Genomic DNA, 69,708 nt, shown 5'->3' on the forward strand with positions numbered 1-69,708 from the left:
GTTTAAAAAAGAATTGTGGCAGAATAATAAACACACATTGTTAATCATAAACCCATATGTGGACATATGCATTCGTTGGAAAAACTCTGTCATAACAAGGCTGAGGTGAACGAGAAAAAACTTAGACATAAACTCGAATATGAAAAACAAAAGAAGTTTCTGTTAATTGAATGTTAAATGTATTTTAGGTATATTGGGTTAAACTGTATGAGTAAAATCAATTCACTTGTTTTTCTTTTTATCTTTTTTTAAAAATGTGGCTATTAGGACATTTTTTTATTTTTAAAAATTTTCTTTTTAGAGCCACACCTGCGGCATATATGGAAGTTCCCGGGCTAGGGGTTGAATCAGAGCTACAGCTGCCAGCCTACACCACAGCCACAGCAATGCAGGATCCGAGCTTTGTCTGTGACCTTCGCTGCAGCTTGCAGCAGGATCCTTAACCCACGTAGCAAGGCCAGAGATAGAAGCCCCATCCTCATGGATGCTGTGTGGGGTTCTTTATCTGCTGAGTCACAATGGGAACTTCGCTACTAGAAACATTTTATGCCCTTTTTTTTTGTCCTTTTAGGGCCGCACCTGAAGCATATGGAGGTTCCCAGGCTAGGGGCTGAATCGGAGCTACAGCTGCCGGCCTACACCACAGCCACAGCAATGCAGGATCCTTAACCTGCAACCTCATGGTTTCTAGTAAGATTTGTTTCCGCTGCGCCATGAGGGGAACTCCTAGAAACATTTTAAATTGGATTGTATTTCTACTGGTCATCTTCTTCAGGGCAGGTCATTTGTCTCTTTTGCGTACAGCTATAGCTCCAGCACCTAGCAAGCAGTAGGTGCCCCACGAATGCCAACTGAAGAATGGATGGATGGATGGATGGATGGATGGATGAATGGCTCTCCAAAGTCATCTTCCCCAGCCTCAGGAAGGGAAAAAGCAGCCTGCTCGGGTGTTCAGGGGACACTGGGTCTTGGGTGGTGGGGGTGGAGTTGGGGGCCCTCCCCCACATTGGCCCAGAGCTCCTCCCTCCAGGCCCCTTGGCTGCCTCCATGCCAGGCCTGGGGTGGGGGGTAGCAGAGGGTCAGGAGGCCCAGCAGCCTTGAGCTCCCCCTTCTCTCCCTGGGCCTCAGTTGAGTTAGGTGGGGAGGCAGGGTGGATTCTGTGCCATCAGGCTGGGGCCCTGGGGGAACTCTGGAGGGAGACCCCAGAGGTGGGCTGAATGCCCTGCCCCCACCCCCAGGTCTGGAAAGAGGTGGTTGCCCCCATGCCTTCATTCCCGCCCCAGGGCAACGACCCCAGCACTCCCCACCTTCACTCTCCCCCAGAAGGAAGGCTTAGCCCAGGCCCGCAGGGAAAACCACAACTTGCTTCCGACATGACATGTTGACGGGTTTCTGGCTGCTGTGCCCCCTTTGTGTCCCTAGAGTCACTGTGGGCATATAAGAGCCACCCCCAGGCCCGAGAGGGTGGAGGAGCCGACAGGAGGCCAGGAACCCCCCACCCACCCCTCGTGGAGCCGCAGAGCGGGTAAGCCAGCCTGCGGGAGGCCCCAGTTTATCCAGATCCCCTGCTGTTCACCCTGGGACCTTCCTGCCATCCCATCTGAATAAGGGGCACAGAAAGAATCCTTCCTAGGAGGGCATTGGGGGTCCTGGAGCTGATGGGAGAAAAAGCCCATTTTATAGATGGGGAAACCGGAGCTCAGAGAAGGGCAAAGGCAGGGATAGGTGGGCCGAGGACAGCACTGTCCTAGGCTCAAGGCGGGGTGCCCCTTTTTCTCTAAGCCACAGACTCTGACTGGTTTCCCGTTGCAGAAATATTTCCTTCTATGAGAGAACCAAGGTCACAGGGGGCTATTCTGGGATGAGTCCTGGGGAAAGAAGACAGGCCGTGCTGAGAAAGCTGTTGGTCCATGCAGAGCTCATATGCCCCTCGGGGCAAATGAGGAAAGGCGACCTCTTGGGTAGACACAGCCTTTACCAAGGCAAAGAGTAGGCGAGTGAAGTGGGACTGGATTTCCATCCACTCTTCCCTTCTCAGCAGGCACCCCCTCCAGCACACAACCATGCACCCTAGACACAGTCCCCACCCTTGTGGAGCTCACGGAGATGGCAAACAAGGGTACGAACACAGTGCATAATGGAAGATTGTCCTAAAGTAAATAAATATGTGACAGATGGGCTTCTTTAGATAAAGTGAAAGAGGGAGGTCTTTCCTAGCAGGTTACGTTTATTCAGAACCTAAAGGATGAAGAGTCAGTCATGCAAAGAACCCGAGGAAGAGCCTCCCTAACTGAAGGAACAGCATAGCATGTGCAAAGGCCCTGTGGTGGGAAGGAGCCTGTCATGATTTAAGACTGAGAAAGGGAGTTCCCGTCGTGGCTCAACAGTAACAAACCCGACTAGTATCCATGAGGATTAGGGTTCGATCCCTGGCTTTGCTCAGTGGGTTAAGGATCTGGTGTTGCCATGAGCTGTGGTGTAGGTCACAAACAAGGTTCAGATCCTGCATTGCTGTGGTATAGACCAGCAGCTACAGCTCCGATTCAACCCCTAGCCTGGGCATCTCCATATGCCATGGGTTCTGCCCTAAAAAGACAAACAAAATAAAAACACTGAGAATATTAAAGAGACAGGCAGGTCCCTTGTGAGTAACAGTAAGGAGCCTGGGCAGTGGGGGACCGCTGGAGGGTTTAAGCAAGGGTGACATGAGGGGATAGATGGGCATGTGATTAGGGTGGCAACTCTGAAGATTCATATAGAAAAGTCCCATTCTGTGAACTAGTAAGTTAGCCATGCTTTCGCCTCCTATCTCATTCCTTTCAACATCAATCCAGGATAGAGGTGGGAGAGGAGGAAAGGAACAGGACATTGTAACTCTAGATGCTGGATGTCTCCAAGCAGCCAGGGGCCTCCTGAGCCAATGGAAAAGCAGCCCAGGAAACAGAGCTCCCACTCTACTGTCCAGGAAAGGAAGCCCCTCTGTGGCTCTCCCTCAGAGACTGCCCAGCATCCCTGGGGCTGCAGAGGACTAAGACTCGTAAGCCAGGAGTTTCGTCATGGCGCAGCAGGAACAAATCTGACCAGGAATGATGAGGTTGTGGATTCGATCCCTGGCCTTGTTCAGTGGGTTAAGGATCTGGCATTGCTGTGAGCTGTGGTGTAGGTTGCAGACAAGGCTCAGATCCTTTGTTGCTGTGGCTGTGGCACAGGTAGGCAGCTGTAGCTTCAATTCGACCCCTAGCCTGGGAACCTCCATATGCCGCGGGTGTGGCCCTAAAAAGTCAAAAAAAAAAAAAAAAAAAAAGACACTTAAGTCAGACATGCTAGCTGCTCCATGCATTGGATGGAGGCAGCTCTCTTGGCAGTGGAGCTGGACTTGGCTGTGCCAGGTGGGCAGGTGGGCCTCAGGCTGGTGAAGGGGCACTGGGAGGAGAAGGCTTGGGCACGAGGGTGGCCTCAGGGTCCCTGCTTCCTCCCCTGGTAGGGGTGATGCCGACCATGTTGGGCGTGTGGTCCCTGCTTCTCTTCTGGGGTCTGGCCACTCCGTGCCAGGGGCTGCTTGAGACGGTGGGCACGCTTGCTCGGATCGACAAGGATGAACTCGGAAAAGGTGAGCCCGAGGTGGGCCGTGTGCGAGGGGTCCAGCGGCAGCATAAACGACCCCCTTGAGATGCTTATAGGATCTCCTTTCAGGAATAGATGAGAACAGATTCCCCACTGCATAGAGTTCAGGGGTTAAAGGTTTGCTTGCAGGTCCCCATGGGCAGTGAGTGGGTGGGGTGTGCCTGTGGGGGCAACTCGTGGGGTTGGGAGGTCCAGGGGAGGGTGCTGGCTGGGCCAGCGTCTCCGCCCACATTTCTGGGGTAGGGGGAACTCTACCAGGCATTTGGTGCCTTATGGCTCAACGACCCAGCGTGAGGCTGAGGGATCAGGTGGAATAGTCTCGAATGGCAAATGCATCAGGGAGGCAACCCGCCTGTCCTGACTCTACCAGGCGGTTCCCCCTATCTTGTCCTTCTCACAAGCCAGAGTCAGGTCAAGGATGCCCAGGAGGGGCAATGGTTGCCTCCTCCTTCTTAATCAAGCCCTAGTGGCTGCTCCCTCCTTTACTTCTGCCCCTGCTTCTGCCCTAGTCAGACCATTAGCTCCAAACCCCATTTGCTGTGTGAGTTTGGGCACGTCTCTGTCCCTCTCTGGGCCCTAGTTTCCATATCTGTAAAATGAACCTTCCTCTCCCCATCCTCTTTGCAGCCATCCAGAACTCGCTGGTCGGGGGGCCTATTCTGCAGAATGTGTTGGGGACGGTCACATCTGTGAACCAGGGCCTCCTGGGCTCAGGAGGCCTGCTCGGAGGAGGCGGCCTGCTGAGCTACGGAGGAGTTTTTGGTGTTGTCGAGGAGCTTTCCGGGTGAGTCCTCACACAGTGGCCACTTGAGTGCCTACCTACTGTGTGCCCTACAGGAAGTCTGAGCTTTTCTTTGCTTCAGGGGACAGAGAAGAGGTCGACTCTTTTTTATGTGTTGTCAGGCAGTGGGAATGGCGTGGGCAGCCTGGACAGGGAGTGCCAGGACCCGAGTCAGAAAACAAGGAGTCTACTGAGTGCCAGGCAGCATGCTCCTGTGGTTGAAGGTTCCAGCTCTGAGGTCGATTGCAATTACTTAGTGTGTGACCTGGGGAAAGTTGCTTAGTCTCTCTGGGCTCATCCAAGTATCTGGATGGCTCCCTCCCTCCTCTCTTTCAGGATCTGCTCCAAAAACCCCTGCCCTGTCCAACCCCTCTTTGTCCCCTCATCCGCCTGCACTTTCTCCAGGGGATGAATCACTCCCCTGCACCTCCACTGTGTCACTGGTTCCCCTCATCTCCCTTGCTAGATTATAAATTCCACAAGGGCTAGGACTTGTCTGCCTTGTTCACTGCTGGGTCTTCAGTATAAAAATAGTGCTACACAGGAGTTCCTCTAGTGGCTCAATGGGTTAAGAACCCAACGTTGTCTCCATGAGGATGTGGGTTCAGTCCCTGGCCTCATTCAGTGGGTTAAGGATCTGGTGTTGCTGCAAGCTGCAGTGTAGGTCACAGATGCAGATGGGGTCTGGTATTGCTATGGCTGTGGTGTAGCCCGGCAGCTGCAGCTCTGATTTGAACCCTAGCCTGGGAACCTCCATATGCTGCAGGTGCGGCCATAAAAAGAAAAAAATAGTGCTTGACACATAGTAGATGCTCAAAAAATATTTTTGAATGAATGAATGAACAAGTGAAATCACTTAATAGCTAATATTTATAACTTAATGACACCTAGCCAGGATTTTCTGGGTGCCTGGCATTGCGCTAAGCATTGTAAATGAATTAACCCACAGAACCTAGAGGTAGGACTGTTGTCAACTGCATTTAGCAGATGAGAAGATGGAAGCCCCATGGATAGTGAAGGGACCTGCCCGAGCTGTCAAGCAGTTGAAATAGAGCCTGGCACACAGTAAAAGCTCCATAAATATTAACAATTACTATTAATAGATCTAGTACCCCCTCTCACTCTAGAATCCCCCCTACTTGGTGAAGCTGGGGCCTCAAACATGAACCAGACCTTGTCCTTGCTTCAAAGAGCGCTCCCCCACCCAGTGTGTTCCTGTCATGGCTCAGTGGTTAACAAACCCAACTAGCATCCATGAGGATTTGGGTTTGAACCCTGGCCTCACTCAGTGGGTTAAGGATCTACGTTTCCATGAGCTGTGGTGTAGGTCGCAGATGCCACTCAGATCCCGTGTTGCTGTGGCTCTGGCGTAGGCTGGAGGCTATAGTTCCAACTGGACACCTAGCCTGGGAACCTCCATATACAGTGGGTGCGGCCCCTAAAAAGACCAAAAAAAAAAAAAAAAAAAAAAAAAAAAAGAGCCCCTCAGTGTGAGTCTGGGCCCAGCAGTCATGATGCTGTGTACTCAGGACAGTGCAGGCAGGGTGTGGAAGGTGCTCAGAGGGGAGCATTTGCCTGAGTCAGAGAAGCAAGAAAGAGGGCTTCTTGGAGGTGGAGATACCCTAGCTGAAATCAGGAGAGCTGGAGGAGTCAGCTAGCTGATGGTGGATGCAGAGTAGAAAGAAAATCAAGGAAAGGGTATCCCAGACGGAGGGAACAGCCTTGGCAAAGGCCCAGAGGACAGAGAAAATAATGGACTGTAGGGAGCTCTGTCTGAGAACCCCCTTTTTTTGGGGGGGGGTGTATGTGTGTGTGTGTGAGCCTAGGAGGTGCGAGTGATTGGAAAAGGACCCAGGCCAGAGACTGAAGCAGGGCTGAGGCTCTGGGGATGGGGTGGGTGGAGCTCTTTAATTTACTGAGCTTCCCTGAGGATGATGAGATTACAGTTCTAGAGCATGTGCTTTACCAGCTTCGCACTTCAATTATCTCATTTATTTTTGCAACATCCCTATGAAGTGAGTACTTGTATTCCCCCACTTTATGAATTAAGATACTGAGGCCAAGAGAGGTGAAGTAACTGGGCCAAGGGCTTTTGGGTTAGAGTTGGGAGGGGTCTCCCAAGAGAGGCTCTAGGCGCTGCCTCGTCTGGGATGGTGCTGGGGGGTGTCTGGTAGTGAGAGGCCCTCTCCTCCACACAGGCTGAAGATTGAGGAACTCACACTGCCCAAGGTGTCTCTGAAGCTGCTGCCCGGGTTTGGGGTGCAGCTGAACCTGCACACCAAGGTGGGCCTGCATGGCTCTGGGTGAGTGTGCCCCTGGGAACATCTACCCTACTGCTCCCCATGCCCACCCCTTTGCCCCCCTATTTCCTCCCACCCTACTTCCTGCCCACGGGATTCCCATGCTCCTGTTCCCTCCCTAGATCCCACCGCCCGGCCCCTCCCCGGGGAGCTCCATCCCACTCACACCCAGGGACTTCCTTCCCACTCTCCCTGGAGACCCCTGCCCCAATGCCTGGAGCTCAGTGGTAGGGTTGAGGGAGGGGGCGGAGGGGCGTGCAAAGGGGCAGAGAGGCAGGGGGTGCGAGGAGGGAAAGGGGACGAGGTCGCTTAAGAGGCCGCCCCAGAGCCCAGGTCCATGGCCCCGCCTGAGGCGGCCCTGGTGGGTGGGGCCTGGCCGTCTGGCCACGCCCCCATGGTGTGGTCTCGCAGCCCCCTAGGGGGCATCCTGCAGCTGGAAGCTGAGGTGAACGTGTCGTCGCGGGTGGCGCTGGGCGTAAGCGCGCGGGGTACGCCCATCCTCATCCTCAAACGCTGCAGCACGCTCCTGGGCCACATCAGCCTGCTCTCGGGGTGAGTCCACAGGCTCAAGCCGGTTTTGCGGGTCTCCCCGCGCTCCGACCTTCTCGGGCTCAATGCGCTTGCGGCTCCTTGGGTTCTTAGGAGCAGCTGGCGGGGCGGGGCTTTAGCTCACCCCGCCTCCACCCATCTCCACGGATCAACCCGCTGCCCAGACCTGCCGGCTAAGGTCCACCTCGCACAAGGACTCTAACCCAGACCACAGCTTGCCACGTTCACTCTGAGGTCCCCCTTCTCCGACCTCTGAGATCCTGCCGTCCCTTCTCCACCCAGAGCAAGGGCTCTCTACGGTCCTTTGAACCTGCGAGCCTCTCAGTCCCTGCTCTTAGCACATCAGAGACCAGCCCAACCCCTGACTTGCTGTGATACCCGTGGAGTCCTCCTCCCCTGTCTGGGCTTCACTGTCCCCATCTGTATAATGAAGACCTAAATTTAATGATCTGAAAGGCCCTGGCACTTTTATATCCATCTCTTCTCCCAACTCTTCAGGACACAGTGACCCTTCCTATACTTGTGTTGCATTGTCCTTCCCATGGGACTGCTGAAGCCCAAAGAGGGCAAGGGCCCAAGATCAGATGCACAGATTGAGGCAGGCGTGGGGATGGGCAGGTCTCTGGACATAGGTTCAAGGCTTTCTCTGAGAACTGCACCAACCCTCAGCGTCACGTCACACTTTGAGTCATCCCCTTCTAGCCTCTGCTATCCAGGCTGAATCCCACACCCACCCCTTGCCTTTGTTGGGTGGGCCTGAGCAGTGATGGATGATCAGACATCTCTGTTTTGGCTCCCAGGAATGGGAACCAGATTGGTCCTGTCTGCAGGACCTTCACAAGGGGTTTCCGGGAAGGTCTTGGGCTCCTCAAAACCCAGTGGTTCCATTCTGCTCCTCTGGGCCAGAAGGGGCTTGGAGTGTGTAGAGCCCAGGAGGGTGTTGATATCCTATGGTTGTAGTTCCGTGGTTGTCACCCCTCCCTCTTGTACCCTCATAGTCTCTAAACTGACCTAAGCCCATCTACGTGCACATCCTCAGGCCACTCTGTATGCATGCATTCATTCAACAAACATTTACTGAATCCTCACTCTAAGCCAGGTGCTGTTCTAAGCCCGAAGGTCATTTGTCTACCCATATTGGAGGAGATAAAGGGAACAGATATTTATCGAGCATCAGACCCACATACATGCCCATTTGATCTCAGCAGCATCAGATCTAAAGCAGGCACTGTACAGATTGGGAAACTGAAATCCTTCCATGGATGCCACGGTGAAGCAGAGCCAAGACCTAAGCCCAGCTCCCCAAAACCCCAGCAGAGCCCACCAGGAGAGGAGACGGGCGATGTCCAAAGTCCCCAGTGCCCACCCTGCCCCATCCTCCAGGTTGGCCCTGGCCCTGTGTGGTGGCCACAGTCTCACATGTCTCCCTCTGCCCAGGCTGCTGCCCCCACCACTCTTTGGGGTCGTGGAACAGACACTCTTCAAGGTGCTGCCGGAATTGGTGAGTGTGGGGGCTGCAGGCGACTCCTCCCCTGGCTTTGAGCAAATCTGGGCGCCAGGAAGGATTAGGCTGTTCTTTCCTTCCACGCCCATCAGGTAATCCCATCCTGCCCACCGGCCTCCCAGGTGCTGCCTGCCAGCCTCTGTCCTATCCTGCCTGGCACAATCTGTCCCCAGACCTCTGCATCTTAAATTTACAGCCTCAGGTGACCTGAGTCCCCTGCTTCCAAATCCAAGTCCCTTTCTTACCCTTCTGCCCTGTCTTGGTCATCTGTATTATTATTGACTTTATACTTTTCTTTAGACTAGCTTTGAATTAGTCAGATCACTCAGTGATTTTAAACCGAGCCCCGTGCTTGGCAAACATGTCCAGATAATTACATACATGTTGGTGAATACATCCTATGTTAAACACATTATGATTAAACTGCTCCAGAATGTTTGTCCGTGGCCTGACCCAGCCATTCCTTGGACCACTGCTGAGAAAAGCTGGTCTGGTCAAAGCCCCGTTTCATTGAGGATGGAGAGGGGGAGGGGCTTGCTGGGGTCACACAGCCAGCAAAGGGCAGTCAGGCCTCCTGATGCCCTGGCCTGGCAGGACCTCTCTTGTGAAGAATACCAAGAGGTGAGGGGTAGCAAGGATGTGGGTGGCTGAGGTTTTGGCAAAACTTCCCTGGGCTTGAAGAAGCCAGTTGGCAAAGAAGCTCAGGGGGAGCAGAGAAGTTCCCGGCAGCAGAGACCCCAGCCCAGACCTGTCTCAAGTGGATTTCAACACCGGGATGTGGGTGCAGCTAAGTTGTAAATGACTGGCTGAAAGACAGGATTTATGTGACTCAAAGAGGTTTTAAAAAATGAGTTAATTATTAGCGCTTAGAGGTTAGAGATTTCTCTTTACAATCCGATTTCTGGCTTCTCTTGTGCAGTCAGTCACCCCAGCTACACGTACTGCCTTCCTGCAGGTGACACACGGCTGGCGCCCAGGGGGCTGCTCCCCGCCCCGCCCCTCACAGCCCCTCTGGTCTCCTCTCATTTCTGTGACATGTCTGACCCCAGAAGTCCTAGAGTTTGGGACTCCAATGTTTAAATGAAAAAAGAGCCTTTCTCTTTTCTCTGAGAGCAGCTGTGACCTTGGGCAGGTCACCTTTCTTCTCTGGCCCCTGGCAGTGGAATGAATGGGCTGAAGAATCAAAGGGCCGATCTGGCTCCCCTCTGGGGTTCCTGTTGCGGTTGACTCAGATTCTGTGATTCCAGGCTCGGGATTCTGGAAGCCAAACTACTTGTTCCCTGTGCTCACAGCCCAGGGGCTTTTGGGAAGCCGGGGGGTGGGGGGATGGGGGAATGTGGGGTGGGTGCGCAGTGGATGCCCCAGGCCAGGGCTGATTCCAGGGGAGCGGAGGAGGTGCCCCTCTGTGGGGTCTGGGCTGTAGGTCTCCCAGTGCCCACCTGGTTGGCAGGAGAGGCTGAGACCTCAGAGAGAATAGCTACTTTGTCTCTTGGGGGAGGACCTTGTCCCCATGCCCCACCTGGCCTCTGGAATGTGTCTCCCTGTCCACATTCCCAGCATCCTCCATGGTTTTCTGAGGAGGCCCATGTAACTGGCCCTCCGTCCTCAGACACTTCAAGCTCCAGCCCCACCCCTGCCTCCCACCTGTGTGTCCCCCCATCCGTCTCCACATTCTGCCTTGCCTTGGTCCCCGGGGCCACATAGCCAACGATTTAAAGAAAACACCACTGTTCCCCGCGCCAGGCTGGGGCCCACTCTTACTGTCCGGTAACTCTTGTCTCCTCTGGACACAGCTGTGCCCCGTGGTGGACAGTGTGCTGGGCGTGGTGAATGAGCTCCTGGGGGCCGTGCTGTGTAAGTTGGGGTCCACCCCCTCCTCTTTGCCCCCTCCTCTTACCCCCACCCCCAGCATTACCCCCGATGAGTGGGATACCTGGGAAGAGGAGGGGGGCCGAATTCTGGGAGCTTTCCTCAGACGGACGAGGCCGCCACTTTGAGGAGGCTTAACGGTGTGGTTCTGGGTGGAGGCTGGTTCGGCAGGGTGAGGAGACTCAGAGCCGTCAGGTCTCCATCTGCCAGGGCCTTCAGCCACTTACTGAGCACCAGCAGTGCGTCTGGTATCATGTTAGTGTTATCTGGACAGACAAGATCACTGAGGCCCAGGACATACTCAGTAAGGGCCTCAAGGCCCCACAGTAGCAGCAGCGCTCAGCTTCCCTGAGCCTTATGGAGACATGGATGCCTTTTGTACTCACAAAAAGGGCCTTGAAAAGTATAAAATGTTGGAGCTCCCGTTGTGGCTCAGTAGGTTAAGGACCTGACATTGTCTCTGTGAAGATGCAGGTTCCTTCCCTGGGCTCACTCAGTGGGTTAAGGATCCAGTGTTGCAGCAACCTGCGGCAGAGTTCGCAGATGCATCTCAGATCTGGCGTTGCTGTGGCTGTGGTGTTGGCCTGCAGCTGCAGCTCTGATTCGACTCCTAGACTGGGAACTTCTGTATGCCACAAGTGTGGCTGTTAAAAAAAAAAAAAGTATAAAATGCATAGCTAGGATAAGGGTAGAAAACTTGGAGGCGGAGGCAGCTATGGTGTTATATGAGAGAGGGAGGGCAGCAACGTGGTGGTTGGTTAGTGGCACCAGCTCTGGAAAACAGGAATCCTGGCTTGGCTACTCTGGGGCTTGTATGGCCCGGGGCTGGCAACTTCTTCTGTCAGAGCCTCAGATTCCATATCTGTAAAATGGGCATGATGGTAGTGGCCACACGAATACTTAATAGAGAGCTAGGCATTCAGCAGGCACTAAATAAATAGAGGTAGGGTCTGTTCTTATTGGGCATGGGCTCATGGGGTCTTTCTCCCTCCTTCCCTCCTCATGCAGGCCTGGTGCCCCTCGGGGCTCTTGGGTCGGTGGAATTCACTCTGGCCACACTACCTCTCATCTCTAACCAGTACATAGAGCTGGACATCAACGTGAGTGCCCACCGAGGCCCTGCCCACAGCTGGGGGGAGTGGGGTACCAGTGGAGGCCAGGTAGGGGATGCTGCATCCAAACCAGAAGGGTGAGCTGCCCTGAGACCCTGCCACACCCTGTCTCCTGCCCCTGCAGCCCATCGTGAAGAGCGTAGCAGGTGACATCATCGATTTCCCCAAGCCCCCCAAGCCCATCAAGGTGCCCCCCAAGGATGACCACACATCCCAGGTGACCGTGCCCTTGTACCTCTTCAACACCGTGTTTGGGCTTCTGCAGACCAATGGTGCCCTCGACCTGGACATCACCCCTGAGCTGGTAAGTGTGACACCCTGCCCTCCTATGTGTTGGCAATGCTAGTGATGACCTAGTCGCATCATCACGGATCGGCCTTGACGAGCCCTTTTCTTATAATTGGAGTCGCACGAGTTTATAACATGCACACGCCCTCTCTTGTCCTTGGGGTGGACATTGCTAATAGACGGGGGTCGTGGCCCTCTGCTTGGCTAAACCTGAATGGGACTTTTGAATCCTTCCCCACATGACACGCCAGGAAATGACTTTCTTTTCTTTTTTTTTTTTATAATTATAGTTGATTTACAATGTTGTACCAATTTCTGCTGTGTAGCAGTGACCCAGTCATACATATATATACATTCTTTGTCTCATATTATCTTCCATCATGTTCAAGAGATTGGATATAATTCCCTGTGCTGTACAGTAGGACCTCATTTTTTTTTTTTTTTTTGTCTTTTTAGGGCCGCACTTGCAGCATATGGAATTTCCTAGGCTAGGGGTCGAGTTGGAGTTGAAGCTGCCAGCCTCCACCACAGCCATAGCAGCTCAGGATCTGAGCCACGTCTGTGACCTACACCACAGCTCACAGCAGTTCCGGATTCTTAACCCACTGAGCGAGGCCAGGGATTGGACCTGCCTCCTCATGGATGCTAGTCAGATTCATTTCTGCTAAGCCACGATGGGAACTCCAGGACCTCATTTCTTAGCTATTCTAAGTGTAATAGTTTGCAACTAAGGAAGTTACTTTCAACTGGTCAAAACTGGAATATGAAATGTAGCCAGCTTTCCGTCCCTGCACCAGATGAGCCCTTCTAGAGTCAAAGCCCAATTTTTTTTTAACTAAAGTGTGAGTGGCTAACATTTCCACTTCTTTCTCAAGAGCCAATATGAAAAAAGAAAAGAAGAAAACTAGGGTTTTACTATACCAGAGGTCATTTGGACCTTTGTTTTGAAACTTCTGAGGCCTCTCTCTTTCTCTTCTGGCCTCTCTCACACTCTCACAGAAATCTGGAAGCCCCAGACCCCAGAAGCCTTACCCAGAGACATTTTCTTGGTCTCAGCCCTGTCTAAAGACAGTGAGCTCTGAGCCACTTGGGCCCCCCACCTGCAGCTCAGCTTAAGGGCACAGGGGTTGACTCTTCACTTCCTGCAGGTGAGGTCCAGAGAGCACTTCGAAGGTTTATGGGTGGCTGGAACAGGGCCCTAAGCCGGGAGTCCGTTGTGACCTGATTTTCCAATTTTTTAGCTAGAAACCGAAAATGTATATGGAATGTCCTGATTTGTAAATAATGGAAACAAATTCATCTTTGTTTGGAGAATACTTTTCGGGTAAAAGGCAAAAATGTCTGGGATCAGATCCCTGGGCCTTCAGATTGTACCCTCTGGCAGGGTGGTTTAGAAGTTCTAGAATTATGGAGTTCCCATCATGGCTCAGCGATTAATGAACTCGACCAATATCCGTGAAGATGCAGGTTTGATCCCTGGCCTTGCTCAGTGGGTTAAGGATCTGGCATTGCCGTGAGCTGTGGTGTAGGTTGAAGATGTGGCTTGGATCCTACATTGCTGTGATGGTGGTGTAGGCCGGCAGCTGTAGCTCCAATTCAACCCCTAGTCTGGGAACCTCCATATGCTAGGGGTGTGGTCCTAAAGATTAAAAAAAAAAAAAGTTCTAGAATTAGCCTGCCCGGGTCGAAGCCTGGTGTGACCACTTACCAGCTTATGACCCTGGATAGGAATCTCATGTTTCCTACCTGTAAAATGGGAGTCATCAAAGCACCCACCAAGCTGTTGTAAAGGTGAAATGAGTGAGGGCACACAAAACCCTTAGCACGTGCCTGGCATGCAGTAAGTGCTCGCCATCGGTCAGCAGAAGGAACACGAGTGTCTGTAGTGATGTATATATGTGATTGGGGTTGGGGGGGACTGCTGAGTGTGCTGAGGGATGCCTGTGTTTTCTCTGTGTTTATCCTTCATCCCATTTGATCTCAGGTCCAGGTTCCCAGCAATGTCCCACTGACAACTACAGACCTGGCAGCTTTGGTCCCTGAGGTGAGTGACCCTCTCATGGGCTTTTATTGCTTTAGTTCTTTCCCGATGACCCTGAATGGACTCCAGAAACTTTCTCAGTACAGCTGTCCAGATAGCCTTGATTGAATGTTGAGTCCAAATTCATACTAAAGTGTGATTGACTAGCACCTTATCCTTTCCTGATGGCCAGATTTTGCTTGGACAGGAAAGGACCAGCTTTTAACTGCCCTAGAAGTCAACAGGACATTTGTCTTGTGGCTATTACTCCTTTGTTAAATAGAGGGCAGGAGATTTTTTCAAAGTGACTGAGCCTCCTTCTTCCAACTACCCTACTTCATCTTGGTCTTGGTCTTCTCTGTTCCCAGAGAGAAGACTCAGGGCAGGGGCCTTGGGGAGGGAAAGAGAAGGGAGAAGATTCAGGGAGGTTTGACCAGTGGGCACTAATTGGTATGTGATTGCAGGGCCAGGCCTCCACCTTTCCCTTCCCTTCAACTGGGGCTGAACTAGCTGCTTTCCAGCTGTGGGAACCTGATGTGTACCGAAGTTGAAATGACGACAAGGTCTTTATGTAACAGCAGATTCTGATAGGGGTTAGAAAGAGACCCTCAAGGGCTGGGTTTCCACCAGAGAGGATGGAGAGGGCAGCTGAATTTGGGGGCACGGGCAAACTCTGGGTGTCCTTGGAGGTGATGATTCCAAGCAGCCCTGGTGGGCTTGGCTGGAGCCTCTGCTTATTGGAGTCCTTGGCTAAAGGGCATAGAGGTCTCAGACAGGGGATGTGAGTGCTAGACATTTGGAGGAACCTCCTTCTTTGGAGGAGTTGTGTGATGGTGGAGAGGGACTTCAGGAGACAGAGGTGGCAGGAGCAGGGACCCATGGCAGCAGCGGCAATGCCGTGTCTCTGCATCTCAGGGAGCCAGGTCTCAGGGGCCTGAAGCCCCTGTTCTCACAGCATCAGAGCCCCATGGCTCTAGCTCTGAGTTAAATTCTTTTGTGGCTTTAGAATCTGTGGATTCAGGAAGGTGGAATCCAGTGATCCCCCGTCTTTGTGATCCTGCAGCTCTGGCTGTTGGGGCTTGAGGAGTTGGTCCCCAGACCCCAACATTCAAGAGATCTAAACTTCTGTGGTTCCCAGCACTTCTGTAATCCCACGATGTCATGACCTTGAGACTCACCATTTCCTGACTGTGTGCTTCATTCAGTCAATCAACTAATATTCAATGAGCACCTCCTATGTACCACACCCCATGCCAGGTGCTGGGCAGACAGTGAAAAGTAGACAAAAATCCCCATGTTCAAGGAGCTGCCATTGTGGTGGGTGGGACAGACGTTGAACAAATAAATAAGTAGAATATACATTGTGAGAAGGTGAGAATGGAGTGGTGAGGTGGATTGGGAACACGTGGTGCTCTGCAAAGGCCACTGAGTTGACATGAGCTGAAAGCTGAAGTGGGGGAGGGAGGGAACCACGCAGGTGTCTGGGGAAGATGTTTTCAGGCAGAGGGAACAGCAAGTGCAAAAGCCCTGAGGTGGGAGCCTGCCTGGCTGGTTGAAGGAACCGCAAAGAGGTCAGCGAGTCTGGAGAGGAGAGGATGAGGGTGTGGTGGGAGGTGAGAAAGAGAGGAGGGCAGAGGATGGGTCATGCAGGGACCTTGGGCATTGGGGGAATTTTGTGTTTTGTTTTTTATGTTGTATAATGACGTGTGTCTTTGGGAGAGGGGGATTTTGACAGCAAAATCCTTGGGTTAGTTCCTTGGGTTAGTGTCTCTGCACCCGAATGTCAGCCTCGTGGGGGCCAAGACCAGGACTTTCTGGTCCAGGCTGTTACCCCAGCTCCCAGCACTGTGCCAGGTGCCCCTTAGATGCTCAATGAGTGTTTGTTGATTGACTGACTGATTCTGTTAGTGGGGCATCTAAGCTGCCCTCATGCCCCTCGCTCTGCCCCTGCTTCTCCCCAGGCCCTGAGGAAGCTGCCCCCGGGCCAACAGCTCCTGCTCTCACTGCGGGTGAAAGAAGCGCCAGCAGTCACACTCCAGAACAAGAAGGCCACAGTCTCTATCCCAGCTGACATCCATGTGCTGTTCTACCTCCCTAAAAGGACCCCTGAAGCCCTCTTTGAGCTGAATGGAGTGAGTGGCTGAGGGGTGGGAGCTGGCACTGGGGTTCTGAGTAGGACTGACCCTCTCCAGGCTGCGGATTTCCAGGTGGGAGGCCCCATGTGGCCCAGCACAGGAAGCCCCGCCCCCCCACTGTCATCGCCTGAGCTGAGACCCACGTGCCCTCGAACTCCTGCCCACTCCCTCGCAGCACATGTGTCCACTCTGCTTCCTCAGGATCTCAGGGACTGCCCACAACCTCTCTGTGCTCAGACATCTCTTGGGTGACCCTCCTGGCCCCCACCTGCCGTCTGCTTCCCCCCATCCCACCTCTACTAATTTTTCCAAACCCACATCTCAGTAGAGGCAGGTTCCTCCCCTGCTCACTCTCTTCCCTGGCTCCCCACCGCCCAGCACCATCATGCCCCCGCCTAACCCCCTTGCCCCTCCCAGCCTTGTGCCCTAAGCCTCAGCTACTCAGGGCTGCCAGGTCCCCCCTCCCGGCCTCTGTGCAGGGACTACCACCTGGAGTGCCATTCCCCACCCCGCCTCCGCCAACTCGATCCCTTGGTTAACTCATCATCTTTCAAGACTCAGCTCAGGTGTCACTGCCCTGCCTGTGGATGCCTTCCCTCACCGCACAGCAGCGGGACCAAGGGGCTGTCCAAGCTCCTGCAGCCCCAGGGCTTCCTGGCACACAACACTGATTACTCTCTGCACCCTGGTCCTCAAGTCACCTCCTCCTAGCCCGGCATGGACCCTGACACGCAGTGGGGCCTCAGCAAGGGCTCATGGAGGGAATGGATGCTGGAAATTCATCTGTCAGCCAAGGCAGACCTGTCCTCAAACTCCTGCTGAATTCGGTGTCATCTCTGCCCACCTTTCCCATGCAGGTGATGACTTTAAATGCCCAGCTGGCTCCCTCGGCTACCAAGCTGCACCTGTCCCTGTCCCTGGAACGGTAATGCGGGGACCTGGGCCGCGTCTTTACCAACAAGAATTAGGGACCGATAGAAACCACCTCTTATTTATTAAGCAGCAACTAAGTGGCAGGCGTTTCACCAGCATCTTCCTTGCCTCCAGGACCTGCCAGGAAGGGGTGGTGTTAGCCCATTTTATAGAGGAGGCCTCTGGGGCTCAGAGAAGTGGCTCCAGAGTAGGCATCTTCCACTGCACCTGCTCAAAACCTGGCCCCGCTGGTGGCCTAGCAGTTAAGGATCGGGCGTTGTCACAGTGGCGTGGGTTCAGTCCCTGGCCTGGGAACTTCTGTAGGCCACGGGTGCAGCCAAAAAAACAAAAAAAAAAAAACAAAAAAAAAAAAACAAAAAAAACCCTGAAAAACAAAATTAAAAAACAAATAAAAACAAAATAAGAAAAGCTGGCCCGAGTTATCAGCCCTATGTGGCCATGACAATGACCGACCTTGAATGTTGTCAGATGCTTTGTTATTCACAAGGACTAGCTATTTCTCTAGTTTCTCCACCACTGTGGTAACTAGGCCTCGGGATAGTCATGCTAACCAGCATGGTAATGATGCTGATGAAGGTCCTTCCTCACACAGGCACAGCACTTTAGAGTTTGCAAAGCCCAGGCTTGCACAGTGGGTTGTCCCTGGAGGCAGGTCCACAGTCTGGGCCTCCTGACTCAAATGCTCTCACCTTAGCCTGGGGCCTCCTGGACCCTCCCCTGGATGCAGGGGTTTTCCCAGGGGAGTCTGGGATCTGGCCACGGCTACCCAGACCTCACCTGATCCCATTTAGGGTCCCCTGCTGGCCCCTGAGGCTGTTATATACTGCCCCCCCCGCAAGGCTTCATTGCTGCCCCACTTCTAAGCTTGACAAAATCCCACGGCCAGGATTCATCTCCCCTTCCTGCTGGCAGTTGATGCCTCAGCTCTTCGGGAAACAGAGATGTGTGTCTGGGCTCTGACCCTGACCCCGCATTTGAACCGCCTGTAACCAGTGGTGGTTTACTGCCCTAGCAAGCAACCCCGTGTCCAGGGCTCAGTCTGTGGAAGAACCACTCCTTAGAGAGGTTCAGCCAGACCAAGGCTCAGGGCCACGGAGTCAGAGGTGGCGGTCATGACATCTCAGAAAGAGGCTAGGTTGCTCCAGTCCCATTTTATAGGTGGAAAAACTGTCTCTGAGTCGAGGGTGGGTAGAGGCAGAGTTGGGCCTGGGTTCTTGCTTCCTGATCCTGGGGAGCTGGAGGTGGGCAGGCTGGGGGTGTGGCAGGTGTTGGGGCCCCTCAATATCTGTCTTCCCTCCACCAGGCTCAGTGTCAAGTTGGCCTCCTCCTTCACCCACGCCTTTGATGTAAGTCCCTGGGAGGGTGAGCAGCTTGGCGGTGGTGAGGGGCTGCAGGTGGGGGAGGAAAGGGGGCATGCCCATTGCTCTGGACTCTGTCCCATAAGCCAGAGTGGGCTGACATCCGGGCAGGGGTGTGTGTGTGCGTGTGTGTGTGTGTGCATGTGGGTGTACGTGCGCATGCCCGTAAAATAGTCATTGTCCTAAGAGAGTGACTCTCCAGTCTTGGAACCCCACAGTGTTGTAAATGTCTGGAACCCCCAAGGGTTCAAAATTTTGGAACTTTACCCAAGTAATTAGGTTCCTGAACTCAGAAAGTTCCAACGTTTCGGAGGCCCACAGAGCCCTTAGTTTCCTGCTTTCCGGAGTTCTGAGGGTCTAGAATTTCACTCTGGTCTCAGGTTCTAGATCCCCCGAGGTGTTCCTAAACTCAGGAATCTAAGATCAGACCACACAGAATAACGAGAGCTGGACACATCTCCTCTCTCTTTCTCAGACTCAGCACCCCCACCCCCCCAGGCCCCACAGACCCTTCCTCAGGAGAGCAGCTTTTCCAAGCTCCTGGGCCCCAGAGCAAAGCCAGCCTAACTCACAAAGTTCCCTTTGGGGTCACCAGTGGACAGCCCACCCCAGTGGTCCCTGTGTCCACTAGGAGCTACATCCTCAGGCCTGAGGGGAGGCTGGAGCAGCTGAACCCGTGGGCTTTTCTCCACGGGAAGGGTTGCACTGCTCCCTGCAAAGCCATGGCTCCTCCCAGCCCTGTGCGTGCTTTGTTGCAGGCGTCCCGTTTGGAAGAATGGCTCAGTGATGTGGTCCGGGTGGCTTACGTGCCGAAGCTCAATGGTATGGACAGCCTTCCCTCTCTCCTTGGACACGTGGAGTGTCTGAACTCAGGGCTGCTGAATCCATCGCCTCTCGCCATTATTCTTTTGCTTGTTTTCTTTTTTTAATTGAAGTCTAGTTCATTTACAAGGTAGTGTTGGTTTCAAGTGCACAGCAAAGTGATTCAGTTATTCTCCATTGTTCTTAATAGAGACACTGATGCTGGAGAGGGGTGGGTCCCCATTTCCAAAGGTGCAGAAGCCCAGATTGTTTCCATTCAAACATTGATTAGCTCCTGCACCATGCCAGACTCTGTCCTTGAGAGCTGTCTGACCTGGGTCGTGTCTTCAAGCTCACAATCCAGAGGGAAATAGTCGTGTAAACAAATGAGGAGAATATAGAAGACCTACAGTTTGCAAGGGACTGACAGAACCTCAAGGAGGCTCTGCTGAGGGGAGCCCTTGTGACAATACAGAAAGGGAGCATTTTTGTTTGGGTTTAGTAGGATGAGTAGGAGTCTGCCAGTATGGGAACCTGAGTCTCTGAGAACTGGCTAGCTCAAGGAAAGCAGTGAAACAGGGTCAGCGAATCCTACCTCAGCCCCCTACCCCATCCCCCAACATATCTTTGCTTTCAATCACCCCCTCTTCACAGTGAACCTGGATGTTGGAATTCCCCTGCCTAAGGTTCTCAATGTCAATTTTGCCAATGCAGCCCTGGAGATCATAGAGGTGAGTTTTCCACGCAGGTGTGGTCTAGATGGGCCTTAAGCTTGTCTCCGGAGAGCCCTGCTTGAAACTCATGAAACTCTCATCATCTGGTCCATCTTCTAAATTGCTCAGGGATCTATAAACTACCTAACCTAGGAATGGCAAATACATGACATACATGCAACCATCCTTCCTTACTTGCCCATGGCAGACATTGTCAATCAATCACAGAACTCTCTCCTGCTGAATTTAGACACATAAATGACTTACAGGAGAGCCTCTCAGATATACTCACAGAACCACAGTTCCCCAGGTCCAGGGAGTAGCAAATAACCATTCTGTCTTTTCTTTCTGCTGTGCCTGCCACAGGCATGCCTCATCGATCATGACATTTTTTCTTACTGAATATTGATATGGCCTTACAATCCCTTTCTACCTAGCACACCTTGGAGTCTTGGAACAGCTCTGGGTGGTGGGGGATCAAGGAATTCTGGACCCACTTCTCAGATGAGGACCAAGGCTGAAGGAGGCCACATTTTTGGCCCAAGGTCACACAAAGGAGAAATAGCAGTTGAACATGGGTTTCTTTAGTTCTAAAGTCAGTGACCTCTCCCACACTGAATGTCATTTATTCAACATTCATTGAACAAGTGCCAGCCCGTGTTCCAAGTACAGAGCTAACCCCAGGGTGTGGGGGGACACAGAGGCGGCTGCAGGGATGGGGGCTGGGCACTAGAACTCAGATGCCTTAACCTAGAACCGTTGCTCCTTGCAGAATGCCGTTGTGCTGACCGTGGCGTCCTGAGGCTGACACATGGCTGCCACCCCTCCCTGTTATCTGCCGGAGTCCTATCCGCCTACCCACTCTGCCTCAATATCCTTCCCAGGCTCTAGCCTGTGTCGGTGACAGTATAAGTGTCCCTTACCCCCAGGGGCTTCAGCCCTGCAACTCTGCCCTGATCTGGGGTGGGGGCTGCTGGGTTAGCCACAAGGCTCTGCTTTGGAGAAAGCTCTGGGGCCTCCTTGGCAAGTCTGGGGCTTTCAATAAATGACTCCTCTATCTCAGCACCTCTTGGCTGGTTTGTTCTCCAGACACACAGAGGCTACCTGGGCCTCTGACTCTGGTGTCCTCCCTGGCTCTGGGCAGAGCCCCTGGGAGGCAAGGGGACTTGGGGCCTATCACTGTAGCTTCATGTCCCAAACTTAGCTGTTCAGCTGGGCAGGCTCTGTGTCTTTTCCCTGCCTTCCCCTGCCTCTGCCTCGAGCACCCTGTGTCCCCCCGACCCCTTCTCCCCTCCCTTCCCCTCCTCTATTTTTCTAAATAATTCCATCTTTCACCCTGTCTCTCCAAGTCTGTCTGAATCTGTGTCTGTCTCTGTCTCTCTGACTTTGGGATACTTCTCAGAAGTGGTGTCTGAGCTGAATTTTGAAGGGTGAATTGGAGTTTTCCAGGGAGAGAAGGAGCCAGCATTCCAGGAAGGAAAGATGAGTGAGGCCCGGTGTCACCCTGGAGGGATTATTACCTGACTGACACACTTCAGGAGAGAGCTCAGAGCAAAGCCATGCTGGACTTCCCCCATGGCTCACATCACAAAGTCACAGCGAATGTACTAGGTGTGGGCAGGGAAATTGATGCCAGAGGGCAGCCTGACTGGCCCAAGGCCACACAGTGTCAGAGCTGGAATGGGAAACCGGGGCTTCTGCCTCTTTCTCCTGGGCCCCTTTCTGCTACTCAAGATGGGCCTGCATGGTTTTGGAGAATGGCCCCAGTTGGTACTTATGTGTGAAGAGGTGTCAGTGAAGTTTTTGGAACTGGCTCAGAGGAGTTGAGGGGGCAGAGGAGAACTGGAATCCATCTTGAGGTTTACCCCCCAGTAGGAATGATCCTGTGACCATCTTTCCACCCATCCACCCATCCATCCATCCATCCACATACCCCTCCATCCATCCATCCATCCAGCCATTCACACACCCATCCATCCATCCATCTACGCTTCTACCTATTCTTCCTCTGCCCTTCCCTTCTTTCCTCCTTCCTTCCCATCCACCCTAAAATTATTGGCACCTACTAAAGGCCAGGCCCAGTGCTGAGTGACATGTTGGGATTTATCTTTGACTCCTTCTCACTTTCAGTGTCTCTCGACTCCCACCCACGGCAATTCAGTGATTAAATTAGTGGCTCAAGTTAACTGCCTTTGTTCAAATCCCACCCCAGCTGCCAACTAGCCATGTGGCTTTGGCAAGTCTTTTAATCTCAGACTCTTGATTTTTTCATCAGTAATTTGGGGATGATAATAATAAGCATTTAAATTTTTTTTATTAAAGTGTGGTCGATTTACAATATTGTGCCAATTTCTGCTGTATAGCAAGAAATATACAATAAGGTTTTGAGGTTTAACCAGCCCATAGGATGGTGACTCACCCCTAAGAAGCCCTCCGTGCCTGTCAGCTCGTGTTACGGCTGCATTGTTCTACCTCCTCATCCTGCCTTCATCTGTTCCCGATTCTCCACCCAAAGCCCAGGACACCCTCTTCATCTCTCACGAGGACCACATCCGCCCCTCCCTGTCCTCACACACTCTCCCATTCCATCCTCCTTCTGCCCATCCTTGACCTCAACTGGCAGACCTTCCCTGGCCGGATTCTCACTGCCAACAGGAAATCATCCCCACGCCCAGGTTTGACATTCGAGGCTGCCCAGATGTGGTCTCTGCCAATCCTCCTGGAGCATGGCAGGGGGAAAGCAGAGCTGTCCGTGCGCCTCAGGCTCTTCGTCTATGAAATGGGAATCCTCTGGACTCACTCAGAGGTCGCTTGAGGATTAAAGGAGGCAGTCCCTGTAACGTAGGAAGAGTGCCTCCAGCCTCACATGCTGGGTGAGGCAGGGTCTGTTGCCATGTTCCCTGCCCAGGATTGTCACCGCCGCATCCTGTTCTCCCACTTGATCGAGAGCTCCACAAGGTCAGGGATGGCCTCTGTTCACCGTGGCGCACCCTGCGGCTGCACAGAGTACCGCTGGGAGCAGCTAACCTGTCGAGCATGTACTGTATACCGCACACTGTGTTAGATGCTTAGATCCCTTTGCTCACTTGATCTTTGTAGTGACCACAATCGGTGGGTAGTATCACCCTGTGTTACATATGAGGAGACTGAGGCTCAGAGAAACGGAACTGGACAGCCCCTAAGTGGCAGAGCCAGGATTTGAACGAGATTCTTCTTACCCTAATTCCAAAGCCTGGGCTTTTCACTGCTGTGAAAGTAATACTTGCTGCCTTCACTGCATGCTTACTAAGTGTCAGATGCTGTTCTAAGTGCTTTGGTTATGTTGTGTCGACTCCTTGAATCAACCCCACTTTGTAGAAACCAATTTTATCTTCATGCCAGAGTTGAGGGAACTGAGGCACAGAGAGGTTAAGAGACTTGTCCAAGGCACGCAGCTAGGAAGTGATGAGGTTAGAACTCAAACCCAGGCCCCCTGACTCCAGAGCCCAGGCTCTGAACCTCGCTTTTAGGGTGAGAAGTGAAACAGGACCAGCAGGAAGCCCCCTTGCTGGGCAGCCCCCTGCAGGCCTAGTGAGCTTCTGAGGGGGACAAGGGCTGAATGGAGGGGTTGGTAGTAGGGCTGGTTCTGTTTCCTGGTCCCGACAGCCCCCCTGCATGAACCCCCATGTGGCCCCCTACAAGGCTGAGTCACCTCCTAGGGCCTGGTCCCTCCAGCTCCAGACAAAGGTGCCTTTTGGACACTAAGCCCAGGTGATCTCCCTGGCGCCAGGACTACTCTAATCCTCTCGGGCCCCAGGGGGCAGGCCGGCCTCATGGCCACTAGGACCTGGCAGGTCTCAGGGGGCTGAAGATGGGCACAGAGTCTCTGGTGACTGACAATAACTACCGTCGAGTGTGCACTGCCCTCTACAGTTTACGGTGGGAGTTGATCCGCATCCTGCTGTTGTGGAGGGCCAGGTGGGGAAGCCAGAGTTGCTTTCTCTGCATTGTATTTCAGTTTTAAGAGGTGATGTTTTTTGTTTAACAAGTGTTCATATCCCACTTAGTGCCAGGCAATGGGGAAATAAAAATAGGGGCTTGCTGAGCCCCCACAAGGCTCCAAGTGGGTTCCAAATGCTTCCTCTGTTGTTTTGGTTTGGTTTTTGGTTTTGGTTTTTGGCCACACTTGCAGCATGTGAAAGTTCTGGGACCAGGGATGGAACCTGTGCCACAGCAGCACCCCTAGCCACAGAAGTGACAACCTTAACTACACTGAGCCACCAGGGAATTCCTAGATGTTTCCTTTGTAATCCTTGAAACTCTAATAGGGAGGTGTGTTTATGCCCATTTCTCAGCTGGCCAGACTGAGGCTCTGGAGGAGAAGGGATTGTCCAGGGCTGAGAGGGCACATGGGATGTGGGAACATAGGCGTGTGGCTCTTGGGGTCCCTGCCCAGAACCCTTCTAGCCCCTACAGATGATGAGGTGGTCCAGGGCCAGGTCTCAAGCACACCCACACACCCCTAACAGCTTTCACAGACTTTCTGCCATGTGGAGCCAGCAGAAACCCAGGACGTTAGGATAAAAATGCACCCTGACTGTGTGCCGGGCTTGTTCTCAGCATTTTGCATAGATGAGTCATTTGACTCACAACATCCTTCTGAGGCCAGGGTGTTCTGGTCACCAGCTCAGAACCAAAGAAACAAGTTTGGAGAGAGCTGGCAGCAGAATTCAAACCTAGCACCCAGCTCCAAAGCCTGTTCCATTTATACACCCACAGCAGTTGGGGAAACTGAGCCCCAGAGAGGGGCTGGTCCAGGGACCAGCGTTGACATGGATGAATCTGGCAGACCTTGACATCAGCCATGCTGCCTTCTGAGCCCCTACCTCCCCTGGGGAGTCGGGGAGGAAGCACCTCTCTACAGAGTTCAGGGGAACACACATGAGTTCCCAGCCTGGCTTGAGAATAGTTCTTGGTGGGGAGAGAGAAATGCCCCCACACCCTGTAGGAGTTCTCAGATGGGCCTGGTGGGGCCGGGAGGAGGTGGCATCAATTAAACTTAGAGGCAGGACCTAGGCTGGGGCCAGGGGATGAGAAGCAAGGAGGACTCAGAGAGCTCCCCAGCTGGTGTGGATGAAGCAAGAGCATTCATCATTCATTCATTCATTCATTTGCTACATCAGCATGTGCACCTGTGCTGGGCTAGGAGTAGGGCACAGGCTTGGTTTGCACAAAGCAATGCCATCTCAGTTGTGGGGTGCAGAGGGCCTTGGGTGGTCTGAAGGATGGGTCAGAGTTGAGAGTTGTCACAGAAAGCTTTCCAGAGAAGCTGGCATTTCTGCACTCGTGTGACTAAGTGTGGAGTCTGGAGAAGGGTAGTCTATGGCAGACATGGCACGTGCAAAGGTCCAGAGACAGGGAGGCTTGGGCAGGGGGTTGGTGATGAAAGGACTGCACAGTAGTGTGTGAGGGGAGGGGGCGACACTGAGTGTAGAGGGCGGATCTGCCCTAGAGGTCAAGGAAGAAGTCTGGGCTGTGTCCCAGCAGGTCTCGGAGGGGCAGTGGCTGCCTCTGAGGGGTGAGAGCAGGCACTGACTAGGACAGGACAGGAAAGAACATTCTAGGGTGAAGAAAATGCTCTATATTAAGATAGGGGTACAGGCTACATGTTGTGTAACATGGTCAAAATTCAACAAATAAACAAAACATTTGTATATTTCACCATATGTAAATTTTACATCTAAAGAAAAGAATCACATTGGTATATGTTGAAGTGTTTAGAGAGAAATGGACTCTTAACTGCAAGGTTTTTTTTTTTTTTTTCTTTTTGTCTTTTCTAGGGCCGCTTCCATGGCACATGGAAGTTCCCAGGCTAGGGGTCTAATCAGAGCTGTAGCCGCCGGCCTACGCCACCGCCACAGCCACACAGGATGCGAGCCACGTCTTTAACCTACAACACAGCAATGCCGGATTCTTAACACACTGAGCAAGGCCAGGGATCGAACCCACAGCCTCATGGTTCCTAGTCGGATTCGTTAACCACTGAGCTACGGTGGGAACTCCCAACTGCAAGGTTTTTTTTTAAATCGAAGTATAGTTGATGTACATGTTGTGCCAATGTCTGCTATATAGCAAAACGACTCAATTATACTTTTAAATACATCTTTTTAATATTCTTTTCCATCATGGTCTATCTCAGGAAATTGGATATATTTCCCTGTGCTCTGCAGGAGGACCTTGTTGTAACTGCAACTTACTTTGAAATGTATCTTTTAGAAAGATGGATTAATGGATGAACAGGTGGAGAATAAAACAAGGGTAACAAAACATTAATGGTAGATGTGGCTGGTGGGTGTCAGAGGACAAGTCTATGGGTGTTTGCGGTACAGTTCTTTCAACTTTGCTGTATGTGTGGACATTTCATAATGAAATAGTGGGAGAAAACCTTCTGCAGGTCAAAAGAAGCCTGTCTAGCTGTTCTCTTTGCACCTGCCCCAAGCTTGAAGGGTCAAACCCATATCCATCTCCCTGAACCCTCAAATCAGTCTTATGAGGCAGGTATTAACTCACTTAACAGAAGGAGATACATAATGAAAGGTAAGAGGAGGTGGCTGGCCCAAGGTCTCAGTCAGGCAGTGAGTTCAGGGTTGAGCAAGGTCTGAACCTGGGTCAGCCTGATGCTAAGTCTGGTCCGGGCACACGTTGTCGGCCCCGGCCATTGAGAATGGGCAGTGCCTGCTTTCCAGCTGGAAACTAGATGCATCTGGGGATGCCTCCACTTCCCCCATCTGGGGGCCTTAGCTGGGGTCTCCAGGAATGAGCCCAAACCCAGGGCTGATAAGCCCCAGCTCGTGTGACAGCATCCGGGGCTGAACACATTTCTCAGAATTAGCCACAAACCACAAACCCTTGTGGTTTTGGGTCTCAACGCCCAATTTGCAGAGCAAATCTGGATTCCGGTGTCTTGTAATTACATGGTGTTTCCCTCCCTGGGTCTGGGATCAGACTCCGGCTGCTATATAAGACCGGCCTCTGACCAGATTTAGCCAAAAGCAGGGGCCCCGTGAACGGGACCTCTCGAGATTGAGCTGCAGGGACCTCCCGGGGGTAAGGACGAGCCCCCTCCCTCTTCAGTGTCCGGGCAGGGGGAGGCCGAGGCCTGGGGAGGTAACGAGGAATGTCCCAGCCTGGGACTGCCTGGTCACTCTTTTCTGAGCCTCAGTTATCTTTCTGGCAACATGGGCATAGTCAGGAGAGCCTCTCAGGGATCAACGAGTCTCTCTAATTACCTGGGTGAACAGAGCTGCACTCATCTTCCCCAAGGATCTTGGGTACCTGGGGCCTTTGCTGCCCCCCTGAGATTCCTCAGCTGCTTGCTGATGTCAGAAATCCCTCCACTGATGCTCATCTTTTAAACAAAAGTTGATAATCCTTTCTGAACCCAGAACTCTCTGGGCAGTGGGGTTAGGAACGAGGTGAGGAAGCCAGTGGGGAGAGAATCCTCTTGGACACAGTAGCCCTTGATATTCTGGTATAAGTAAGTGGCTCTGAGACTCTCCTGGGAGCAGATAAAAGAGAGGAAATAACCCCGGAGCTTTGTGAATTTTAAGGAGGTTGGGGCAGGGGAAATGGAAGAGGGTGCATAAGCAGAGGAGGCTGAAGTAACAATTTCGCAGTGTGGCCCAGATGGGAGGCCGTGCCCTACTCTGATTCTCTGAGGCCGGCGAATGGGCAGACTGAGCCCAGTGGAGTGAGAGAAGTGGGCGAGGGCTTGGAGGCAGTAAAAATAAATTTCCTAGAGGCTGACCTGCTCAACCCCAAATGCATGCTTCACCCCTTCCATCTCACAACACGTCGCACCCACTTCTTAAGGGTCTCAAATAATACTTCCCAAACAATAGCTACAGTTTATTGAGTGCTGTGTACCCATTGTGATGTGCTGGTGACTAGGAAGCCATGGTTTGAAAAGGTCGTCTCTTGCCTAAAGATTGCAACCCGCAGAGCTCTGATCTGGAGCCCTTAACCTTAGCTGCACAGTGTAGAGCTGTCTCCTCTGAAGAGGTGGGAAAGGGTATTTGCTGGCTGGATGCATGCGTGGAAGTGTGGCCAGATGAATGTGTGGACAGGTGGATGGGTTGATGGAAGGATATCTGGATGAAAGATGTACAGAAGGAAGGATGTAGATGAATGGACATATCACTGGCTTTCTGGCTTGTTAGATACAGATAAAGGATGCATAGATAGGAAGAAAGATGGATAGATGAATGGATAGATGGATGGATGGGTGAGTGGAAGAATGCATGGGTGGCTAGGTGAATAAATGGGTAGATTTTTCCAGAAATCTCTGGAGATATTTCCCCAGAGCCTACCTTCCACTAATTTGCTAATTTGGTTGGAATCCCCATTACTCCTTTTCTCTTCCTGAGACTTCATTTGGAAATTTTCATCTCGGGACATAATAAAACATCTATGCAGTGGGACACTTTGGTTAACGGATCTGCTCTGTGCCTCCAGATTCATTGCAATTTGAAAAAACTCAGAAGGTGGTATCAGGAACTCTGGACCTGCCCCATGTGGGACCTTGGGTCCTTTCCCCTGTCTCTGGGCCCACATGATCTTGGTGTGACTCTTGGCAGGTTGTGTGTGTGTGTGGGGGGGTTATAACTTCACTTGCTGACCAGGGTGGTGACACCCAGCCATGGCCCTAGTATGCACTGTCTCCTTAGCAGAGAAGCTAGTGCCAGCATGTGGACGGCGTGGTTTGTGGCTGCTCTATCCGTGGCGGCTGTGTGTGGCATCCCTCAAGAAGCCAACACTGTCCTCAGAGTTACCAAAGATGTGCTGAGCAATGGTGAGTCCAGCCCTGCAGGGGGCTGGGGGATGGCATGGGGTGGGTGGGGAAGTCCAGCCAACTCTGAAGTTCCCAGGGATTCTCTCCCTCACTGGCAGATTCTACATCAGATGGATGGGTGACTCCTCTCTGGGCCTCAGTTTCCCCTTTTTCTTTCTTTCTATCACTTCCTGAACACCCGCCATGGGCCAGATACCATCCTGGGGACTTTGTGCTTGAGGCTATAGAAAGCAGTGGTTAAGAGCTTGGATCCTAGAGTCAGCCTCCCTGGGGGTTCAGATACTGACTGTGTGACTTTAAGCCCATGACTTGAATTCTCTGAGCCTCAGTGTTCTCATCTGCAAAGAAGGTGTCATTTGGTCCCCATCTCAGAAGAGTGAGATGAGAAAACTCTTTGAAAACTTAGCACGGTTCTTGGTTCATAGAAGGCCCTCAAAAGTGGGAGCTGTCATTGATCCTGCCTCCAAGGCTCGGGACCTCACTTTCGTGACCTGGCAAATGAGGACACTTTCCCTGCCCCAGTTCCTATCCAAGGCTTATCATGAGAATGAAAAAATAAGGTTATTCCTTAAGTGTCACAGGTTTCAATTTCTTTATCCATCAAATGAGGATAAGAATTCTGGCCTTGACTATTTCTCAGGAATCAGTTCACTTAATACACGAGAAAGTAGGTTTTTTTAAACTGTAAAGTGTGGAACTCTTGGAAGGGAGGGAGGATTATGAAGAAAATCTACTCACGTTTGTCTGGATGCTGTCAAAGTCCAGCACAAGAGATCAAAGCCAGCAGCTAATGAGCCCCCTGGGATGTGAAGTTGGTCTGGAGGCGTCCTTCCATTCGACCTTGGCATTTGACCCATGGGAAGAGGGGGACCTAGAGACCTGAGCCATGCAGGGTGGCAGTGCCTGGGGGCTGGGGGGGGGGCACCTAACTGAGATTTTTGCTTCTCCGCAGCCATCTCGGGCACCCTGCAGCAAAGTGATGCTCTCCGCTCGGCCCTGAGAGAGGTGCCCATGGGTAAAGCTGGTGGTGATGGTGGTGGGCCTCTCCTGGGGGGTCTGCTTGGTGGAAGTGGAGGTGGAAGTGGCGGGGGAGGTGGTCTTCTGGGGGGCCTGCTTGGTGGCGGGAGTGGAGGGGGTGGTGGTGACCTGTTGGGCGGAGTTGGAGGAGGCTTACTGGGTGGCAGTAGCAGCGGTGGTGGGGGGCTGCTGGGTGGTAGTGGTGGGGGGCTGCTGGGTGGTAGTGGTGGGGGGCTGCTGGGTGGCGGGGGTAGCAGCGGTGGGGGGCTGCTGGGTGGTAGTGGGGGGCTCTTGGGTAGTGAGAGCAGCAGTGGTGGGAGGGGACTGGGCAGTGGAAGCCACAGTAGTGGGGGGCTGTTGGGTGGCAGTGGTGGCGGGCTTTTGGGTGGTGGAGGCCACGGTGGTGGGGGGCTGCTGGGTGGCAGTGGTGGCGGTCTCTTGGGTGGTGGAGGCCACGGTGGTGGGGGGCTGCTGGGTGGCAGTGGTGGCGGTCTCTTGGGTGGTGGAGGCCACGGTGGTGGGGGGCTGCTGGGTGGCAGTGGTGGCGGTCTCTTGGGTGGTGGAGGCCACGGTGGTGGGGGGCTGCTGGGTGGCAGTGGTGGTGGTCTCTTGGGCGGTGGTGGTCTTTTGGGTGGTGGCCGGCACCATTACGATGACTACAGACGCGCTGAATTCCCTCGAGGTGTCGGCGGCATTCCCTACAATGACTTCCACGTTCGAGAACCGCCCCCAAAGTACACCAATGGCAAGCAGCTCGGGGGTAATTACAAGTATGGTCACATTGAGGCCAATGACAACACTGCTCAGCTGGGGGGCAAATACCGCTATGGTGAGATCGTTGAGCCTGATGGAAGCATCAGGGACCTCCGAAATAGCAACTACCGCAGCGCTGAGAGTGCACACGGCAGCCACCGGGACCACGGGCGGTTCAGGTCAGCTGAAGGTGCGCCAATTGTGGGCCGACTTCACCGGCGAGAGCTGCGGCCTGGAGAGCTCCCCCCCGGTGTAGCCACAGGGGCCCTGGGCCCAGGCGGTTTGCTGGGCACTGGGGGCATGCTGGCAGCCGACGGCATCCTATCGGGCCAAGGCGGCCTGCTCGGCGGAGGTGGTCTCCTTGGTGATGGAGGACTTCTCGGAGGAGGCGGCGTCCTGGGCGTGCTCGGCGAGGGCGGCATCCTCAGCACCGTGCAGGGCATCACAGGGTAAGGAGGGGCCAGGCTCTCCTATAGAGCTCCTTGATGAACCACCAAACAGGGGTGCTCACCCCCAGAAGACTGGAGTTGGAAAGGGACAGTCTTCAGCGCCCTATGCACTTGAGGGCCTGGCCTCAGAATTGGATATCTTGAGCCCCAAGTTGCATGGTTTGGGGTCTTGTCATTAAATAGTCCTGAATTTAAGTCCCAAGTGCAACCTTTTATATTACTGTGACTTTGGGCCATTCTTCTCTGAGTCTTGGTTTCCTCCTCTGTAGAATGGTCATAGCAATACAGTCTAGGTGGAAAAAATCCAAGGGTATAAAATCATACCTAGGAGGATGCCTAGCCGCCTCCTCATATTCACTATTTAATTCAACGAATATTTAGAGCCCCTACTATGTGTGGGGCGCTTGTTGGCACTGGGGACAACCTCATGGTTATCCAAGAAAAGACACATCCTTTGTCCCCTTGGAGCTTGCAGGCTGGTGGGTAGATGACACTAATAAGAGAAGCCTGGAAACGTACAATTACCACAGTGCTGGGAAGTTCATGGAGAAATGAACTTCCAGAGTCAATCAGGGGAGGCTTCCTGGAGGAAGAGGACCCAGAGCTGACATCGAAAGAATGTGTAGGAGGGAACCAGGCAAAGAGTGTCAAGGACAGACAGAAGGAATAGCATCTTTACATGAAAAACAATTGCAAAGGGAATACATGGAAGTGAACACAGTGGGCTCCAGGAAGTGGGAGTACGGGGCACGGCTTTTTTTTTTTGCCTTTAACTTCTCCTGTGTTTTTCAAGTTCTATCCATGAAACTCAGGTCTTTTTACAGTGGGGAGGAATGAAGGGGGGCAGAGGAAGGGGTGTAGGGAGGAAGGTTCTGAGTGATTGGGGAGGCAGGCATGGGGGTGGACGCCTACTCACTGCTCTCGATCCTGTGCAGGCTGCGCATCGTGGAGCTCACCCTCCCTCGGGTGTCTGTGCGGCTTCTGCCAGGTGTGGGCGTCTACCTGAGCCTGTACACCCGCGTGGCCATCAACGGGAAGAGGTGTGTGTCCCTGGCCCTGGAAGGGCCCCTGCCACCCTACTTCCTGGCTGAGGGATTTGGGGTGGGTCCCCCCTTTGTAATATGGGTACCGAAAGACCTAATGTGTCACCAGCACATGCATGGCTTATGCCTTTGGGCTCAGATCATCTCCTGAGCAGTCAACAGGGATGGCAGCCTGGGTGGTGGTTAAGATCTGCAAGGCTGGAGCCAGAGGCCAGCCTGGGTTCGAATCCAGACTCTCTCTTTTAATCTCTGTGACCTTGGGCTGGTCCTCCTAATGTCACGGAACCTTAGTATCTTCATCGGCGATGGGCGTAATAAGACATATAGCTTTTCAGGTGGCTGTGGCCACAGTGAGGGAAGGCTGGCAAAGGCCTCCCTGGATAGTGCCTGCACGTGGTTGGTGCTCATTCGAGGACCCCAGAGGGTGGATTTTGCATCGATTTATCCCCATGGGACAAGGTCATCTCTACAAAGCTAGGTGAAAGGGTGATCACCTTGGAAACCAGAATTTATACCTGAGGTTCATTTATGGACCCCTGTCCCCAGCCTTTGAAGCTCTCGTATGATGACTTGAGGGGCCACGAAGCCCCTGTTTGTGACATAAGCAGGCAGCATAGTAGATGGGGTGGAAGGGACAGCCAGGGCAAAAGCCATTGTGTGAGGGTGTTTTTTTTGGGGGGGTGACCCACTGTCTCCCTGGTTCCGTGGTCTCTTCCAGTCTTATTGGCTTCCTGGACATCGCCGTGGAAGTGAACATCACGGCCAAGGTCCGGCTGACCATGGACCGCACGGGTTACCCGCGTCTGGTTATCGAGCGATGTGACACCCTCCTGGGAGGCATCAAAGTCAGACTGCTGCGAGGGTGAGTATCAGCGGGCAGTGGCGTGCCTTGGGGGATGATAGAGTGGTCTGTCAGTCAAATCAGATGTTGAGAACAGAGGTTCTGGAAGCAGCCTGGGTTTCAAACTCCTCAGCTTCACTATTCTCTTGCTGGGTGACTCTGTTGCCCTCTCTGAGCTCCATTTTCTTTGTCTGTGAAATGGCAGTAATTTTTTCCCCCTTTGGAACTAAGATCATGCACGTAAAACACTTAATGAAGAACCTGACACATTTTGAGAGTTTATGAGTATATGTCTTACAGGAGTTTTGTGTCCATTTGTCTCCCAGCTCACAGGGAGACTTCCCAGTTGCTTCTGTTCAATACGCCCTTGCTCAGGTGGCGAGTTTTTTCTATTACACACTCCCCACAAGGTGGCCAAGTCCGCACCCTCTGTCCCAAAGAGGTTTTAAGTGTCCGTATATTGAGTAGAGCAGAAATTGGCATGACATTGTAAGTCAACTATACTTTAATTTTTAAAAGCAAGAAAATAATAATAATAAGTCCTCTAGCCTCTGGGGGGAAAGTGTCTGCATATTGACTGATATGCTGTCCCCAGGTGATGGTCTAAGACGAGGGCACAACAGGGCAGCTCGGAGCTGAGTCCCTTTCTCGTCGCTCCCTGGCCCTCATCCTGGGAGACCCTCGCCCTGCTCCTCTCTTTGAGGACCCTGCTCCTTCCCTTCCTGTCTCATCAGTTTCTCGCCCCAGTTCCCTCAATCGTCATCTCGTCCAGACCGTGGAATCAGAAAACACATTGTGTAACTTGAACCCTAAATTTCTGACTCCTCTGGGCTTCTCTGAGTCATTGTTTCTCCTCCAGGAGTAGGATTGCTGGATCATATGGTAACTTTATTTTTAGTTTTGAGGAACCTTCGTACTGTTCTCCATAGCGGCTGCACCTGTTTACATTCGTACCAGTAGTGTGGGAGGGTTCCCTTTTCTCCACATCCTCTCCAGAATTGGTTATTCGTAGACTTCTTTTTTTGGCTACATCCAGGGCATGCAGGAGTTCTGGGGCCAGTGATCAAACCCACCCCAGAGTAGTGACCCAAGCCATAGCAGTGACAATACCAGATCCTTACTCTGCTGAGCCACCAGGGAACTCTTCTTTGTGGACTTTTTAATGATGGCCATTCTGACGGGTAGAAACCTGACAGATTTTTATTTATTTATTTATTTATTTATTTTGTCTTTTTGCCTTTTCTAGGGCCGCACCTGCAGCGTATGGAGGTTCCGAGGCTAGGGGTCTAATCGGAGCTGTAGCTGCTGGCCTATGCCACAGCCACAGCAATGCCAGATCGGCCACGACCTACACCACAGCTCACGGCAATGCTGGATCCTTAACCCACTGAGCGAGGCCAGGGGTTGAACCCACAACCCCTTGGTTCCTAGTCGGATTTGTTAACCACTGAGCCACGATGGGAACTCTGAAAGATTTTTAAATTTTATTTTATTGGTATACAGTTGACTTACAATGTTGCATGAGTTTCAGGTGTACAGCAAGGTGAATTAGTTATACATATAAATATATCCATTCTTTTTTTTCCCCATATAGGTTATTACAAACTATTGCGTAGATTTTCCTGTGCTACACAGTAGGTTCTTATTAGTTGTCTATTTTATACAATAGTGTGAATATATTATTCTCACCCTCCCAACCCCTCCCTGCAATGGAAACCTTACAGATTTTTTTGTTGTTGTTGTTGTTGTGTTTGTGGGAGAGGGCGAGCGTGTCCCCCTACTCCTCCGCCATCTTGTCCTCTTCCTTTTTTTTTTTGTCTTTTTGTTGTTGTTGTTGTTGCTATTTCTTGGGCCGCTCCCTCGGCATATGGAGGTTCCCAGGCCAGGGGTTGAATCGGAGCTGTAGCCACCGGCCTACGCCAGAGCCACAGCAACTCGGGATCCGAGCCGCGTCTGCAACCTACACCACAGCTCACGGCAACGCCGGATTGTTAACCCACTGAGCAAGGCCAGGGACCGAACCCGCAACCTTATGGTTCCTAGTCGGATTCGTTAACCACTGCGCCACGACGGGAACTCCCCGAAACCTTACAGATTTTTAATCCACCTTTTCATGAGGAAATATATCAGCTAGTATATGGTTCAAAAATACTAAATGATAAAAAGGAGTTGGTAGTTGCAAACTATTACGTTTAGCATGGATAAGCAATGAAGTCCTGCTGTAGAGCACAGGGAACTATATCCAATCACTGTGATAGAACATGATAGAAGATAATAAGAGAAAAAGAATATATATGTATGACTGGGTCACTTTGCTCTATGGCAGAAATTGACAGAACATTGTAAATCAACTATAATAAAAATTTTTTAAAAAATAAAAAAATATTAAATGGTAGAAAGGCACAGCCCCCCTCCCATCTCCCATCTCCCTGCTTTGCATTGAGCTCACCTCCACGGTTTCTTGATTGTCCCTCCAGTGTCTTTGTACAAATGAAGCAAACGTGAGTATAGAGTCTCATTCTGCCATCATTTTAACACAAATGAGCACATACTAGAAACACCGTTTTGCACTTTTCTCTCACGTTTTATCTATTGGGAGAATCCTCTGCATCTCAACACAGAGAGTTTCCTTTCCTTTACCTTTTTTTTCTTTTTTTTTTATTACTCAAATGAATTTCTCACATCTGTAGTTGTATAATGACCATAATAATCTGATTTCACAGGATTTCCATCCCACAGCCCAAGCACATCCCCCCACCCCCCAAACTGTCTCCTCTGGAGACCGTAAGTTTTTCAATGTCTGTGAGTCAGCATCTGTTCTGCAAAGAAGTTCCGTCTGTCCTTTTTTCAGATTCCACATGTCAGTGAAAGCATTTGATGTTGGTGTCTCATTGTATGGCTGACTTCACTTAGCATGATAGTTTCTAGGTCCATCCATGTTGCTTAAAATGCTGGTATTTCGTTCCTTTTAATGGCTGAGTTAATATTCCATTGTGTATATGTACCACATCTTCTGGATCCACTCCTCTGTCGATGGACATTTAGGTTGTTTCCATGTCTTGGCTATTGTAAATAGTGCTGCAGTGAACATCGGAGTACTTGTGTCTTTGCGAGTCGTGGTTTTCTCTGGATAGATGCCCAGGAGAGGGATTGCTGGATCAAATGGGAATTCTATGTTTAGTTTTCTGAGGAATCTCCATACTGCTTTCCACAGTGGTTGCACCAATTTACAATCCCACCAACAGTGTACTAGGGTTCCTTTTTCTCCGCACCCTCTCCAGCACTTGTTGTTTGTAGACTTTTGGATGATGGCCATTCTGGCTGGTGTAAGGTGGTACCTCATCATGGTTTTGATTTGCATTTCTCTAATAATGAGTGACGCTGAACATCTTTTCATGTGTTTCTCGGCCATCTGTGTGTCTTCTTTGGAGAACTGTCTTTTTAGATCTTCTGCCCATTTTTGGATGGGGTTTTTTGTTTTTTTTGCTATGGAGCTGCAGAAGTTGTTTATAAATTTTGGAGATTAATCCCTTGTCAGTCGATTCATTTGCAAAGATTTTCCTTTACCTTTTCACAGCTGCGTAATAAATAGCCCACCGTCCCGATGAGCCAAGGCTGACTCGCCCCGCCCCCTAGTGTTGAACATGGCAATTCGTCCAATCTGCTCGGACGGATGAGGCTACAATGAACAGTCTTTTACATACGTCTTTTCACGTGTGGACCAGTGTGTCTGTTGGATAGCTTCCCGAGAGAAAACAATCTGTGCCCTGAACATACCCTGGTTAACTTCAAACTACCCCCTCAAGGCCCGCACGCGCACACACACACACACACACACACACACACACGGGTAAACAGGCATGTGGGTTCTCACGGGCCCGGTCATCTAAGAAGAACTAGAACCAAGACAAGGCCCCTTGAGGTGAATCCACTTAAAAAGGAGAACGCAAGGAGTTCCCACAGTGGCGCAATGGGTTAAGGATTTGGCGTTGCCGTTGCCACAGCTGTGGTGCAGGTCAAAGCTGGGGCTCAGATTCCATCCCTGGCCCGGGAACTTTTGCATGCTTCGTGTGTGGCCGAAAAAGAAAAAAAAGAGAGAGAGACCATAAAACATAGTAACCTTGAGAGGAAATGACCTAATTAGGACTTTATCTGAAGAAATTCTTCGCTTTGCGGGGCATTGGACAGTCAGCTACAACCTGGGGGTGGGGGCGGGGCACAGGCAGGGCAGAGGGGGACCGATTTCTAAGGCATCAGGCTGTCAGGGACACTTTTGTGTTAGGATAGTCGTGTTTCCCTCATTGTCTCATCACCGCAGGGTCTCGGGAAACAAATACTTGCAGTACATGTCCGTCTGTCTGTCCATTTAGGTGTCTTGTCTGCATTGATAGGTTCTTTCCTCCTTCACTGACTGGTTAGGAGAGTTAGTTTAGAGCTGGAGGATGGACTTAAGGACTTGCTCTGGGTCACTTCTTTGGAGCTCACTTTTCTTGTCTGTAGAATGGGTCCCATTTCCCAATCTTTATTTATTTATTTATTTTTGGTCTTTTTTTTTGTCTTTTTAGGGCCGCACCTGCAGCATATGGAGGTTCCCAGGCCAGGGATCCAATCAGAGCTGTAGCCGCCGGCCTACACCAGAGCCACAGCAACACCAGATCCGAGCCCCGCCTGCAACCTACACCACAGCTCACAGCAAAGCCAGATCGTTAACTCACTGAGTGAGGCCAGGGATCAAACCCACAACCTCATGGTTCCTAGGCGGACTGGTTTCTGCTGCACCATGACGGGAACTCCTCATTTCCCAATCTTTACAGCACCAAGACTTCAGTTTCTCTGGAGGACCAGTATTTCTCCTTCCCTCCCTTCCACAAACATTTATTGAGCGACTACTATATAGTACACACCAGATACTGTACTGCATGCTTGGTGAAAGAAATGCATTCATTTTTCTCTTTGGGAAGACTACATAAAGTTGCAACAAAGAGTCCATTAGAAGAGTTTCCGTTTGGGGCTCAGTGGGTTAAGAAACCGGCATTGTGTCCGTGAGGATGTGGGTTTGATCCCTGGCTTGCTCAGTGGGTTAAGGATCCAGTGCTGCCACCAGCTCTGGGGTAGGTTGCAGATGTGGCTCGGATCTGGCGTCGCTGTGGCTGTGGTATAGACCGGCAGCTGCAGGTCTGATTAGACCCCTAACCTGGGAACGTCCATATGCCACAGGTGCAGCCCCCAAAAGAAAAAAAGAGTCCATCAGAGAGGCATGTACACAGAAGGAGAGATGTGTGCCATTAAAAATCAGGAACACCCCGGCCTGGACCAGGCCCATTGCAGAGCTCAAGGAGCATTTGTTTGTGCAATGAATGAATGAATAGATGAATGAATGAATGTATGAATATATGAATGAATGAAGGAATGAATGAAAAGCCAAGCCATTTGCCTGGGTAGCCTGTCCATCCAGGTCTAGGGCAAAAGTCCCCCATCTTTCTAGCCTTCAGGACAATTTTCCAGCACACAAGGGCTCTTGCTGTTCAGGCAGCGCCTGGATGAGGCCATGAGTGTGGCCTCTCCTCATCCTGCTCCTCTCTCCTCAGGCTTCTCCCCAACCTCGTGGACAATTTAGTAAACCGGGTCCTGGCCAACGTCCTCCCTGACTTGGTAAGAACGTAGCCTGGCACAAGGAGCTGGAAGCACAGATTTTCCCAGATGGAGGGGCCACAGTCCAGCCTCCATCCCCAGGGGTTGCTGGTGACCCAGAGGGATGGAGGGAGCCAGGGGGTTGGGGTGTGTTGTTGGGGATCTGGGACAGGCCCTGAGGAATGTGGAGGGCAGATTAGTGAAGGGATGAGGAGGTGAAGCTTGAGGATCACAGCATTCTGGGTTTGAATCCCCGCTCTGGCACTTCGAAGCTGTATGACAAATCACATCAGCTCTCTGAGTCTCGGTTTTCCCAGCTGTAAAATGGGGATCAGGAGCAAGCCTTCCCCATGGGTTGGTGGGGAGGACAGCTCCAAGCACAGAGAGGCTGTCAGTACACATTCGCTGTCGTTGGTGTTATGATGTGTGCACCCCCCTCCCTCACCCCCTGCGCCATCACCAGAATGTCATGGCCTCTCTTCCCTACAGCTCTGCCCCATCGTGGACGTGGTGCTGGGTCTTGTCAACGATCAGCTGGGTCTTGTGGACTGTAAGTCCTTCCTGCTTCACTTTATTCAACTGACATCTGCTAGCGCCTGATATGGGTTCTGTCTTCGGAAGGTGCCAGGGTCACAGTCATGTCCGGGATGAGAGCCCAGGGCGGGGGAGGGCTGGGCAGCTGATGCTGGGGGAGAGGGGCTGTGTGGCCTTTCTACTTCTCCCCAAACATTCCCCCCAAGTCCCCGAGGGAGCATCTTCCCTCTTGGACCCAAGGGCACTACAGCTCTGGACTGGGTGTCAGGAGGCTGGGTGCAAGCCCTGGCTCTTCCGCAGGCAGCATGTGGACTTGGAGAGGCTCTTCCAAGTTCTTCATCCCTGCAGTGAGGGCGTTGGCTGCACTCCCTAGAGAGACTGCAGACTGACGAGCAATAAATTGGAGAGTGACAGACACCATGGATACTGTCCTGGTCCTCAGACTCAGGCTCCAGCACTAGCCTTTGATCCAGGATGTCTGAGTGAACATTCCTGAAGGCAAGCCAGTCCCCTGTGGCTGTCCTGGCTGTGTACTCCATGATTCCAGGGACTTCCTTTCAGATGGACCACAACATAATGGTAGCACTGAGTTGTACAGTGTACAGCCTCTACACACGTACAGGGCTGGAAGAGCCCAGAAGGTAGAGCTGTTCATTGCAAGAAGTCAGAGAAACACCAGATTCAATTAAGCACCACTGTGGAACCCTAAAACTTCTACTCTGGTGTACAGCACCTTACAGTTTCCAAAGCTTATCAATATGCAGGCTCTCATTGGTCCCCCCCATAGAGTTCTTTTAAGCCTATTGTACGGAGGAGGAAACAGATTCAGAGAGGTGCAGTATCTTGACTGAGATCACACAGCAAAGGAGAGGCAGAGCTGGGATTTGAACTTGGACCACTTGCTCTTTCCATGGTGTCTGGAGCTGGAACCCTGCCACCCCGCCCCCGCTCAGGCCACAAGGAGGGTGTCTGGGTGGGTGAGGGGGAACTTCTTGTGAGCCCCTCGCCACTTTTGCCTGCAGCTCTGATTCCTCTGGGGATACTGGGAAGCGTCCAGTATACCTTCTCCAGCCTCCCGCTTGTGACTGGGGAATTCCTGGAGCTGGACCTCAATGTGAGTGCCTGGGCTTCAGGGCAAGGGGGGGTCCCCTCTCCCCACAGGCAGAGGTATGAGGGAGAGTCCTCTAGGGCTGCTACTGAAGCTCTGGGAAGCAACAATTGAATAGGACCTTTTCTGATCAGATCAGGGCCTTCTAGAAGCTACGCTGGGAAACACAATCACAGCCAACATGTAGCGAGTGCTGACTGTGTGCCAAGACATTCCCAGTGCTTTATGTAGATTAATCATATGATGTAAGCACTCACTGAGGGAACTGAGGCACAGAGAAGTTAAGCCCCTTGCCAAAGGTCACACAGCTAATAAATGCAAACTTGGGCTCTGAAGCAGGCAATCTGGCTTCTAGTTACCAGAGCTGCTGCTATGGGCTTGGGTTTGCTGGAGGAGTGAATCTGGCTAATCATGTGCTGGTAATCATTAATAACTGTCTCTTCATGATTTTTTTTTTTAAAAAAAGTCCTGATTTGTAGTGTTCGCTGATTTCCAAGCTGTACATACTCCCACAATGGCCAGTTTCGGGCTACTACCATGACTCACTAAACACGGGGTTGGGAAGAGATGCCTGGAATTGGCTCTCATGAGCTGGTGTGAGCTGGCTCGAGCACACCACTGAATCTGGCCATAACTGTGCACGGGTGTACACACATGTGTACTTCCCCTGTGCTGCCTCCCCGCCTCCTCCATCAGAGGCAGAACTACAGTGCCCTCCCACACTCTCAGGTACACGGCACACCGGTGCACACACATACCTGCATACCAAGCATATTCACAAACATATAGTTATTCATGAGAGAGTCATCAGTTCCCTGCTATGTGCCAGGATCTGGGTTGGGGCTGGAAGTGCAGTGGTGAACGTGACAAGATCTCTGATCTCAGGGAGCTGGCCATCTCTTAGAGGGAGAGGAGAGGTCATCCAAGAATCCCTCAAACCAGCATTCAATTAGAGATCATGAACTCTGTGAAAGAGGGTCCAGGCTATCAGACCCTAAAGAAAGGGGTGTGATTTACTCAGGGAAGTCACAGAGGGCTTCCTGGAGGAGGTAATGTTTGATCAAGATCAGCCAGATGAGTGGGCTGCAACAAAAGAAGGGTATGGGGGGAGTTCCTGTTGTGGCGCAGCTTTAATGAACCCGACCAGTCTCCATGAGAACAAGGGTTGATCTCTGGCCTCACTCAGTGGGTCAAGGATCCAGTGTTGCTGTGAACTGTGCTGTAGGTCGCTGATGTGGCTCAGATCCTGCATTCCTATGGCTGTGGTGTAGGCTGGCAGGTGTAGCTCCAATTAGATCCCTAGCCTGGGAACTTCCATATGTTGCAAGTGTGGCCCTAAAAAGAAAAAAAAAAAGGGGTGGGGGCATCGGGGGAGAGAACAACCACGCGGTAGGGGTGCTGAGGCTGAACAAGGATGAACAGGTCCTGGTGGCAGCACTGCAGAAGCGGGGGTTGAGGGCAGAGCGGCTCCAGATAAGGCAAACACACCACGCCTCATAGACTAGGGAGAAAACCTGACCTTTAAAGAGCCAATACTCCAACATGTGTGTGCAGGGGCATAAACTCGTTAACTTGTTACTGCAGGGCTGGGGTGGGAGAGCCAGATCCATGTCATACCTGTATTTCAAATATATGCTGCTATTCCTTGGCTTAATTACAAGCGGTCATAAAGCGGGAATGCGATTCCATCACGAGTCGAATGCATGGGGGTCACAAACCAAAGAGTCACCGAGACGCTAAGACTCAGTGGGTTTAATCAAGGGAGGCCGCCTGCAGGCAGATGCGGGGCCTCCCACCAGCCTTCCGCCCCTCCCCCACTCTTCTCCCTGCACCTCTCCCTGTGACCCCTCTCTTCTCTGCTCCCCCAGACTCTGGTTGGGGAGGCTGGCGGTGATCTCATCGACTATCCGCTGGGGCGGCCGGCCATGTCTCCCCGGCAGAAGATGCCAGAGTTGCCCCCCATGGGCGACAACACCAACTCCCAGCTGGCCATTTCTGCCAACTTCCTGGGCTCAGTGCTGACCCTCCTGCAGAAGCAAGGGGCTCTGGATATCGACATCACTGACGGCATGGTGAGTCTCAGCCCTGGGGTGCGGGGTTGAGGCGGGGTACTGGCAGCCTCTGTAGTCCCCAGGGCTCTGGGGAAATGGCTTTAAAGCGAAAACTGTGGGAGTTCCCGTTGTGGCTCAGCGGTAATGAACCCAAGTAGTATCCATGAGGTTGCGGGTTCGATCCCTGGACTCCCTCAGTGGGTTAAGAATCCGATGTTGCTGTGAGTTGTCGTGTAGGTCACAGATGTGGCTCAGATCCAGGGTTGCTGTGGCTGTGGTGTAGGCTGGCAGCTGTAGCTCCAAGTGGACCCCTAGCCTGGGAACCTCCGTATTGCTGTGGGTGTGACCCTAAAACAACAAACAAACAACAAAACCACGGAAAACTGTGGACCATCCACCCCTGGACTCATGTGTATCAGTTATGTCTGCGTTACCAACGTGGGGTGACTGGGAGGGTTTTCAGTGATTCACAGATGCAACATGAAACAGCATCAAAAATCCCTCCCTATTCAATTTTATGCAGTTTTATTCCAGTCAATTTTTAAAAGCATAATATAAATCTACATATCTGTGTCTCAATATAAATGTTTAGAATCCTTTTACTTGGTAAACATTGATACTACTTAACTAAAAGATATTTAAGAATAAAACACCATCCTTAGGCATGTTCCAAAGTCATTTTCTCTCCAAATCTTTTCTTTCACCAGTTAATATTTTGCCATATATGCTTCATATCTACCCATCCATCTGCCCACCCACCTTCCCACTTGTCTGTCCATCCATCCATCCATCCATCCATCCATCCATCCATCCATCTGTCTCTCTGCTGTCCACCCATCTATCGTTGGACAACTTGAGTTTTTTGAGACATCATGACAGTTTCCTCCATCAGCTTCCGTGTGCGTCTCCTAAGAACAAGACGTTCTTCCCTTAAAAATCACATACGTGGGGAGTTCCCGTCATGGCGCAGTGGTTAACGAATCCGACTAGGAACCATGAGGTTGCGGGTTCGGTCCCTGCCCTTGCTCAGTGGGTTAACGATCCGGTGTTGCCGTGAGCTGTGGTGTAGGTTGCAGACACGGCTCGGATCCTGCGTTGCTGTGGCTCTGGCGTAGGCCAGAGGCTACAGCTCCGATTCGACCCCTAGCATGGGAACCTCCATATGCCTCGGGAGCGGCCCAAAAAATAGCAAAAAAGCCAAAAAAAAAAAAAATCACATACGTTATGTCAACCTTGATTCTATCAAGAGGAAAGTCTCCATTTGGCGCCAGTCTATGGTAACTCTCTCTCTTAAGTTTTTAGGTATCCTCTTTTAACTCAGAACAGAACTCACCCCTAAAGTCCCCCCCCTCAGATGACGGTACCCATGCAGAATGTAATGTCACCGTTTTGTCTTCATTGCATTTAATTTTACAGCTTCCATCTCCTCTGTCAAGTGGTACTGGCTTTCCATTTTTTTGGTATTTGATACTTTAAAAAGTAACTCAGTTTTAAAGGAGTGCCCATTGTGGCTCAGTGGGTTAAGGACCCAACATAGTGGCCGTGAGGATGAGGGTTTGATTCCTGGCTTCGCTCAGTGGGTTAAGCATTCAGCATTGCCGCAAGCTACAGCGTAGGTCACAGGCACAACTCAGATCTGGCATTGCTGTGGCTGTGGTGTAGGCTGGCAGCTGTAGCTCTGATTCGACCCCTAGCCTGGGAACTTCCATATGCTACACCTACAGCTATTCAAAAAAAAAAAAAAAAAAAAAAAAGGTAAGTCATTTAAAGAAGCTATTTAGGAAATAATAAATAATAGTACAGGTAGTTCAGGGATATGGCAGAACCATGCACGTAGTGGACACTGGGGTTACTCACACAGACAAGCTGATGCTTAAGCTGTTTTAATAAAGAATCACATTTCTAGAGGAGGAAGATTCAGGTCTTGCCTCCTGCTCTGAAAAGTCCTGTGTGTGATAAGCTTCCACTAAATGGCTACCGAGGTCTGCATGGCAGCTGCTCTTTGACAGGCAGGGCCTCCCAAGTGGTCTTTAAGGGGGAGGCGATGGCCCCACTGTTTTTGTTTAAGGGCCACACCCACAGAATATGGAGGTTCCCAAGTTAGGGGTCTAATCGGAGCAACAGCTACTGGCCTATACACCACAGCCACAGAAACATGGGATTTGAGCCGCATCTGCAACCTACACCACAGCTCACGGCAACGCTGGATCCTTAACCCACTGAACAAGGCCAGGGATCGAACCCGAAACCTCATGGTTCCTAGTTGGATTCATTTCCGCTGTGCCATGATAGGAACTCCAGGAGTTTAACCACTGTGTTAGCAACTCCTGTCTGTCCCTAAAGCCTCAGGGACTCACATAACCCTTCTTCTTTTCCTGCAGTTTGAAGAGCTTCCTCCACTCACCACGTCCACGCTGGGAGCCCTGATTCCCAAGGTACAGAAGCCTGGTGCATCCCCATGTCTTTGGCTTCATGCTCCCTCTTGCTGTCCCCGGAGCTGGGTGGGAAAGGAAGACACTCAGCTTCAGGGTGGGGTGCTCCCCCAACCCCACATTGGGGCTGCAGTGAAAAAGCCTTGGAGGCCAGACCCCTAGGAGGTGGGAAGCATAGATGGTTGAGGTGGCAGGAACCTGAGCTTTCGCAGTGGCCTGGCCTGCACAGGTCTAATCCCAGCTAGGCCACTTCCTGGCTGCGTGTCTTTAGGCAAGAGTCTTAACATCTCTGAGCCTTAGTTTCCTCATCTGTTAAAAAAAGCTGCTAATACCTATCATACAGATTCATCCAGGAGAGCAAAAGCGATGAATGAGATAATGCATGTAAAGATGCTGACCCGGCACATGAGGGTGTGTGGAGGCCTAGAGGGAAAGAGCCAGGTCTTTGGAGCAGACAGACATGAATCTGAATTCCAACTCAGCATGTTCCCTTTGGGAAATGACGTGTCTCTGAGCCTCAGTTTTCTCATCTGGAAAATGGGCTACATGCCCACCTCAGGATGGCTATGGACCTAGGATTTGAACCTAGGCCTAGAGTAAGCATTTGATAAATCTTGACCATGACTGTTCTTGTTAATAACAACAAATTATTTTATTTTATTTTTTAACATTATTTAAAAAAAAAAAAAAAGAACACAAATGAAATCTTGTTGGATTACCCGCCACACCCAGTTGGAACAAAAGCCTCTCTCATCCCAGTTCTCACCCCAGCTCTGGTCCCAGGCCTGCTACCCTGCACCTGGAAGCAAGGAGATTCTTACAACTGCAAAGCATTGCTGTAATTTCTAGCCATTTTAGACATTTAAAAAATCTCCTTTCCGCCTGTCCTGCCTGGTCCTGGGTGGAATTCAACAGAGGCAGGGAAGGAGACCAAACTCAAGAAATGGTCACTATCGCCCTCGTGTGGTTGAAATCTGAATGGCAGGGCACCATTGCTAATGTCAGCCACAGTGGCTCTCCAGGAGGCAGGTGGACCCTTCAATCGACAGGACCTTTTAGGTATTGGATCACTTCTCATGTGTACTGCACATTATGGTTCATAAAAGTTTAAAAAAATTCATTCTTTCATTTGATGCTAATCATCCCTCCATCCATGGAGCCAGAAGGGATGAGCAACCCAGTTTACAGATGGGGAAATAGGCTCAGAGCAGCCACATGATATGGCAACAGCACAGCTGAGCTAGAGCAGGGTTTGGGGCCTTCATATGGGGCTTGTTCTTCAGCAGAGAGGATTCAGGCTAGACAAAGAGGAATGTCTCCTGGAGACCCAGACTGGGGCAGAGTCACCAGGTGAGGCTTGACCCTACAGCTGGAATGGTCATCCAGGGTCTCCTGGCTGCTATGGTAAGAGTTCAAGGTGACTTCTCAGGGTCCCTGTGAAGGCAGTATTGCTAATTCTCAGAGATTCTGCAGATTGGAGTGGAGGTGGTTGGTAAACCAGGTCCCTTTGGGGAAGTGTTCAGAAAATCCTTTTGTGACAAGCCAATGCACCAAATCTTTGACTGGTTGAAAGCCACTCTGCCAAAAGGCAAGTCCACTGAGTGCCCAGTTGGATGAATAAATAGATTTGCTGTTAGACCAAGAGCTTATCCAAAAGAATTTTGCTTTGTGTTCAAGAAAATGAATAGAATCTTCTTGGGAGCAGGACCCACCCTGCTGTCCTGCCCATGCACAGCACTGCCTAAAAGTTACATTTAAATTGGTTTCTTTTTAAAGTAACTTTGTGGTTTTCCCCATATATTTATGCTCATTTCATATATTTGAGAAAAAGTGTTCCTTAACGTAGACTTTTTGATAAATCAGTTATTTAGCAAATATGGGAAGCTGGTTATTTGATGCATTGTCCCTTTAGCGAATTAACTTTGGGGGAATTAGTTTGCAGCAAATGGGTTCAGATCCCTCCTGCTGTGGGTCTCTGGAGACCCCAGCAAATCCAGGTGGGTGGGGCAGGCTGTACCTTGCTCTGGGATGTCACTGCGAGACACTCCAAATTGTGGACTTTCTCATTCCGGTGGGGAATCCAGAATCAGTGGGAGGGGAGAGAGGTCCTAGGCTTCTGAGTCACGCAGACCTGGCCTCAACTCTCCTGTTGGCCTTGGAAAATGTGCTCGATGTTTCCCTCTGAGCCTCAGTTTCCTCATCTGTAACATGGAAAAAATACCCTATGGCATTGTGATGTGTCAATGAAGTCATGAATGTCCAGCACCAGGCCCAGTGCCCCGCCACCCACCCACCGCATGATCCCACTAAGTACCAGGTTTTGAGCATTTCTACCTGTCAGGCATGGGGTCTGAAGCTTTGCTGGCCTGATCACGTAGAAGTCTCACGGTAACTCAGTGTGAGCAGCCAGGAGAAGGCAGCCCTCTGGCCAAACGCCACAGTGGGTGGAGGCTTGACACCTGGTTTGTAGGACTCAGCAATGTTCTTGAGTCTGATGGTATCCAGGGTGGGACCCCACGCTATGTGCTTAGAGGTTGGCTGATGACACTCTGAGCACACCTCTCCCCTCCCCACCAAGGGCCCCCCTCACCCCAGCCCGGTGTCCACCCACAGGTATTCCAGCAGTATCCCGAGTCCCGCCCCCTCACCATTAGGATCCAGGTGCCCAACCCACCTACAGTGACACTGCAGAAGGACCAGGCGCTGGTGAAGGTGTTTGCCACCTCTGAGATCATGGTCTCCCAGCCCAATGACGTCGAGACCACCATCTGCCTCATCGACGTGGTGAGTGGGAGCGGGTAGCTGCCTGGTCTCCAGGAGTCTCCTTCCAACCCCCACGGTCCCCACCACAGTGACTACAAGCCCAGTTTGGGGGCCAGATGATCTGATTCAAATCCAGGCTTTAAGCACTTCTAGCTGTGTGACCTTGGGTGAGTCATGCCCCTCTCTGGGCTTGATTTTCTCCTGTACCATCATGGGGGTGGCAGCAGGGCATCGGTGAGATGCTCAGAGAAGCACCTGATGTACTTGGAAGGCTCCAGAAATGTTGGCTGCTATTATTCTCACAGGTCGTGTATCAAATTAGTCCTTGGTCATTCATTCAGCAGTATTTATTGAGCACCCATTAGGTGTTATGTTTTCTACTAGAGGCTGGAGAAAGGGGAAAGAAGACAGATGGTTCTGGCTTTCTTGTTCCTGGTACCTAGTAGGGGAAAGATATAAACACAACAATTTCCACACTTATTTCATGGAGGGAGATCCTCTTAAAATCACGTTACTTCTCTGATCAAAAGGCTTTTTTTCAAGCCTGAAACAAAAGCTACTCCCCTAACAATGGTCCACAGAGTCCTTCCAGAGCATTTCCCAGCCACCTTTCAGCTCCTTGGTGTTCTCCCAACATGCCAGGCACAACCCCCACTCCCCTAGCCCCCCGGCTTTGCACGTGTTGTTCCCTCTGCCTGGAATACTCTTCCCCCAGACATCTGCGTGGCCCACTCCCTCCCTTCCATCAGGTCTCTGCTCAGAGGTCACCTCCTCAGAGATGCCTTCCCAGACCACCTGTCTCAAACACCCCCCCCGCCCCCGTCTGCCTCCCAGGCTTTATTCTGCTCATAACCTCTACAGGACATGATCAAATGCATGTGTTTGTTAGTTTGTTACTGGGCAGAGACACAAGCTGGCTTATCCACTGTAAGGAGCCTGGCACGGGACCCAGCACCTAGTAGGTGCTCAGTAAATATTTGCGGGAGGAATGTGTTAAGTTGGATTGAGTGCCGTTTCCCGCTCCACTATGGATGCTTCAGGCTGAGAGGCTTAGGTTCTGTCGCATCTGCTGTGTCTTCACGGTCCCTCCTCTCTGGGCTGGAGACCACGTGAGCCACCTCTAGTCTGGGGGGTGGGTGTTCTGGACTGGAGCCAGGGCAGACTCCACTCCAGGGGTAGTCAGATGAGAGGTAAAAGGCCGATGCTCACCCAGGAATGGGGATGGCGGCCCCTGATCCAGGCCCTTGTGGATTAGTCCTTACTGGGCGGAGATTTTTTCCATCAATTAGTCCAAACGTTTGCTCCAACTCAGAACCCTGCTGTGACCCCTACTGCCCCCAGGATCAGCCCTGACACCTCTCGCCCTCAATTGCCAGCCTGGTCTGGCCCCACCCCCACGCCAGTCTCCGGAAGTCCTCTCACTCCTCGCTCTCTGCCTTCTCTGGCCCCTCCGCTAATCTCTTTCCTGCCTCAGCACTTTTGCACACGCCCTTCCTACTGCCTGGTCACTCTCACGTCCTCTTTCCCACTTGGCCAACTCCTCCATATCCTTCAGACCTCAGTGCACACGCCGTTTCCCCAGGATGGTTTCCAGAGCCTGTGTAGGTCCCTACCATGAGCATCCTCCGCCCCTGCTTCTTCTCCGTCACCCCAATTATTGTTAACTAATAACATCACCTGAATGTGTTTGGGGCTTCTTTTTTTCCATAAGAACTATTTGCTTTATTTTACTGGGAGGGGGGCAGGAAGGGCAAGGAGGCAAAGACGGACCTCCCTACAACGAGGCTTCCGAATCGGAAAGTGTGGACCTTTTATACCCCGGTACTGAGATGGGGCGGGGCAGTTATGATTGACAGTGCTGATGACCAATCCCATCTGCAATGGCTGGTCTGAAGCCGGCTTTTGGGCTGCAGGCCACGCCCATGCCCTCTGAGCCCGCTCAGAGAAACTTGGAAGAACACCCCCCCGACCTTCTTGGCTTCCTGTGACAACTGTCTTTCTGAGGACTGTCCCAGCCCTTGCTGTGACTCACTTGGGCACAGCAGTTAAGGAAGGCAATTTATGATTCCCAGCTCCTTCCCTGCGGAAGTGGGGAAAATCCATTACACGGTGAGGGTTACTGGGGGCCGCACCGTGAGCCTCGAGCAAGCCAAGGCCAGGGTGTGACGCCACGGCCAGTGTGGACGCCACTCCATTCACCTTCTCTTTCCTCCAGGACACAGAACTCTTGGCCATGTTTTCCGTGGTGAATGATAAGCTCATGATCGACGCCAAGCTGGACAAGTAAGCGAGTCTGTCTGCTGCCTCTGGCTCCCGCTCCTCAGAAAGGCCTCTTAGGTGCCACTGTGACTGGTGCCACCTCACTGAGGGACCAGGGAGGGCATGGCTGTCGAGGTGCATCTGGGGGGCTGCACAGGGGAAAATGGGCGGTGACTGCAAGACTCCCAGCACCAGCTGGGCAGGATGGGTGGAGCTGTGAGCTTCAGGGAAGGACCTACCGCGACAAAACATGGGCAGTTATGATGCTGCAGTGGCTGTGTGCCAGGCTCTGCCCTGGGTACCTCCATGTCTTATCCACTTTAGCCCTGTGGAGTCGGGGCTATACTCCCCTTTTAAAGAGGAGAAAACTAGAGCTCAGAGAGGTGGGTTTACTTACTCAAGGCCACAATGTGAGAACAGAGAGGGGCTGTGAGCCAACTCTGATCTGTCTGACCTGAAGCTGCATTGAATAGTTATAAGCACAGGCCATGGAGCCATGCAGTATGGATTCACATCCGAATGTGACCACCGACTGGCTGTGTGATGTAAGCCAAGTGATGTCCTGGCTCTGAAACTCCGTTTTCTCATCTGAAAATGGGTATCACTGTCTTTACCACATAGGAGAGTATTACTGCATAATAACAGAACTATTATTTAGTGGATGTGGTCTAAATGCCAGGCTTTCAGCTAAACCTTCCATGTGGCTTAATTCACTTAATTCTTGGCAATGACCCATGTCTGTGATTCTTCCCACTTCCAGAGAAATGAGTTTGTATGCAAATCTGTCAGCACATCCCTAGTGCTTTGTAAGGTACCTTGTGATATGATGCTAATCAGAGCCATTCAGGAGTTTCTAAGGTCTGAGACTGAGGCCTGGGTGGGAAGCAGTGTCCAGCCAGGTGAAGAGCTGGGAGTGGGCAAACTTCCAGGCTCAGGAAAGAGCTTGTGGATGGAGCAGTCAAGGGGAAAAGAGGATGAGAGTGGGAATCAGGAAGGAATCCAAAGCCGGATCCTCTCCCCTGAGAAGAGGCTTCACTGTTGCTCTCTTGCTGGACGCCAATCCCTCCATCATGTCTCTGCCCTGTGAGCGGGTCTGGTTCAGCCTCTCTTGGGTAGAACTGTTTGCAGGTAAGGTTCAGATGCAGTGAGACTAAAGCCCTCTCAGTGCAGAGCAAGACCTTGAACCCAGGCCTCCGGCCTCCCCACTTAGAATAGCACAGCAGCTGTGAATAGCGAGGCCAGGGCTTCCCCTCCCCAGCTCCATGGCCCTGCCCAGTTCCCCGGGAGCCTCCAGTTCCTCTCCCATGGGGCTGCTGGTGGAGCAAGCGAGGCAGCGGCGATTGCTCAGGCGTGAGTGGGAATCACTATGTACCAGGCGTGACTCTAAGGGCCCTGCTTGAATGATCTCATTAATCCCTGCAGCCACCCACTCTGCAGAGGAGGAAACTGAGGCTAAGGGAGGTCATGTATTTGCCAAGGACGCACAGCTGTGATGTGAGCCTTATGTGTGTGGCACAAGTTCTGGTACATAGTGGAGGCCAGTCTTATTCCTGTGAATCCCTCAGATGGAGAGAGGCCTCCGTGAGGAAGTTGGTGGACGGGCTTCTGATAATTGATTGAAATGTGAGCCCCTTAGGATTCTCAGGCAATTCCTGCTTCTAATAAGCGGTTTCTGTATCCGCAGGACCAGCCTCAACCTCAGAACCTCAAATGTGGGCAATTTTGACGTAAGTACCAAGCTCAGGCCCCAGAGTGAGACCTGGGAATGGCACCCATGCGAGGCTGGTGGGGGGCCTGGGGTGTCCATGAATTCCAAAGCCTTGATTGGCACCAGTGCCGTCAGGCCTCATTTTATAGGTGGACAAACTGAGGCCTACAAAGTGAGTGGGGGGCAGTAGCCCAGGCTCCCAGCTCCTCCTCCGCCTATGGTGTCCCATTTCAACTGACTGCCCTCAGGGAGATCACTTGGCCCAAATTCCTCCACCCCAGGGTGGGGGGCAATGGGGGCAGCCATGTCCTTTGGGGCCCCCTCCCTCCCTGGATCAGGGGGCTCAGCTTTGTCAGTGACTCTTGGCAACACCGACCCCCTCTGAGCCGCTGTCCTCATTTGTAAAGCAAACAGGTTTAGATTTATGTCCGACCCCCCTTTGACCCCCACATTCTGGAATTCTGCTTTTCTAAGGATCTGTGAATCTGAGATGCTCCTACTCTAGAATTTGGTCCTGTTACATCTCTTTTGTTCATTCTCAAGTCCCCTACCCCACCTAAAGCGTCACAAATGCCATTTTCTTTCATAAATTGATCATGAAATAGATGCTTGCTTTCTGGGACAAGCTTGGGTCAGATTCCCACTTGTGCAGAGACAGGCAAACCCACTGTGTTGCTCGTTTGGAGGCTTTTCTCACCGAAAAAAGCCCTGGCATTGGTGTGATGAGCTTCATTGTATAAATGGAGAGACTGGCGTCCAGAGAAGGGCAGTGGAAAAAGATGCCAATAGTTAATGTGAAATTAGTGAATATTTATGGAACAACAGGGATTGGCACCAGGCACTAAATGAGGCTTTTAGTATTTTTTGTAGCAAACTTTTCTCATTTCATCCTCAAAACAAACTTACGATTGGGTACAATTTTTAGCTCACTTCCCAAAGAAGAAACTCAAACACAGAGAAGTTAAGGGACTTGCCTAAGGTCACAGAGCCAGTAAGAAGCAGTGCTGGGATCTAAGGTCCAAGGTCTTGTCACCGTAGTGCCACGTGGCACTGCACCACGGCAGGTATTTGACACAGAGGAACTTAAGTTGGGTTTTGACACGCACCCTATGAAGTAAGAATTACCTAGTCCCATTTGCAGATGTAGAAACCAAGGTTTACAGAAGAGAGATTATATATGAAAAGACTCAAGGCCAAGCATTTTACATGATCCTCTCACCATCATGCAAGCGAAGCTTGCTGGCCCATTTCAGAGCCAAGGAAACTGAGGGTCAGAGAGGTGAAGGAACCTGCCCAAAGGCCCATGGAGGCTGAGCTGGGGTGGGAACCTGAAGTGCTGGCTACAGAGCCCCAGGGACTTCTGAGCCACCATTGTGGCTTCATCATCATGACCAGGGAGACCTGAGCCTTACCGCGAGCCTCGGACCAATACTTGCCTCCCTCCGGGCCTCAGCCCTCCCATCTGCACAGGGAGCAGGTGGACCAGGTGCACCTTGGGGTTAGTGGCTTGGTGGCTCCAGAATCCCGGGGGCTCTCCAGCTCCCATATTCTCCAGGGGCAGCTGTGCAGCTTCATCTCTGATCACAGGTCAGGGCCTCAAGGATCCCTTCGGATCTGAGCCAACCACTGCCTTTTCATCCTTCCACTGCAGGTCGGCCTCATGGAGGTGCTGGTCGGGAAGATCTTTGACCTGGCGTTCATGCCCGCAATGAATGGTGAGAGCAGGTGTCAGGGCCTCTCTGGGAGCATGTGACTTGAGGACTGGGTGGTTATTGGTTTGTTGAGCCTATTTTTTTTTTTTTTTTATGCCCTCTCCCCCTTCCATGGGATAGGGAATTCCTGGGCCAGGGATCAGATTCAAGTCACAGTTGCAACCTATGCTGCAGCTGCGGCAGCATCAGATACTTTAACCCATCATGCTGGGCCAGGGATCAAACCTGTATCCTGGAGCTGCAGAAATGCCACTGATCACATTATTCCACAGTGGGGACTCCTGTGGGGCATATTTTGTGCATAGCTCTTTTACCTCAATAGTAGTTCCTTTTCTTTCTTTTTTTCTCTTTCTTTCTTTCCCTTCCTTCCTTCCTTCCTTCCTCTTTCTTTCTTTCAGCTGTATCTGTGGCATGTGGAAATTTCCAGGCCAGGGATCAAACCGGTACCACAGCAGATTCAACACTGGATCCTTATCCTGCCGTCACCAGGGAACTCCCATCAATAGTATTCTGAGAACTTCATTCTAAGCTTATTTATTTCAGCCTCTGAATGCAAATGTTACATTTGAAGTCCATGAACATGCAAATGACTTCCATTAACATCCTTATTTTCTGCTTTTGCTATATTTCCTCCCCTTATTTGGCTGATTTTTCTGATTATCTATGCAAACTTCTGATTATAGATGAAAATTATTGTGTACATTTTAGAAAGTCCTGAACAGTTTAGAAAAGAAAACCTCACCTCCCAGAAGCAATTAATCCCAACATCTGGGTATATTTCCTTCTAAACTCTTCTTTCTCTATTTTTTAAAATACAGTCCAAGATATTTCTGGAAATTTTTGTATGTTTCTTTTTAGTTGTGGTAAAATATACATAACATAAAATTTACCTTCTTGACCATTTTTAAATGCACAGTTCAGTATTGTTAAATATATTCATGTGGTTGTCTTCCTAACTTATTTTTAATTGTGTATTTGTTGTTTAATTTGTGTACTTTTAGTTATAAGGGACTATATGCATACATTATTATTATAAAAATTTCAATCAGGGGAGTTCCCTGGTGGCCTAGTCATTAAGGATATGGCATTGTAACTGCTGTGGCACGGGTTTGATCCCTGGCCCTAGGACTTCTGCCTGCTGCAGGTGCAGCCAAAAAAAAAAAGTTAGGGAGTTCCTGTTGTGGCTCAGTGGGTTAAGACCCAACAGAGTGTCCATGAGGGTGCAAGTTCGATCCCTGGCCTTGCCCAGCAGGTTAAGGATCCGGCGTTGCCACAAGCTATGGCATAGTTTGCAGCTGCAGCTTGGATCTGGTGTTGCTGTGGCTGTGGCATAGGCCGGCAGGTGCAGCGCCCCTTCGACCCCTAGTTTGAAAACTTCCATGTGCTGCAAGTGCAGCCTCAAAAAGAAAAAAAAGGAGTTCCCATCATGGCTTAGTGGTAATGAACTTGACTCGTAACCATGAGGATGCAGTTTCAATCCCTGGCCTTGCTCAGTGGGTTAAGGATCTGGCATTGCTGTAGCTGCAGCATAGGTCACAGTTGTGGCTCGAATCTGGCATTGCTCTGGCTGTGGCAGCTGTAGCTCTGATTTGACCCGTGGCCTGGGACCTTCCTGTATACCTCGGGTATGTCCCTTAAAAAAAAAAAGAAAGAAATTCAATCAGTACAGAGAAAGCTAAAGTTGTTCTTACAGTTATCCCAAACCTCTTAACCCAGAATCTGCCCCCTAGGCAGCCACATTGTAGCAGGGTTTACTTGCCTAACTTGATAACTAGAACAGACTGAGTGTGGTGCCTCCTCTCTGCGGCCACTCTTTGAACTATGAAGCCCCTGGAGGCTGGGACACTGGCCCCATCAGTCACCTTGTTATGATTGGAAACTTTGGTCTCCAGCCCTCATGCTGCTGGGCTCCGACCTCTCTCTCCCTGGTTCCACTTCCTGGAAGAGAGGATGAAGCGGGGCGCTATCAGCTCTGCCAGCTGGGTTCATTTGGAGAGCTCTCGATGTCAAGCAGATCCTTACTCTGGGAACTGTCGCCAGAGGAGGCAGAATCGGGTTCACAGAAAAGCACTGGTCACCAAGCTTATGCTCATTCCCTGGCAGGAGAGGATGATGTCAGGGGCTGGGCTGGGCTGACCTGGGAGCCGAGATCTGGAGATTCCCATCCTGGCGTGGCCTCAAAGAGGTGCTTTGAACTTGGCAGCAAGTCCCTTAGTCTCGCTATAGTGCAGTTTACTATTCTCAGAAGTGAGAGACTGGGTTAGATCCATGATTCCCAAAATGGGTTCTGTAGAAAACTAGTCCCACAAGATGCTCTGAGAAAAGATTTCCGTGGCCAAGCAAGTTTGGGAAATACTGAATAGAATCCCTTGGGGTAGATTCACAATGCCCTTAAGTCTCTGAAAGATCCTGCTAGAGGAGTTCCCAGTGTGGTTCAGTGGGTTAAGAACCTGACAAGTAACCATGAGGGTGAGGGTTCGATCTCTGGCCTTGCTCAGTGGGTTGAGGATCTGGCATTGCCGTGAGCTGTGGTGTAGGTCACAGACACGGCTCGGATCCCGCGTTGCTGTGGCTCTGGTGTACGCTGGCAGCTGTAGCTCCAAGTGGACCCCTAGCCTAGGAACCTCCATGTGCTGTGGGTGCAGCCCTAAACATACAAAAAAAAAAGATCCTGCTGGAGTCAGGAAGTCTGTTCAACCTCACTCAATCCTGTTCCCCCCACCTGCCATTTCCTGCCTCCCTTTTTCATCTCCTCTTTTCCTTCTTTCTTTCTAGAACATTAGCCAGCATGTCTGCTTAGGCTCTGACAGTCGAAACCAAGCAGTACTTGGTGGTCACTTGCTGGGGCCCCACCTGCATCCTCCCACACCTTCATTCAACAAACACCTGTCTCCTCCTCCGGGCCCCGCCTGGGGCTGGGCGATGCTGGGGACAGAGTCCTTGCCCAAAGAAACTCATAATCTGGTGGAGGTGACAGCTGCAGAGAAAGGGGATTAATATGCTATGATTTCTCTAATGGGGTTGTTTGGGAAGGGTGGTGGCAGCCCGGAGATGCTTGGCCTGGGGTGGAGGAAGCTTTGTAGAGGTGACATCCCGAGGCTCAGGGAAGCTCAGAATTCAGCGGGCAGGCAAGGGTGAGGGAGTGTGCTGGGGCAGGAGGACCTGCAAGGACCAAAGCCTAGAGGCATCAAAGAAATGGCTCATCTTCTTGAAAATACTGGTGGCTTCTGGAAGACCGTGCCTCTTGGCCGCACTGACTGTGGTTGATTTTTTTTCCCCCCACAGCCGTGCTGGGTTCTGGTGTCCCTCTCCCCAAAATCCTCAACATCGACTTCAGCAATGCAGACATCGACATCTTGGAGGTAAGGGGAGACCTTGCTTTGTTCTGCTTTGCCTGATGCAGCCAGGAGAGGAGGAGGGAGGAGAAAGAGGATGAAGGGCGGGGCCACAGGGGCCTCTTCCTTTAAAGGATGGGGCTGGAGTTCCTGCTGTGGTGTCACCATCACCGGATCTGCATTTGTCTGGTTTGGGATCCAGGATTCCACTTTGCCTTTGGTTGTCACGTCTCCTTAGTGGCCTTCCATCTGTGACAGTTCCTCAGTTTTCCTTGTTTTGATGACCTTGGCATTTCTGATGAGTCTGGCCCTTTTTGTGGGATGTCCCTCGATTTGGACCTGATATTTCCTCGAGATGAGATTGAGGTCCTGTATGTTTGGCAAGAATGCCACCAATGATGCCCCGCCCTTCTCAGCGCACTGTGTTGGGGCACATGATGTCAGCATCTCATTCCTGGCGATATTCGCTTTGACTTTGTGGTTAAGGTGGTTCCTGCCAGACTCCTCTGTTTAAGTTACTATTTTTCTTTTTGTGACTAATAAATATCTCATGGGGAGATACTTCGTGACTCTGCAAACATCCTGTTCCTCATCATACTCTCTCCCCCTAATTTTGGCGTACATGGATGGATGGCCCTTGCCGGCAACAGTTATTACTGGGCTGTTTGCTCAGTGGTGATTTGCCGTTTCTGTAATTCCTTTCACATGTATTAGTTGGAATTCTGCTGTGAAGAAAAGCCATCTCTTCTCTCTCATTTATTTATTTACTCATTATTTATGTCTGTAAGGATACATGGGAATTTATTTTGTTCCATGGATTAAGTCTATTACTTTTATTATTTATTTTGTTGTGACATTTTTAATTATGAAAACTGGATTTGGGAAGCGCATGGAGAGGGGCTCAGGCCTGCTTCTCTTAGTTTGGAAAAGAAGGAGATGAGGGGCAGGGAGGGAAGTGTCTTGCCCATGAGCCCACGTACAGGGCAAGCTAATGACACAGCCAGGGTGATTCTCAGGCCCCAGTTGTCTCCGCTGTGCAGAATTACTGCTGCTGAGAAATGTGACTTGCCTGCTCCGAAGGCAGGCAACTGTCTGCTGAGGCTGCGGCCAGAAACCACCCCACCCACTAACTGGGTTCTCTTTCTGCCTCCCAAGGACCTTCTGGTGCTGAGTACTTGAATGACAGAGGCAGAGATGCTGCTGCAGCCGTGAAAGAAGCCAGAACCATCCCTGGAAAGGCTCAGCCTGTCACAGTGCCCAGCTCCACGTCCCTTCAGCCCCACCTAGGGTCCCTCCCCATCCTTCCACCCCTCTTCTCACCTACCCTGACCATGAGAAAGGACCCAGCCTTTGGCCCTATTGGCAAATAATCCCATCCATGGTCGGACCCCGGCAGGGGGTAGGAGGTCACCTTGAGGACCGAGACCTCTCCGACTCCACGCTGGTACCCACCCTGCGTACGTCTTGCTCTCAATAAAAAAAAATTCCACTTTCCCTGCAGATGGGGTGAGTCTCCTCAAAGGACCCTTGCTCAGGGTCTCAGTGTTTCTTCCAAGCCTTCACTGGGGATCCTGGTAGATGTTGCTAGAGCGCACGAAGGGTAGTTTGGTTCAGTTCATGACAAAAATGCCAGACGTCTCTAAGGACCCTGAGGATGCGCAGGGCGGGGCCTTCATTCAGTCCTCGCTGCCTTCTTCAGCGCCGGCCTTGGTTGATCCCTTGTTTCAGTGCCTCCCCCTTCCCATCGCCCACTCTTCAGCCTCTGGGGAGGGCCAGGACCCAGAAGCAGCAAGTTCAAAGTCATCAGACTACCCGCTGCCAGAGGGACTGCCTTCTAGCCTAACTCCCACGTGCCAAGATAACAAGGGTCTCTTCTCCTTTCTCGGCTTTCAGTTGCCTTCTCCCCTCCCCCTCCTCTCTGTGTTCCCAGCATGTCACTTGCCCAGAAGGGTGGGTGGGTGCCTCTCAGGTCCCAGGGGAGAGAAGAAAGGGCCACAGAAAGATACCCTCCTGCTCCATCCTCCTGAGAGCTGTTTGTTGAGTGCTTGCTCCCTGCTGAGACTTTGGAACTTGATCTCAGCCTCATGGGAGCACCATGAGGTAGGTACTAGGATGGTCCCTACATTTCAGGTGGAGAAACTGAGGCACCGAGAAATTCAGTGATTTGCCCAAGGTCACACAGCTGCAAGGTAACAGAGCTGGGGTTTGAACCTGATGGTTTAGCCACAGGGCGCATGCCCTCTCCACTCACCACCACACTGCCTCTGTTCATAACCTGCAGGGTGCCGATCCCTTGGCTAGATTTGGCCCCAAAGCTGCGCAGTCCCCAAAGCAAAGACAGCATAAAGAGTCAAGCACCAGCACTTCCAGGCTTCTACCAGGAAGAGAGACACATCACTTCCACTCAGACTTCATTGGCCAAAGTGGGTCACATGACCCTGCATTGCTCTCAAGGGGCGGGGAAATGTGATCCTTTCCTAGGCTCGGGAGGAAAGGAAAACCAGGTATGCTGGTGAGCACAGGAAGGTCTTCCACGCTCTTCCTCTTGGGTAAGTGAGGCGGGAGATGTAGATGAGGCTCAGCAAGGCTCTTGTTGCCATAGAGATTCTGCAGAAATGCCAGGCATCTCATGCCTTCAGGTCCAAGCTGGGGAGGTACAGATGCAGCTGCAGCCCACAAAATGAGCAAGGAAGCTCCCAAATTGGTTCTTTATAAGCAAGCCCTTGGTTTCTACGAATAAAGCCCAATGACTATACATCTAGTGAAACCTAGACCCTGGCCATGTGTTGTCTGCTCAGAGCAACTGCTCCCCAGCCACCGCTCCAGGGCTCCTGGAAACCCAGTCTGCTGGTCGGTGAGGGAAACGGCCAAGCTTTTCAATTAAAAGCAGACAGCATTTTATAGAGAGGTTCTTCTGCCACAGGACAGCTTACACATCACCAGTCTCGATTCTGACATCAGGAGGTCATCAAAGAGCGAGACGTTTGGAATGGGTTTCACATTCTATCACTATCACTTGGTTGACTTGATGAGGCCCTTAGCCTTCTGACCCTCAGTTTTCCCACCTGTAAAATGGATGATAATAATAATAATAACTCTCTAAGATGAGGGTAAGGCTGTTTAAATGAGACCATTTTTCTGAGGTGCTCAGCCCCGAGGCTGGCACACAGTAAGCGCTTGCTGTGGTTAGTACTAATTTCTAAAGTGTGAGCCTTTGGGATCCTTTGCCTCAGTTGACCTAGAACAAATAGACTACGAGTTAGTTCTTTAAAGAAGATGGGCTTATTCAGGATCAGCAGAAACTGCAGTTTAGGTTCTGCAACCATGGTGAGCCAACGTGCACGTCCCTGCAGGGCAAGGGAAGGAGAACGCTTTTTTAGAGGGGAAAAGGAAGTTGGAGGGCTATAGAGAAACAGCCCATGGCATTTAGTCGGCTGAGTCTTCTTCCTTACCAGAGAAGAAGAGGAACCTTTCTTACTAGGCTCTGCTCTTGTCCTGGGATGTGAGAGCTCCCCCTTCTGGTCTCCCAACTCTAGTTGCCATTTCTGTTGATGAACTTTTAAACCTCTGATCAGAGCCAAACTGAGAGCTAACCTGAAGACTTGGCATGTTGGTAAGAGTATGCCCAAGGAATCCTTCCCAGAGCAAAGCGGAGGCTGTTTTCCCACATGGCTCCACATCTATGTTTAGAACCACAGATCACATTCAGAGCAGTTTTAACAGAGTTATGTGATCCCAGGTTTTAGCCTTGAGGAGACACAGAAATACTGAAGTCCCTTTTACACAATTAGGATATTTTTTTCCTCTCAGTGATTTTTAAATATTAAGGAGCTAAACTACTGGGTTCTTTTGCAATAGTTTATTGTAACTCAATAGTATATTGGGTTTATTCCTGGCCACATCATTCGTTCACTTAATGGCTACCAATTCCACCCTCTTGAAGCTTATCTATTAGGACATAAGACAGACCTTTAATAATAAGATCTAAGGGAAATAAGTGTAAGTGAATTAGTACAGAGAAAAGTCTATGTTGAGACTGTCTTGAGCGTCATAAAGGGAGTAAGTAGGGACACATATCAGAGGGGAAGAGAGGCACCAGTCAGGAAAGGCCTCTCTGAGAAGGAAACACATCATCAGAGACCTCTCTAGGGGTCTTCACAATCTATCATCTTTCCCTTCTCCAGAATCCAGGGTCTCTTTCTCCCCTGGTCTCCTTGGTAACAAGCAAACCTTCGTTCCTGGGAAGTGGGCTCAGAGAGAAGTAGGGAGGGACTTCCTGTCCAGCCTTCATTGGGATGGGCTAGAGGGGAGGAAGTCCCGCCTTAGGGGCGGTGCTTCGAGAGGATGACTGGAACTTGATTCCAGGGCTAGCGGTTGTGACTGCTGTGTTCCTACTTACAATGTGAAAGCCACTGCCTACAAATTCTCATTAATTCATCCATTTGTTTCTATTTCTATATCAACCTAGCCCCCCTCCCATCATCTTTCCTCTGGACCACAGCTCCAGCCTCACTTGTCTCCCTTCTTCCAATCTTGCACCTAAAATCCGTTCTCCACTCAGGGACCAGAAAGTTGTTGTTGTTGTTGTTGTTTTAAACCATGCAGCCAATCACCTCCCTTTTCTATGTCGAGCCCTTCTATGGGCTTTTCCTGGCATGGAGAGCAAAATCCAGACCCCTCACCACTGCTCACAAGGCCCTACAGGATCTGCCTTCACCCCCTTCTCCAGCCCCATCTATCTGCTGATCCTCTGCTGAAGGAGGAGATGGTGAAGCCCTCCAAATCCCTCACACCCCTTCTTTAGACATTAATACACATCCACATCCTTCAACAAGTTTAATTTTTTCTACTATTTAATTTTTGAGAGGATTTTTGAATTTGGGGGGAAATTCGGGGTTATAAATAACTCATTTCATTTTCCCACTAGTTATGATTTCTCAAACGTCAAAGGACATGCTCAAGCATTCTTACTATCATGCTTCTGGGGGTTAACTGGGCCGTTCTGCCGCATGTGCTGTTGGCTGGGACACCGGGATGGCTGGAAGGTCCAACATTGGGCCTGACGACCTCCCTCCAGCCTGCTCGATGTTTCGCATCGGCCAAGCATCCAAAGAGAAGGCTGGGTCCTGCCAGGGTCCTGTAGAGCCTGTTTGTCCCAGGCCTCAGGTCCCAGGTAAGCCATTTGCAGTGGCATTTGGTTTGTACCCCTGCAAGTCCTGCCAGTCTCTGCTTGTGTGGGGGTCCTGTCTAGGGGTGGGATGCCAAGACCCTACCACCAATCCCAGCCCTGGGCACGCCCATTCTTAAGCAGATGGTTCCAACCTAGAAGCAATGTGGAGTGGCCACACTGGCCACAGAGCAGCTCTTGACTCCCAGTACTGAGCCCATCTGATCTGTACTGTGGTACCTTGGTCTGCCTCTGACAGCTCAAGAAGGGAAGTCCTTTGAATCCACAAATGGAAATCATCCTCCTTATCATCATGGCCATTTGGGTGCTGGGCACCTGCTGGGCACTTACATCTACCAGCACGGAAGTGACTACTTATCCTTCTTCTCCTGCAGAAGAGGCAATGGAGGCTCTGAGAGGCTAAGTTGCCCATCGTCATGCAGTATGTAGGTGGCAGAGCTGAAATTCTTTCTTAGGCCTGTGACGCTCCCAAGCTAGTGCTCTACTGGCAAATGAAGACAAACATCCCCCACTCACCACACAGGATTGTCATGAGGCTTAACTATTAACTATTTATCATCCAGGAGTTCCTATTATGGCTCAGCAGAAATGAATGGGGCTAGGATCCACGAGGACTCAGGTTCAATCCTAGGCCTTGCTCAGTGGGTTAAGGATCCAGTGTTGCCGTGAGCCGTGGTGTAGGTCACAGACACGGCTCAGATCTGGCATTGCTGTGGCTGTGGTGTAGGCCAGTGGCTATAGCTCGGATTTGACCCCCAGACTGGGGACCTCCATATGCCTCGGGTGTGGTCCTAAAAAGACAAAAACTCAAAAACCCCACAACTATTTATCATCCAGACTGGGACTGTTCTGAGAGTAAAAGGGGGCACTATTCATAATTACACTGGGGTATGGCTGAGTCACTTTGATGTACAGCAGGAATTGGCACAACATTACAAATCAACTATACTTTTAAAAAAGCTAAAACAATGACATTGGAAACTAGTGCAATATTGTATATCAACTATACTTCAATAAATAAATAAACTGAACTTAAAATTGCAAAATAAATAGGTAAATTTTTTTAATTTTAAAGAAGTAAAAATAAAGAGCAAAAAAAATTCACCTCAGGAGTTCCCGTCGTGGCGCAGTGGTTAACGAATCTGACTAGGAACCATGAGGTTGCAGGTTTGATCCCTGGCCTTGCTCAGTGGGTTAAGGATCCGGCGTTGCCGTGAGCTGTGGTGTAGGTTGCAGACACGGCTCGGATCCCACGTTGCTGTGGCTCTGGTGTAGGCTGGTGGCTACAGCTCCAATTAGACCCCTCGCCTGGGAAACTCCATATGCTGTGGAAGCGGCCCAAGAAATGGCAAAAAGACAAAAGAAAGAAAGAAAGAAAGAAAGAAATTCACCTTGCACAACAGGCATAAGACGGAACTGTCTTTGCAGCAGAGATGTGCACTCACGCTAGCCAACATCGACTGGGTGGATGCCCAGCCCCAGGCAGGCAGAGAGGACATTCCTTTAAGCGGTAGCCTGTCACTCCCAAACACGGCAAAAATCCTACACCTCTCAGCCACCTCTTGTCACACCCTCATGAGTCTTTTCTTTGGGCAGAGACTGATGTCAACATGGTTTTATGTCTTTGATCACCTTTGTAATGGGAGCGATTATTCCGAAGAGCAGTTATAAAGACCTTTGATTAATCAAACATGATTGTTTTAGAATCTGTGGAAAGTTAGGGTGCTCATAAATTCCTAGACGAGATGATGCTGAGATTCTTTTTTATTATAACCAGGTGAGTTTTCAGGACCTCAGGGGACAGAGGCCCTCAAGGAGATTCTTAGACTTTCATTCCCCATTAAATATGGTAGGAAATGCGGTTATTATTTACAAAGCTCCAGCCTTTTGCCTAAAGCTGGGCATCCTCAAGTTTTCAGACATCCAGGCCCCAGAACAGACTCCGTTCACTTTGATGTGGAGGAGATGAGAGCAGGACTGAGGGAGGAGGTGCTCTGATGCCTTCACCTGATTTCCTCAGAGCAGACCTGTGACAGCCCATCCCACCTGCTTACTTAACTCATTTAGGACATTAAGAGGCAGGGCGGAGTCTGCTCTCTTTTGGGGGGTGGGGCTGCACTCACGGCAGGTGGAAGTTTCCAGGCCAGGGATCAAACCCACATTGCAGTTGCAACCTGTGCCACAGCTGCGGCAATGCCGGATCTTTAACCTGCTGCATCACAAGGGAAATTCCAGGGGCTCCTGGTCTTCATTAGAATATTAACATCTGATAAGCCTGACTCCGGACAGATGAAGATGTTCTATAGGGAATGTGTACACGGCTCATGTTCTCCTTCTTTGTCTCTCACACACAAAGAGGCATTTAACCTAAAAGGATGGATATCTGATTCAATCCTGCCACCTACTGCTGTGTGACCACGGGCAGGTTCCTTAGCCTCTCTGTGGTATTATAAGGGTTAAGTGAGTGGCTGTGCGTAAAGCGCTTAGAACAGTGCTAAGTGCCAGACAAGTTTTGCTAATTTATTATCCAGAAAAGGGGTGCGTGGATGATTGCAGTGGTAATGCAGACAGTCCCACCAGCCCCCGGGAAGAGGAGCAAGCCCCGGGTCTCCCAGACCAACCGAAAAACAAAGTCTGGCTGAATCGACAGCATGTAGGTTTCAATACTTCCGTTCCCCAGAAGATGGGGGAAGATATTAGTAAAAAGCCCTGGTGGGGACGATGTTATTGCTGGTTCATCTGAGGCTCCAGGAACCTTGGTGGGCGGGAGATTCACCCTCTGCTGTAGGGGCGGTTGGGGTTGCTTTTACTTCCTATCAGTGGCTCCTACACCCCCACCCCGTCTCCGACTCCTGTCTCCAATCTATTATCTCCATCTTCCTCTTTCCAGAGCCTCATTTGTCACCACCCAGGGGTGAGGGGCCTCATCTTCTCCTTCAGGGCTGTGTGGGACTGATGGGGACCCTCCTTTGTGGAGAACTGGGGTGCAGTGTCCTTGATGACCTACCTGCTGGTCCTGTGTGGGGCTGTCGGCCTCTCCTATACCCCCGTGTAGAGAATGTCTGGTTGCAGAGAAACCCAGGCAATCACAGAAGGACAGGTCAGCCCGTGCTCCTTCTTTCACTGATTAGCATCAGCTCCAGATCAGGCTGTGACCTGGGCTTCATGGGGCCAGAGATGAATTTGTTTGGCTCCCTGCCTTTGAGACCTCAAGGCTCAGTGGAAGCTGGAAGTATAAGACCTGCATGTTTAAAATAACCTAAGAGGCAGCCAAGGAGCTGGGGGAGACCACATTTCTTGGAAGGGACTCACAAGTAGACAGGTAAAGGAATCCCTCTGTTGATTCCTTCAACAAATAGTTACATAGTGAGAGTGCTGTGTGCTGGGCATTTCTATGTGGGTGAACGGGGGTGGGGGGTGGGGGGGGAGTTGGAGGTGGGGGGAGTTTACTGTCGGCGGGTGGGGGGCAGGCAAGAACAAAATGTGCTTCTGGGAGAAGAAGGTGGGGGAAATCTGAGTCACTTCACTGAGCAGGTAAGCAGGGAGCACTGGAAGGAGGAGAAACAGGGTCGGCACTTAGTGATATTTTCCAATGTTTCGCTGTTTCAGGGCAGTCGGAGCTACACTTCAAAGGGTTCAGAGAGAAGTTGCTGGAGACAATGTCTCTTACGACATGGGGGGAGCTGCCTCCGGGGCGCTGGCTGGCAGGGCCGAGGGCCGCAAGGTGGCGTGGGTGTGGTAGGAGCGGGTTTGTGCGGCCGGCATTGTTCTTCCCGGGACCGCAGGGAGGGGCTGTCGCGCAGCGTTGCTCGGGTCATCGCAGGAAGCAGGCTGAGCGTCAGGGTTAGGGTTAGGGTTAGTGGCCCCAGACTAACTGTGGGCAGTGATGGCCGATGTGCCCGTGGCGGAGACCCGCGGAGGCAGCGAGGGCGGGCTCCGGGGGCGTAGGTGGCAGGATGTCTGGCACTGTGCTGGGCAGGCTTTACAGGGGCAGCGTCCGGGTGTCGGGCGCTCTAGGGGGACAGCAGGAGGTGGTGTACTGAGAGGGACAACAGTGGCAGCGGGGCTGGGAGCAGGGATTCTGAGGGTGGACAGTCCCGCAGCAGGTGTGTGGGTCTGGGAGCAGCAAGGTCTGTGCCGCCACCGCAGAGCTGGGAGGCTCCGGGAACCGGGGATGGGAGGCATCTTGACCTTTGAATGCCAGTCCCTGCAAGCGGCCTTGCAGGAGGTGCAGCAGGCAGCGTCAACAATGGCACCAACAACAGCTGGGTGTGAGAGGCAGCCAGTCAGGGAGGTTCCTTTCTTAGCTGGTGGTGGGTGGTTGTGGGGGTGGTGGTGACAGCTTGGGTAGCAGTGGTGGTGGTTTTACGGGGGGTGGGGGGGAACAAGTAGTTGGCAGAATGAGAGGAAGGTTGAGGAAAATGTATGTATCTCTGTGTGTGTGTGTGTGTGTGTGTCTCCGCATGCACACTCTTCTGTGTCGGTTTTGCCTAGAGGTGGTGGGACTTCCACTGGGGGGGTCTCTGGAGAGCATTGCTCACAAGATGATGATGTCATCAGGAGACCCCAGGGTGGACCAAACTCCCAGACCAGTGGCTCCACACTCAGAGATGCTCCTGATGCTCCACTCTCCACACTCTGTGGGTGCTCCACACTCCGTGGGGGCATCTCCCGGTGCCTGTGCCATCCCACCCTGAGTCAGCCTCTTCTTTCAGGACACACTTCCAGAGACCCTTTTGGTGCCTCCCTGTGCTTCTGGAAGTCATCTCAAAGCCATTTTGGAACCTCAGAGAGGGCAGCGCCCATGGCTGAAAGAACCCGTGCCTTTGGGCATTATTGGGTTGGCCTTTGGGTTGGGCAAAGCATGAGGGGGAGAAATATGAGGGGGAGAAGGAGTCTCCGAGTTTAAGCCCCTCAATGCAGGTCACGTTTGATGGGGGAGAAGATGGGAGGCGAAGCAGCCACTATGACCTAAAGGCCTAGCAAGGGCCAGCCATCCCCCCCCCATTAATTTGTGAAACCCTCACAGCCACTCTGGGGGTAAAAGGGGTTAAAATGGATTATCCTCACTTCACAGATGACCCGATGTGAGGCTCAGGGAGGTAAGGGACTTGTCCAAGTTGACACAGCCGCTGAGCAGAGGAACTAGAACTTGGCCTGGGTTTGACTTCAGAACGTGCTCTCTTCCCCTGCACCACACTGAGTCGACACAGAAGTGAGAAAGCCCGGAGGGTTTGGGGAAGAGGAAAAGGAACCGTGTGATCAGCGCAGGTGAGCAGCAGGAGATGGGGGCCTGGAAGGCTGGCTGAAGAGTCTGAATTTTCTCCTGTAGGCTGTGGGGAGCTATGGCAGGGGTGTTACCTGATGTTGGTGTTGGACAGAACGAGGTGGAGAAGGCAGACCACGGGGGGAAAGGCTGGAGCCTCAGCCAGGGTCTCGTAGGAAGAGAGGAGACCACCGGGAGAGGCCTGCTCGGTCACCCGGATGTAGGTCTTTCATTTTCCCAGGACCTTCCCGTGTGAACAGGCTGCCCACCCCATCTGAGCCCTGAGGTTCCCCACCGCCGAGCCCTGCGGTCTAAGCTTAGACACAGAAAGCCGTCCTGTGCCCCCAGCTGCCCTCTCTGAGTGGACGTACCACACGCCGCCAGTGCTGTCCAGTCTCGCTCTCAAGTGATTAAACTTTGCCTTTTGTATACGGTTCTGGAGCAGAGCCGATGTCTGTGATTCAACCACCCAGTCAACCTGAAAGCCCAGGGGTGGGGTGCTGGGTGCCTGGCTGGTGCTCAAGACATGCGAGTCCCCACGCCCTTGCAGATCTTAAAGCATCGCCTTTGCTATTTTGGAGACGAGGAAACGGAGACCCTCAGACAGCAAAGGGACCTGCCCAGGGCAACAGGCCGAGAGTCGTACGGCAGGGTCAGGACCAGACCTCCTGAATCCACATCAAATCTCCTTCTGTGTCGTCACTGTGTCTCAAATCCTGGTGAACATAGACTCCCCTGGCAGCATGTGAAAATGCAGGTTCCCAGGCCCCCCACTCCTCAGAGCTCAGACTCAGTAGCTTTGGGATGAGGGACTGCAGTCTGAGTTCAAAAAGCTTCACAAGTGGATTTGAGGAGTGTTGCTTCGGGCCACCGTCCCTGTCACACAATTAGGGACACCAAGGCCAGGGGAGAGCAAGGGACACGTAGCCAGAAGATGGCAGGGTTGGTTTTAGAATCTGGCATTTGATGCTCAGCCCAGAACCCCGTTGGGCCTGACTTACCTGGTCCCCCAAACCCCTTGAGTCTCTCCCTCTTCCCCACATCGAGGTACGAACCAACCAGGACAGAGGCAGCCCAGCCCTGGCCACTTTCCAGGCAAAAGGTGACACTGAAAAGGGCACATGCAGAAGCTGGCAGGGCTTGGGCTTGATAAAAACAAACCAAGCAGTTGTCTTAGGGGAGCTGTGGGGCCAGGTCTAAGAAGCCCTTGTTCTGCGCCCTGAGCTGACCCTCTCCCTCCCCTGCTTCCCCTCCACCTACCCCCATCCCCCATGCTGACTTCTCACCTGCAATGTTTGCTTCTTTCTCGAAGTCACTCAGGTTGCATCCTCAGAGCTCTCTCTGTCCTCTCTCTGCCCCCCTTCATCCTCCCTCCCAGCCTGGCTCCAGCCACCCCTTCCTAGTTGCTGGGCCCTTCAAACTGTTCTATTCCCCTCCTGTTTGGTCTTTGTTCCCTGGTTTCTGGATCAGAAAAGTCTCCCAGCTCCTGTCGCTACCCTATCATGGGCCACACATCTGATCCTTCATCTAAAGATCATTTATTGAGCAGCAACTATGTTTTGGGATACAAGAGTAAGACAATCTCCCCTCCCTGTGACCCTTTGAATTTAGGTACCTCTACTGTTTTGGGGACCAGGTTTGGCTCTGGAAGTCTTTGCCCAAGCTGTGCGTCCTGGGACCTTGGCCTCCACACAGCTTCTAACCTCTGGGCTCCTAGCATCTCTCCAGGGCACTGCCAGGGAGCCAGGTGCAGGCACCAGAAGTTTACAAAGCAGGTTGTAGGAGTTCTCATTGTGGTGCAGTGGAAACAAATCCAGCTAGTATTCATGAGGATGTGGGTTCGATCCCTGGCCTCACTCAGTGGGTCAGGGATCTAGCATTGCCCTGAGCTGTGGTGTAGGTTGCAGACATGGCTCGGATCCTGCAGTGCTGTGGCTGTGGCCAGCAGCTGTAGCTCCAATCTGAGCCCTAGCCTGGGAACTTCCATGTGCTGTGGATGTGGCCCTAAAAAGCAAAAGTGCAAAAATGCAAAAAAAAAAAAAAAAGAGAGAGAGAGAGAGAGAGAGAGAGGGTTGTAGCTGGGATCTTGTTTGACCTTCATCTGGGCGCTGTGAGGTGAATGGGATTCCCATTTCACAGATGGGGAAACTGAGGCACGGGAAGGCTGTGGCTTGCCAAAGTTACCTGATGAGGAAAGGGTGGTGCTTGATGATAAACCAGGCCTCCTGACCTCACTTATGGGGCTCTTCGCGCTAATCCTAACAGCACAGCGGATCAAGGGTACTTGGTGCCTGGCCTCGAGATAAACTCTTGGCATGTGATTCATTCGGCCATCCCAACAGTGCTTCACAGCAGGTACAGCCATTAACTCCACTTTACAGATGGGGAGATTGAAACTCAGAGAGGCCACTTGAGGTCACCCAGGGCCCGAAGAGCAGAGCTGAGATCTGAATGTAGGTTGTCCTGACACTGGTGCATGCGCTTCCAACCTAAACAGCAGAGAGATCATGGGGTGACATTCAAACCCAGCCAACCAAAGTGACCAGAGGAGGTGGGGGTGAGCCTGGGAATTGACAGCCCATGTTGCACCGGGAGTGTTCAAACCAAACCTTCTCATTGGTTGGTTTCTGCTAGGGTTGAGGTAGATGATATTACACTATAACTATACTATAGTATTATCAAGATGGAAAAATTGGTGAGGGTTTCTGGGCAGCCTAAATAGAAAAATAGATGAGAGCGGAGCCACTTGGGTTGCAAGAGAGTAGAGTTCAGAAGTCCTGCCTCTCTGGCCCCCTCACTCC

General features: G+C 51.5%; 2 protein-coding genes across 2 annotated transcripts; both read left to right on the plus strand.

Moving 5' to 3' along the window:
* Positions 1–3,491: 3,491 nt before the first annotated feature.
* BPIFB3 (BPI fold containing family B member 3) lies at positions 3,492–21,052 on the plus strand. The gene is made up of 15 exons (XM_013985243.3): positions 3,492–3,610; positions 4,252–4,408; positions 6,604–6,708; positions 7,117–7,257; positions 8,692–8,755; positions 10,552–10,612; positions 11,636–11,727; positions 11,864–12,043; positions 14,012–14,071; positions 16,009–16,179; positions 17,040–17,107; positions 18,419–18,461; positions 19,232–19,295; positions 19,929–20,005; positions 20,760–21,052. The coding sequence occupies exons 1-15, from the start codon at positions 3,499–3,501 to the stop codon at positions 20,787–20,789; spliced, it is 1,425 nt and encodes a 474-aa protein (XP_013840697.3). The 5' UTR covers positions 3,492–3,498; the 3' UTR covers positions 20,790–21,052.
* A 7,659-nt stretch (positions 21,053–28,711) lies between these two features.
* BPIFB4 (BPI fold containing family B member 4) lies at positions 28,712–57,951 on the plus strand. The gene is made up of 16 exons (XM_021077979.2): positions 28,712–28,817; positions 29,770–29,832; positions 30,517–31,036; positions 31,972–32,076; positions 32,798–32,941; positions 38,509–38,572; positions 39,041–39,101; positions 40,108–40,199; positions 42,062–42,265; positions 44,626–44,679; positions 47,290–47,460; positions 49,655–49,722; positions 51,383–51,425; positions 53,058–53,121; positions 56,404–56,480; positions 57,609–57,951. Exons 1-16 carry the CDS (start codon positions 28,712–28,714, stop codon positions 57,630–57,632), a joined length of 1,860 nt encoding a protein of 619 aa, XP_020933638.1. The 3' UTR covers positions 57,633–57,951.
* The last annotated feature ends 11,757 nt before the right edge of the window (positions 57,952–69,708 follow it).

The sequence above is a fragment of the Sus scrofa genome, chromosome 17 (assembly GCF_054392235.1).
Source record: "Sus scrofa isolate SSC_HxYL_T2T_F1_AM1 chromosome 17, Sscrofa_HxYL_maternal_Yorkshire_Landrace_v2.0, whole genome shotgun sequence".
NCBI classification, from domain to species: Eukaryota; Metazoa; Chordata; class Mammalia; order Artiodactyla; family Suidae; genus Sus; species Sus scrofa.

What these genes read in the sequence shown, in the direction of transcription:
- BPIFB3 (XM_013985243.3), top strand. Translation starts at nt 3,499, where the DNA reads ATGTTGGGCGTGTGGTCCCTGCTTCTCTTCTGGGGTCTGGCCACTCCG. An exon ending in GTGGGCCTGCATGGCTCTGG is followed by an intron (nt 6,709 to 7,116) that starts GTGAGTGTGCCC and finishes GTGGTCTCGCAG; the next exon opens with CCCCCTAGGGGGCATCCTGC. An exon ending in TCAAGGTGCTGCCGGAATTG is followed by an intron (nt 8,756 to 10,551) that starts GTGAGTGTGGGG and finishes CTCTGGACACAG; the next exon opens with CTGTGCCCCGTGGTGGACAG.
- BPIFB4 (XM_021077979.2), top strand. Translation starts at nt 28,712, where the DNA reads ATGTGGACGGCGTGGTTTGTGGCTGCTCTATCCGTGGCGGCTGTGTGT. An exon ending in CAAAGATGTGCTGAGCAATG is followed by an intron (nt 28,818 to 29,769) that starts GTGAGTCCAGCC and finishes GCTTCTCCGCAG; the next exon opens with CCATCTCGGGCACCCTGCAG. An exon ending in ACCGTGCAGGGCATCACAGG is followed by an intron (nt 31,037 to 31,971) that starts GTAAGGAGGGGC and finishes GATCCTGTGCAG; the next exon opens with GCTGCGCATCGTGGAGCTCA.